General features: G+C 36.9%; 4 protein-coding genes and 2 pseudogenes across 5 annotated transcripts; 2 read left to right on the top strand and 4 right to left on the bottom strand.

The window, feature by feature from the left end:
* Positions 1 to 5,358: 5,358 nt before the first annotated feature.
* Positions 5,359 to 7,194, top strand: LOC143616835 (reticulon-like protein B16). The gene is made up of 5 exons (XM_077089552.1): positions 5,359 to 5,652; positions 6,311 to 6,491; positions 6,573 to 6,714; positions 6,806 to 6,875; positions 6,958 to 7,194. The coding sequence occupies exons 1-5, from the start codon at positions 5,499 to 5,501 to the stop codon at positions 7,125 to 7,127; spliced, it is 717 nt and encodes a 238-aa protein (XP_076945667.1). The 5' UTR covers positions 5,359 to 5,498; the 3' UTR covers positions 7,128 to 7,194.
* Positions 7,195 to 8,292: 1,098 nt separating this feature from the next.
* Positions 8,293 to 9,609, bottom strand: LOC143616993 (expansin-A8-like; annotated as a pseudogene). Its single transcript, XR_013150757.1, has 3 exons — positions 9,404 to 9,609; positions 9,009 to 9,320; positions 8,293 to 8,930 (listed from the first exon to the last, which is right to left on the bottom strand). The product of XR_013150757.1 is annotated as an expansin-A8-like (transcript).
* A 20,021-nt stretch (positions 9,610 to 29,630) lies between these two features.
* LOC143616982 (G-type lectin S-receptor-like serine/threonine-protein kinase LECRK3) lies at positions 29,631 to 32,548 on the bottom strand (annotated as a pseudogene).
* A 526-nt stretch (positions 32,549 to 33,074) lies between these two features.
* Positions 33,075 to 34,903, bottom strand: LOC143617347 (U-box domain-containing protein 62-like). The gene is made up of 8 exons (XM_077089941.1): positions 34,594 to 34,903; positions 34,267 to 34,510; positions 34,106 to 34,187; positions 33,948 to 34,005; positions 33,772 to 33,857; positions 33,606 to 33,701; positions 33,456 to 33,526; positions 33,075 to 33,367 (listed from the first exon to the last, which is right to left on the bottom strand). The coding sequence occupies exons 1-8, from the start codon at positions 34,901 to 34,903 to the stop codon at positions 33,241 to 33,243; spliced, it is 1,074 nt and encodes a 357-aa protein (XP_076946056.1). The 3' UTR covers positions 33,075 to 33,240.
* Positions 34,904 to 38,481: 3,578 nt separating this feature from the next.
* LOC143616822 (uncharacterized) lies at positions 38,482 to 40,347 on the top strand. Its single transcript, XM_077089545.1, has 3 exons — positions 38,482 to 38,602; positions 39,402 to 39,517; positions 39,682 to 40,347. The coding sequence occupies exons 1-3, from the start codon at positions 38,563 to 38,565 to the stop codon at positions 40,132 to 40,134; spliced, it is 609 nt and encodes a 202-aa protein (XP_076945660.1). The 5' UTR covers positions 38,482 to 38,562; the 3' UTR covers positions 40,135 to 40,347.
* Positions 40,348 to 40,910: 563 nt separating this feature from the next.
* On the bottom strand, positions 40,911 to 44,423 carry LOC143616974 (putative LRR receptor-like serine/threonine-protein kinase IRK). The gene is made up of 2 exons (XM_077089661.1): positions 42,816 to 44,423; positions 40,911 to 42,739 (listed from the first exon to the last, which is right to left on the bottom strand). Exons 1-2 carry the CDS (start codon positions 44,201 to 44,203, stop codon positions 41,281 to 41,283), a joined length of 2,847 nt encoding a protein of 948 aa, XP_076945776.1. The 5' UTR covers positions 44,204 to 44,423; the 3' UTR covers positions 40,911 to 41,280.
* Between the last annotated feature and the right edge of the window lie 21,561 nt (positions 44,424 to 65,984).

The following is a 65,984-nucleotide window of genomic DNA, read 5'->3' as shown; positions in this document are numbered from 1 at the left end:
ATCCTCAGACTGACGGTCAGTCTGAGCGAACTATTCAAACTCTTGAGGATATGCTCCGATCTTGTGTTCTTGATTTTGGAGGTAATTGGGATTCGCACCTGCCTTTGATTGAGTTTTCTTATAATAACAGCTATCATTCCAGTATTGGTATGGCCCCATTTGAAGCACTTTACGGTCGTAAGTGCCGCTCCCCGATTTGTTGGAGCGAAGTGGGAGAAGCTCAAATCACAGGACCCGAACTTGTTCAAGAGACAACTGATAAAATCGCCAAGATCCGTGATCATCTGCTGACTGCCAGGAGCCGACAGAAGAGTTACGCAGATCGTAGGCGAAAGCCTCTCGAATTTCAAGTTGGTGATCTTGTTCTCCTCAAAGTGTCGCCCTGGAAAGGTGTTGTCCGCTTTGGGAAGAAAGGTAAGCTTGCTCCTCGTTATGTTGGTCCATTCAAGATTCTCGCGCGTGTGGGAAAAGTTACCTACAGACTTGACCTGCCGCCCGCGCTCAGTAATGTGCATCCAACGTTCCATGTATCCAATCTCAAGAAGTGTTTAGCTGACGAGAACCTTCACATTCCACTTGATGAAGTTCAAGTTGATGAAACTATGCATTTCGTTGAGAAGCCTGTTGAGATTATGGATCGCGAGGTTAAGCAAACCAAGCGCAGTCGTATCCCTATCGTGAAAGTTCGCTGGGAGTCCAAGCGCGGAGCCGAGTTTACATGGGAAAGGGAAGATCAAATGAAGATCAAGTACCCGCACCTGTTCTCTGCGCAACCTACTTCGAGATAAATTTCGGGACGAAATTTCTTAAAGTAGGGGAGACTGTGACATCTGACCCGATCCGACCCGACCCAGGTACCCGTTTCTCTTATCCGATCTCTTTCTTTTGTGATTTAATATTTATTTATACTTATATTTTATTTTTAATAATAATAATATATATTTCCTTCCCGCCTCTTTCTCTCTCTTTCTTTCCTCCGTCCCCTCCCTCTTCCTTCTCTCTTTCCGCCTTCTTTTCCCTCTTGTCGCCGTCCCGCCCTTACGCCTTGTTTCCCTCTTTCTTCTAACTCTTTGCTTGTCCTTTGGTTCTTCCCGCCTAAGGATGTCTGCAGCTCCACGCGCCAGACTCCTTACATGGAAGCCTGCGTGAAGACATCTTGTTCCTGCGATGCGTGAAGAGAACTCTTCTCGCAGCGCGCTAAGAATGCATGTTCTTCCCGCAATGCGCTAAGAATGTATGTTCTTCCCGCGATGCGCTTAGAATTCCAGGTTCTTCACGCAGCGCGCTAAGGATTTGTGATTCTTCCCGCAGCACGCTAAGGTTTGTTGTGCCAGCCTTCGCGCTCGCGCACTCAGCCTTCTCGCGCTTGACCCTTTAGTCTAGTCTTCTGTTTATTCTAGCCGTTTGCTTTTGTAATGTCTTTTCTTCTGAGCTGTTGACCTAACCTATCTAATGTCTGAATAGTTACTTTCGGCGCAGCATGCGTACCAACCCCATTGGTTGGTAGAAAAAGTGGCTGACATTATCTTTTGAGATCTGCTTTTGCCATGCTTGACCAGTACCTTTATCTGAACCGCCCATGCCTTTTTTACTGTTCCCTGACAGCTTTATCTTGCCCCCTGCAGCTGCCATATCTTTTGATATCTTTTGTTATCTTTTGTTTTGTCTTGTTCTGTTTGTCTTGGAATCTTTTCCCCTTTTTCTGGATTTATGTCTCCTAGGGTTTCTCTATAAATAATAGTATTATTTTTCCTAACACTACACACACAAAACACTTACTCTCTCCTGACCTCCTCCTTGCTCTCTCTGCCGCCTCCCTCTCTGCCTCCGTCTTCCTCCCTGATCTGCCCTGCTTTTCCGGTAATATATATATATAATAATTTACTTATTAATTATGCTAACTTGTAATCAAGACTTAAAACCGATCGTTAAAACAATAATCTTATTTATAGGTTAACTTGTGCTTGTTTAAAGTTGGTTCTTGCTTTATCTTACACCGCATCGTTTATCAAGTGAGTAATCTCGTATCTAATCCCTTTTTGCTTTTAATGTTTTGGGATGTTCATGTGTTCATACAAACTTAGAGTCTTAAACTTGTTTATGAACTTTAGTCGCGCAGTATTCCATGTGTTGAGGACGTAGACTTGGCTGTTTATTTGTATGTGTGGATCATTAACCGTCTTGTCGGTCTATTCCGCAGTTTTCATGGTACCATTAGATGAACACGGGAGAACTATCGTTTATGATTTTCTCTTTTGTTACACTTGCACAGTTAGTCTTGTTTGTGAGCTCAATTGTGAGCACTGGCAGTCTTGTCTCTTAGAGTTGGTCCCGATCAGATTACACCCTTGTTGAAAACCAGACATACACATGTTGCGCGCAGATTTATTGTTATCTATGTATTGTATTAAACTTGATTTCTCACCAACACGCAAGTGTTTGACGTTTATTTTAACACATGTTCAGGTTTGCAGTAGCTGTTTTGGAGCTTGTGGACACGTAGGAAGTTTTTACTTTTGGACCTAGAATTAAAATGTATCAAGACAAGTTAATGTTGTTTGAATGTTATAGTTTATAATATATTGATTTATGTTTGATTTATGTTCTTTATTTTCCCCGCTGCGCGTGCGCGATAAAATGTGTATTAATAAATATTGACACCAATAGTGTCGCGAGTAATGAAGCAATATGTGGCGCCCCGATGTATAATCCGCCTTTGGTCGGGGTGTTACAATATATATATATATATATATATATATATATATATATATATAACTGAATATAAATGTCCGATTTTTACTATTTATATGAAATTTATAAAAATATATTATACAGTTTGACTTTCAACATTTGTTAAAAAACCGAATTTAAATAAAGTAACGATTTGACTGAATTTTACCCTTTATATTAAATAGTTATAAATAATATTTACATATAGACAACCATAATTCACGTTCCTATTTAGACTAATTTTTTTCAACCATTTTTTTTAATATTATCTATTATGATAAATCCATTTCATATTTTTTCTCACTATTCATGCCTTAATTAAAAATTTTAGTTTTAATAACCATTTCTATATATATTAAGTTATTATGAATTTAATGTCAATTTTAAATAAATCCCTTAATATATATTTATTCCTAATTTAGAATAATAAAAACTATTTATTTAAACCATTTTAAAATACGAACTTTTTACCACTTATATTAAATTTACAAAAATAGATTATACAGTTGGACTTTGACTAAACTTTCAGAAACTGAATTTTAATAGGTTAACAACTTGAATATTTTTATTAATATGAGTTGACTCTAATTTTGGTAAATGTGTACGTTATTATAATTTTAATAATAATAATTAATAATAATTTAATTTCAAATAATGCACTTACCGTTTAATTAATATTCATGATGTAATACCTCATAATTCATCGAAAATAATCCGTTCTTATAAATATAACATTTACAATTCATTTAAATTCATAACAAATATGTATATTTTATGTTTTCTATAATTCCCATTCATGTATTACACGGGTCACTCTTTAATTCAAAAGTGGATTTTTTTAAGATGAAAATTTACTAACTATATACATATATTTTTTTCAATCTGACATTTGTTAGAAATAATTCAAATTTGCAGCAACCAAACAAGTATGAGAGACTTACAATACACAGTTGATCATTTATTTCAAATTTCATAGATAGTCATCAACCATTTCAAATTACATTATCTCTAAATGGGTAAAAAAAATATAGCTACAAAGGAAACAGATTAAATGGGTACATATTGAAAGAAACATAAAGCTAAAGAGCACAATCTATTAAAACAATATAATATTATTATTATATGTATTCAATGATTATTTAACACAATTTATCTACAAAATAGCTATAAAGAATTAAATGAGAAAGCTTTTTTATATTTCATGAATGATATATATTAGAAATCAACTATATGTCAACTACACTTGAATGAAACCTAATATGTTATTGAAATTGACTAAGACTTCATTTTAAAGATCAATTAATTATTGTATTATGAAAAGCTAAATTTAGATTTTTGATTGTCATAACAGTTTGTTTTATAACATAATTTTATAATATACTTATAAAAAGAAATGTCTTAAATATTGTTCATCTTTTAACATATTTTAACATTGATGTGTAATAAATGTTTTAAATTGATGTGTAAATAAACACGGGTACTATTTTAGAGTAATAAACATTACGGTTATTGGTGTGTAATAAATGTCTTACAGAGAGTTCATCTTTTGAATCAACATTGAGATAATAGTTTTGTTGAATCGACATTGTAAAATTGTTTTATTGATTTGGAGACTAATTTCCTTTTTTTTTTGCTTATTATTGTACTAATGGTATAAGTTATAAAATAATTTAACTTTTATTATCTTTGTATGTTTTTATATATGGTTCAATAAGTTATAATATCTTATAATTCATGTAAAATTATCATTTGTTTACAAGTATAACAATTATATTTAATTAAATTTATATGATGTTACATATATATTATGATTTTAAATATGTTTCATCGTGTGTAATATGGGTCTTAATAAATTAGCACCAGTGGTAAAACTCTTTTAGTTACTTCACCCGGTTTTAAATATGAAATTTAAATCGGGAAATGAGACTGGCGAGTCCACAGCACGCGCTTCTGTTATTGTGGGAATAGTTTGTCAAGAATGGAAAGAGCCACCTTGTCAAACCCTTTTTAGTTTGGAAAGACAATTCTAATTGCTGAAAACTCCTTCAACTATTAAGTTTGTTCCTTAAAGATACCACCACTCTTTTCGTTGTATTTTACGATTGCATTAAGCAATCCAAGAAATTCATTACTTAAAACATATTTGTTCAATCTTGTGCTTACATGCTATCCACTCAGATTCATAGGCGTGTGTTGTCTTTATAAATCTAGAACTCACGTATGTATAACTTATCCAACATAAGCCCAAATTGGGTTGCCCCATGAACCTGTTGAAATCATTAACCAATTAAATAAATTTACTTGGCCCCAATGTCGATTTCCGGTTTCATAAAACTTAAACATCTTGTTCAAATGCCCAAATCGGTCCTAATCGAATCAAGAATTAACAAGAGGCTCTTTTTCCATGTCTAGTCTTTACCATTTTCCAGGCCCGGGTCAATTTTCCCTAGTTGAAACAAAACATAAAGTGCAAAACAAAGAATTAACAAGTATAAATTTTGTAAAAATAAAAAATAAAACTTGAGGCCCTTTGGTGCAATAAAACGGTATGCCGGCTGGTCAATAATCCCGATGAACAAATAAGCCGAACCTATCAATTCAACGCAGGCACATTCAAGCCTTAACCACCAATCAAACTACAAGGTTCTCGAATTTATCACCCGTATAATAATAATAATAATAATAATAATTTCTACTATACATACATTGAGAAACTTTTATACAGTTAACTGATTTTGTTTTTGGCAGTCAAATCGTGACGTGTTTTCATGGAGGATTCACTGGATGCTTGCGATCACGCTGACAGAGATAATAATAATATTAATATTATTAATAACAGTACGTGTTCAACATCCACAAGTTCCGGTTACCGGTTATTTGATCGCCAGTCAACAATTCATCAGTTAATGGGCGGCGGAAAAGGTATTATTATTATTATTATTATTATTATTATTATTATTATTATTATTATCACTAGAAGTATATCTTCAATCAAAATTGTTAGTAACTAATTGTAGTTATTGGGATTAGTGATTATTCATTATATATGCAATCAAGTTTGATTTAGTTATTATGAAAGAGTAATTCATGATGAATTTATTGCACAAGTGAACAAGAGTAATTCTATAAACGAACCGAACAAGGCCTTGTTCGTGTTCGCAAAAAACTAATCGAACGAAATATCTTGTTCGTGTACGTTCATTATGGAAATGATGTGAACAGTTTCATGAACACAATGTTTTATTTTGATTTGGTTCGGTCAGGCTACCAAGATTGTGAACTTCCCATAGAACAGTTTAGGAAAAAGCCGGCTAATGTTCGGTTAGTTTAAAGTAAATTGTCTACAATATGATTTTATTGAATCCTTTAGGTTTAGCTGGTAATTCTGTATGCATATTGTCTATAATTTCAGAATTTAAAGTAAATTTATCTGGATTTGTAGTGAATTGTTGGGTCATCGAATTCACTATATGAGAATCTGATTTGGGGATTTTCTTAACATTTTGTGATCTACTGTTAATGATGTTTAGTGGTATCTTTTTTAAAAATATATTTGGTTCATTTTTTTTGTTTTTCTTAGCGGCTGATGTGCTGTTGTGGAAGAGGCGGCGTATTTCATTCGGCATAATTATTGTTGCAACTGTTGCGTGGCTAGTATTTGAGCGATCGGGGTTATCGTTTTTAACAGTCTGTTCCAATGTTCTGCTGTTCTTGATCGTACTGCGGTTTCTACATGTCAATTATGCTTCTTTAAGGAATAAGTAAGCATACTTTCAAGTGTTAGCTATATACATTGTAATACGATTATATAATAAGTTAATCTTACATTTAAAATCGTGCAGACAGATTCAAACATTGCCTGAACTGGTGTTATCCGAGGAGATGGTCAACTATGCTGCTGCATCTTTTCGGATCAAAGTCAACTATCTTTTACTTATGGCTCATGATATAACCCTTGGCAAGGACTTCAAGCTCTTTTTCATGGTTCGTTAAGCGTTATTCAATATTCATTTCATGTCTCTGAATGTTATTTTGATTGGATTTCAATAATATGTTTTATGAATCAAACATGCAGGTAGTGGGATTTCTGTGGTTGTTATCTGTTTTAGGCAGTTTCATATCTTTCTTCACGTTTGCGTATATAGGTATACACGTCATTTTCCATGATATAAAAATCGATTCCATTGTTTATTTCTAATATGTTTTGGGAATGAAATTTGCTATCAGGAGCGATTCTTGCAGTGACACTACCTGCGTTGTACAATAGATATGACGAACAAGTGGACCGATATGCGGGTACAATCCACAGAAGCTTTTCAAGACATTATAAGATAGTCGACGAGAATGTTATGAACAGGATTCCTCGTACCGTTGTGCCCAAGGAGAAACCAATGTGAAGTTGTAAAATATATTACAGTAATTTGTAGGACCTTCTTCCATAGAGTTAGGTGACTTTAGTTTGTACACCAGAACAAGTGTTATTGTATTATTATTATTATTATTATTATTATTATTATCAAAATTCTTTCTGAATGAAATAATTTAGGATGTTTTACGCGTAAACACCGTAGATAGTCCAGCTAATGTTGTTTTATAAGGCCTAAACCGTAATTAAGTTATAATTTTTATAATAGTATGTAATGCTGTATATTATGGTTTTTAGAGAGTAATATAATCAAGTAATTAAGGTCGCCTTGGTTTATCGAAAGTGATACGTATCAGAAATGTTGAAAGATTACAATGATACGTATCATGTAAGATCCTGGTAATATAATTTGGTAGTGACTAACATTTAGGTAAGATCACACCCACCATAAAGACATCCATGTGCACATGACTTGTTAGATTTCATTTATTAACCATTTATTAAGGGTGTCTACTTGTCAAAAATTGGTTTCCTTAGACAAACTTGAACCGGCCACTTGAAAACAAAAGAAACCGAATAAATTTTAGGTAGAAATTAGTCACGTTTGTTACAGCATTATTAGTTTTAGATACAAACGATGTAAAACGTATAAACATTTCTCTTTCTTGTGATGCATAGATAACCATCTACCAAAGACCTTGTAAGTAGTAACTCAGTGGTATCAAGGTGACACGGCGTGTACATGCAACGCCTAAGGAATGTTTACTAAGGATATTTACCAACTTATCGCTCTTTAAAACTACCATTGTTCTAACTCTTATGTTTGCAACATATGTTCATCTTCTTATTACATGAACAATGTTCTACCTCTGTTTCGTTTTCAGAGCTACCGCTATGCTTTTTAAAATTCCCTACCTTTTATCATTTTTGAGTTATAATTCAGAAACATTAATTATCAATCGACTATCGAGTAAGGTTATGCTAAAACCACTTCATTGCTCTTGTGCACCAAAATGAGTCCAAATCTATGTTCCAACTTATTGTTTCTTTTTTACCACTTGACCGCTACTAATCAAAATTCTTGGATCATTTATCGAATATCTAGTTCTTTACTCGAAATTGGCTATGTAATGAATAATAAATGCGTGTTTATATATAGAGAGTCACACAGTTATGTGTTTTAATAGAAGAAAGAGTAAAGCAATACCAATTTTGCACTTTAATATAAGTTTCAAGAAGAGATTACAAACCTCCACATATACATATGAGATGTTTAAAATCCAAATAAGGCATACTACCCAATCACAAGGACAAAAGGGTACATAATAACACTATTTTTAGATATAGTTCTAAGCGGGTGCTAACTAACCACCTCAGCACTAGAGCCACCCCACCTCACCCCCACCGCAAACCTATGGCAATAATAATAAGCCATATACAATTATATGATTTTAAAACTTTTAACTTTAGTATCTAAATTTTTAAAATCCAAATTTTAACCTTTCCTCATTTGTTTTAAACAAGTAAAGATTAAAATTGTCCCCCTTGATACGTCTGACCAAACTGCCAATTAGACGGTGCGACGTTGTAGCTAGTGATAGTTTTTCCATCACTGGTTGTCACTTGAAATGAAAGAGGTTGACCGTTAAGGTAAGAGTTGCTTTGCCAGTTTTGCCCCCAGTTCCTTGACATGGGTTGCCACCCGGTTTTTGACCCCTTGATTGAAACCGAATGGACATCCCCTGCACCTCCGACGTTGGTGACCAAAACCAAGTTGAAGTAGGAGTGACCATTTATTGTAAACCTCACTCCTCCTTTCTTAACACAAGGCACCCTAGATAAAAGCACATCATTATTACCACTAACAAAATCATATAACCATATTATATCATGTCGTCTCATATAAATATACCTTTGAAAGGAAATGGGCACAATTCCAGCTCGATATTGTGCAATTTGCAAGAAAGCAGGCTCGGCCAAATCAAAATGCTGGAGAGGAGGTTGCACCACCCACCATTGTCGTTAGACTGAGCAGGGTTAGGTGGACAAAAATTAGTGGCGGTGACAATGATGGATCCAGGCAAGCACCATTTAGGGTCATCATTGCATCTCATCTCGTAACAAGACCCACAACTCAAGCCATTGTTAAAAAGAGCAGTACTCAACGCAGCAGTGTTGGTACCGTACCCTTGGCTATACAAATTTCCATACCCGCAAGCGCCACCTACACATAAGAACAATAAATTAAATATTACTTACAACATTTATATGTCCAAAAAGGAAATATTTTCTTAAATGTATATATACCCATTGTTCCGGTGGCATCTCCGCCACCATAGAAGGTGGCATGGCCATTTTCCCAACCTCCAAAGACAAGACTAAAGGAAGATATAAGCAGAGAAACAATGTTGAGTGTTGAAAAGGCCATTGAAAGGAATATATATGATGTATTGATGTTGGTAGAATGTGGAGAAATGCAGTAACTAAACACTTACTATATAGGGGAAGTTGGAAGCAAGCAAAACATAATTTGGGACCGTAAATTAAATTTATAAAAGAATTGAATATTAATTTTTATATATAAAAATCATATTGTCAATGGATTACATTAAAAACCTTTAATATCTGAATTCACTATTAAAAGTTAGACAGCAATAGATAAATATATATCGTTAGTCATTACATATGTGTAGATTATGATTTGTATGGGTGAGTGAATTTAATATTTTTGTGACTTTTGTAAGAGAGATGAACATGCAGTTGTTCCAATTGAACTATCAAATTGTTGCCCCACCAGCACATGCAGATTCTCAACTGTTTTTTTCATGTTTGACGACACCTTAATTTAAAAGAAATAAAGAATAATGTATACATTGTTATGAAACTAGCTAAATTAAAGTAATATCGGAATTACGTATAGATAGGGGAATATGTTTATTTCATTATCAAGTGTATCAAATAACAATAACATATGGAAAAGGTGAAACCGAGATACAACTTAATACATACTAAAAAAGCATAATAAATCATGCTTAAAGTACATGTGTATACTCACCTTAGTTATCAACTTGATACGTTTGAAGATACCATCTTGTTAAAAAACAACTCATTTGAAGATACCATCTTGTTAAAAAACAACTCAGTAAGAGAAAACCATAATTAAGAGAAAAGGAGTATGTTGCGTATTTCCGTCTCCTATAATTCCGGATTATTTATGTTAGTTTATTAAAAATACCTTATTGAAAAAGCCTGGTGAGGTGAAGCTTATTGAAAGGAAAAAAATGTAACGTGAATAATACTACCCTTAGTTTTATTATGTAAATTTTAAATGATACGTCGATTTATTTATTTATTTTTTTTTATTATTTTTTTTTTGAAGTTGATCAACTTTGTAGTTATTATGGTTTTATAAAGATACATACCAAATTATAGGTTGATCACTATAAGTACAATTCCTTATATTAAACAATAAGTTTGAGTTACGTAAGAGTTTTGATATCCTCTCTCATAATAAACATCAAATCATCATATGTAATTGCTCTCCTAATTAAGCTTTTGAGCACGCATGATAGGTGTTCAAATCGAATCCAAATTCAACATCCAGGGATGGAGGATCATAATTTCAATTAACTTATAGCTTATTATATTGATAGCTAAGAAAGAAAATTAAAATTAACCATTTTAATGGACTTCACTACTATAGCATATATATTAATTAAAGGGAAATAAATTTACAGCCGCTTAATTATCTACTTTCACTTGTCTTAGTTGTCTATGGTATCTTTTTATCATTGGTAACGTAAATCACATTAGTGACCTAAATAAGATCTCTTAAACATTCAAAGATTTGGGTTTAAAAAAACATGTCATCATATTATGTATCAGCTCACATGGCATAATCAAATTTTTGTTCTTTAGATAATACTTAAAACATCGTTAGTTTTAATTTTAGGTTCATTTCAGTTATCTAATCAATCTTACTCTTATATCGACATCCCTATTGTAATTTCATAGATCAATTGATCAACATAATATTTGGCAAACAACAAAAATTAAAAAACTCAATTTAAAGATATATTTATACAAGCGTAAATTATTTTTTTTTTGCCTGTCAAAGATAAAATTTAATATCACAAGAACCAACGGCTAAAATTTAATCAGACATTCAAATGCAAGCATTCAAAGAGGCATAACATAGTCGACTAGATACTTGGATCCTGATCTGACAGATCGGTCCGATCTGATTCAATCATGAAAGCATTTTTGTAAACCAAACAATACCCTCGTATCTAAGGTCGCGGTTCAATTCCTCTGTTTTGGTTCGCGGCCAAGAACCCTAGCTCCGAAAATCTCGGGCGATCCACGGTGGCATGGATTCAGAAGAATGGGAACAACCACGTAATCGGAAAGGGAAACGGAATGATCATCAGGCTCAAGCTAATAACAAGGTTTTATCGAAGTTTTTTGTCTCAAATCTTCCCCCAAAGTGTTCTTCGCAAGACTTAAAAGATGTTATGGGTAGCTTTGGTCGTTACGAAGGTTCCTATATAGCTAGGAAGTTGGATAAATGGGGCAAGAGGTTTGCTTTCGTATCGTTTTCCGAGGTGAAAGATGTCAAACGGTTGGGAGATGAGTTATCAGATGTATGGATCGGTTCGTATAAGTTGTTTATTGCGATTGCTCGGTTTGTGGATGGTGAGAATCTAGATAGACCCGATTCTGGTAATAGGAGGAAGTCGGCTTCTGTTCCTGTTAATAGCAATGCAAAACCTAGTGGTCAAGCAAACCCTAGTTCCGAAGGATCCGATAGGAATGGGGTTCTTTATGCATCAGTTGGTAATGGGCGTTCCTTTGTTGATTCTTTGTTAAATCGGAACAAAGTAGATGAGATTAAGGTGGATGATTCGGTGGAACGGTTTTCTCATTGGAAGGGATGTGCTCTTACGGGGAGGGTGGTGAATCTTCACACGTTAACTTCTTTGAAAAAGTTGGTTCGGAAGCATGGTTGGAGATCATTAGATATTAAGTATCTGGGAGGGCTTTCAGTGGTGTTGGTATTCTACGTTAGTGGGGATAGGGATGCCTTCCTGAATGACAAAGACAAATGGTCAGACTGGTTTGAGTTTTTAGAACCTTGGTCTGATAGAACTAGTGTGGAGGAGGGTCGGATCGCCTGGCTCCAAGTTCATGGGGTTCAGGCTCAGTTGGTGTTAGACGAGGTATTCGATTTGATTGGAAGCAGATTTGGCAAGGTGGTTCAATCGGCTTCCTTATCAGGTGAAGAGAATAACTTATTGTATACTCTCATCGGTGTGTTGAGTAAAGAGTGCAAACGGATTGTGGATCGGGTGGACATTAATTGGAGGGGAAAAATTTTTAAAGTGTGGGTGGATGAAGATGTTGGGGAATGGATACCGGAATGTGTAGTAGAGTATGAAGAGGATGATGGTTCCGTTTTACCGGAGGGGGATAAGTGTGATGATAATATTGTGCAGGATGAGTTTCATAATGTGCATCGTGAAGAGGGCGAATGTTCTCAAGCTAATGAAGTTTCTGTCAGGGAACATGTTGTTAATGGGTTGGATGGTTGTGTGAACGATAATTCTAACGTGATGGTCGGTGAGTTTTCGAACTCTTATGATCATTCTAATGAGGAGGCGGTCGAGAATGGTAACGTTGATAGTACAAATGTTTCTGTGTTGAAAGGCAAGGGACATAAGAAGTTCAGACGGAAGTCTTTATTTTCTAATCGGAGTGGGGGTAGTGGTTCTAGGGAGCGTCCTAAGAAGAGACCAAGGGAGGATAAAGATATGTTTGATCTTGATAGGTTTATCGGTATTATGCACGTGCCTTCGGATGTTACTAGGGGTATCGAGACAGGTGTTGAAGGAGAGTTCTTAACACCGGATCTTAACAAATGGCTGTCTACTAATACAGAGGTGGTTCGAGACATCGAGGGAGAGACTGCGGAGCCCTCGATGATTGGTAGAGGTATTGATCCGGTGCAACACCAAGGTCCGATTGAGGTGGAGTTGGAGAAGACCATTGAGTTGAGTAAGGCGTTAGGTGTTAAGAATTTGCAAGATTTTGTTTCTAATGTTAAAGAGGTTCTTGTTTCCGAAGGCTATCAAGAAGGTGTTCAATGAATGTTTTTTCTCTGAACATTCGTGGGTTAGGGAGTTCTAGCAAAGCCGATTGGATTCGAGGTCTTCGAGTCCATCATGAGGTTAGTTTTATTGTTTTACAAGAGTCGCAATTTGTTTCCTTGGATTCTGTGGATGTGGGAAGGTTTTGGGGTTATGGTGAGTATTCATTTGATTGGGTTCCTTCGTCTGGAAGGTCGGGTGGGTTATTATCGATCTGGGATTCCCAAGTCTTTCGTATGGAAAGGGTGGTCAAGAATAATAATTGGCTTCTAGTTTCGGGCACTGTGAAAGGAAAGAGTAGCTTGTTTCATTTTCTCAATGTTTATTCTCCTCAAAATCTAGTTACTAAACGATCTCTTTGGAGGGAAATTCGTGATTTGATCGGGGAGGGTAATGGGAGGTGGATTGTGGCAGGAGATTTTAACTCGGTTCGGTGTGCCGAGGATAGGCGGAATTCTTTGTTTAATGTGGGTGAGGCCAATGAGTTTAACGATTTCATTGATGATTCGAATCTTCACGAGTACTCCTTGAAAGGGAGGCGTTTTACTTTTGTTGCAGGAAATAAATTAAGCCGTATTGACAGAATCTTCGTTAATTGGGATTTCTTTATGGAATGGCCGTGTGCGGAGTATATTGCTCTCGAAAGGAATAAGCCGGATCATAGTCCGTTGGTTTTGAAAATTGGTTCTTCCAAGAACTATGGTCCCAAACCGTTTAGGTTTTTCAATTCATGGCTTGGTAGAGAGGATTTTGGGACGTTGGTTAAGAAGACGCTTGTTGATGGCTCATTTCATGGTTCTCCGGACGCGAGATTGTTGTATAAATTTAAAGCTTTGCGTGATGCTATTTCTAGATGGACGATCGATTGTAAAGCCAAAGAAAAGGAGGAAAGGGTTTTATTGGAGCAAGAGTTGCGTGATTTGGACCAAACCATGGAGGTACGGGATTTGTTGGAAGAAGAGACATGGTCTTTAAGCGAAATTAAAAGACGGCTAGGCGAGTTGGATAATCATTATTACCGGGATTTGAAGCAAAAGGCTCGGTGTAATTGGGCGATTCATGGAGACGAAAATTCTCGATTTTTTCACGGTTTTATTAATAAACGTAAAGCTTCAAATTATTTTCCGGGTTTGGAAGTGAATGGGGCATGGGAAACAAACCCAGTTCTCATTAAAAAGGAAGTTTTGCGTTTCTTTGCTGGTAAGTTTAAAGAATCTATTACACATCGGCCTCGGTTGATTGAATATGGGTTTTCGGTCTTGTCTTCGGTGGAGGCGGATTTTTTGATCAGTGATTTTTCCATGCATGAGATCAAGAAGGCGGTTTTTGAATGCGGTAGTGACAAAGCTCCTGGGCCGGATGGTTTTAATTTTAGGTTCATTCGGTTTTTTTGGGAGTTGTTCGAGAAGGATTTTGCGGATATTCTTGATCATTTTCATAGTGTTAAAAGTTTTTGCTCGGGGGTTGGATCGTCTTTTATCACCTTAATTCCTAAGGTAAATAATCCGTCATCTTTGGGGGATTTTAGACCGATAAGTCTCATTGGTTGTATTTTAAAGACTGTGTCGAAGGTGTTAGTGAATCGACTCAAAACGGTTATGAATAAGATTGTCTCGGAGCATCAGTCGGCTTTCTTATCCGGGAGATATATTCTTGATGGCCCTTTGGTGGCTAATGAGGTTATTGTTTGGGCTAAGAAGAGGGAGAGAAGAATTTTTATGTTCAAGATTGACTTCGATAAAGCCTATGATAATGTGAATTGGGAGTTCTTGTTGTCGGTTCTTTCTTAGATGGGTTTTCCTTCGGTCTGGTGTGATTGGATTAGTGGTATTTTGTTGGCGACTAGATCATCTGTTCTTGTTAATGGTTCTCCTACATTCGAATTTGGGTGTCATAAAGGCATTCGTCAAGGTGACCCGCTATCGCCTTTTCTTTTTATTATTCTGATGGAGGCTTTTTCAGGTATGTTGAAACAAGCCTGTGATATAGGTGCGTTTCATGGTATTACTCTTCCTAATGAAGGTCCTACTTTATCCCATCTTTTGTATGCGGATGATGCTATGATTATGGGAGAGTGGTCTTCTTTTAATTTTGATAACTTGAAACGTATTCTTCACATATTTTACTTGTGTTCGGGGCTAAAGATTAATCTCCATAAATCAGTGTTATTTGGAGTAGGTGTAGAAGATGGTGAGATCGATATCCAAGCTGGTTTCATGGGTTGTAAGCCGGGTAGAATCCCGTTTTCTTATCTAGGGATTATGGTTGGCGCTAACATGAATAGGGTGGTTAATTGGGAACCGGTTGTGTCCAAGTTCAAGAAGAGGCTTTCTAAATGGAAAGTTAATTCGTTATCTATTGACGGTCGGTTAACCCTTATTAAATCGGTGCTGGATAGTCTTCCCACTTATTATTTTTCGCTTTTTAAGGCACCAAAGAAGGTTACCAATGATTTAGAAGCTTTGATGAGAAGGTTCTTATGGGGTGGTTCGGATGAAGTGAGGAAGATGTCATGGGTGGCTTGGGAGGTAGTCACCAAACCTATAAAAGAAGGGGGTTTAGGTATCGCTCGTTTAGAGGTTAATAATCAAGCGCTGATTACTAAATGGCTTGGGAGATTTCTAAATGATCATCACGCGATGTGGAGAAGAGTAGTGTTGTCTATTCACGGGTCCTCGCGCGGTTTTTGGGCTTGCTCCGGTTAATAATGGGGTTCCCGGGGTTTGGAAGAATTGTGTTATGTTTTGGAACAAATTTAAGGTTGATGGTGTGGGTTTTAATAGAGTGATCCGGGCCACAGTTGGGAATGGTCGCCAAGTTCGGTTTTGGATGGATTTGTGGTTGGGTTCGGCGCCGATTATGGACAAGTATCCGTCCTTATATGCGGTAGAAAAACATAAAAATGTCTTGTTAGCAGATCGGTTGGTGGTCACTGGATCCTCTCGTCGCATTGTGTGGGATTGGCTTAGAGCTCCTTGCTCCCAACAGGAGGTGATCGAGAAGCAAGAGTTGGAAGATCTCCTTCAAGGGGTGGTGATGGTTGACCGTGAAGATTCATGGGCTTGGGCGGTTGGTAGCTGCAAAGAGTTCGAGGTTTCGTCGATTAAAAGTTGGATGGTGCGGTCCGTTGTGGATGCTGGGAGTTTCGGTTTTCAATGGAGCGATTGGGTCCCGAAAAAATGTAATATTTTTATGTGGAGGGCCGTTCTGGATTCTCTTCCAACCAAGGAGGCTTTAGCTAGACGTCATTTGCATTGTGGTCATCATAGTTGCGCTTTATGTGAGAGTAATGAGGAATCGCTCGAGCACTTGTTAACCGGGTGTTTCATTTCTATGGCCGTTTGGAATGCGATTGGTTCATGGTGCAACATACCTAGATCTTTTGTTTTCCATGTCAATGATCTGGTGGAAGTGCATAAGTTTAGTGGTGCGACGGGGAACAAGAGATTGATTATTCATGGCATTGTCATCATTACTTGTTGGAGGATTTGGCGGGCTAGGAATGAAAATATTTTTTCGGGCAAGAACACTAAGGTGGTAGAAATGGTTGCGGATATAAAATCTTTGGGTTTTCTTTGGTACAAAAATAGATCTAAGATAGGGGTAGTGGATTGGAAAAGATGGTGTTTATTTGATGTATCGTGATTGTTATTTTTGGTTTTTGGCTTTCGGCGTCTTTCTCCGTCTTGGTGATAGTCGTTGGTGGTGTTTGTTTTTTATGAAAGTTAATTTTCAAAAAAAAAAAAAATCTAAGGTCGCGAAATTTGCTGTTAATTAAAAATAAGTACATAAATAATTAAATATTATTAGTTGTGTTACGTTGCTGAGATTGCGCCGTATTATTTTCATTGTATCAAGAAAAACGTGCAATTTGTCCACCAAATTTTATTGAATATATTTGATTATTTGGGGCGGCAATTGAGAAATAAAATGTTAGATGCTATCAAACTATTTGTTTATGTATTTATCTATTTTATTTGTAATCTGACTAATAAATGAAAAAAAAATACAAGACTAATTCATTTATAAATAAAGTACATTTAGAGTTAGGAAGTTATTTAAAAAAAACTAATTTATTTATTGAAAGTTATGAATTACCGATTTTTAGTTTATTACCGAACTTCGTAGTGCGATCCATGGGCGTTGTTCCTTGAATCCCACAAGAGGCCACTCTTCAACCCTGTCAGGTGCTGCCTTGAATCCGCCAAGGAGCCGTGCCCTTACAATCCCCTCATGATACTGAAGTCATAAAGATTTTTCAAATCTGAAGTCACAATAGTCTCGGACAAATGTGTAATTTACATCAAATAGCCTTTGGCTTAGTAGTATCAAGAATTCATAAGGTTTTTCCCCACCAAGAGGCGTGATTTCGATTCCCATAGTTATAAAAAAAATGTAACTTCTGCTACTAAAAAGTGTGTCAATTACTTCCTAACTTGAACCGATATCTATTGTGAATTCTATTTGGCCTACAAGTAAATTTTGATTACCTAGTGGTCTAACACTACTAAAGTCACCAACGTATTCTGTCACAACTTTTTTCTATTTATATATAAAACAATTTGTAACATTTTGATTAGAAGAAAAATTAGTAAATTGTTCGTTAGGGGCATACGAGGTTACTTTTCATTCTGATTCATATTATTCTTAAAAACAAAAGTAAAATTTAGAAATGTCATTGGTCACATTCCAAATATGGATTATTAAGCCGTGTATTTTGTTTAACTAGCAAAGGGTAGTTAAAGCGTCACATCAACGTCATGTCATTGTCACGTAGACATTAAACTTTAATTAACTCACTTTTTAACATGCGCGTTGTGGGTTAATAGATTATTTTTTTTAAAGAAATAATAAAAAGTGTGATTGGTTGTTAGTAGAGGTGGACCCTAACTTTTAAGCACTCGTGAACGTTGTTGTGATGGAGGATGGCGCCCCATAACGCCTCCACAACACTCAGTGTTATCGATCAGTATGTCATAACTAGTTTGCCTAAAACTTATATATCGTATCGTGATAATACTATCTAATTACCAAATCATATGACATTGAGATCCGTTCATCCCTCGATTTTCTCCCAATCTCACTCGCAACCCTCTTTTTTTTTTGACATGTAGGAATTTCACATCTTGGACTCTTGGAGATATAACAGAATTGTGATTATGTCTCATGTTTCATTATTATAAAGTATAAATCATTATAAAAAATATTATTTAGCACCCGTGGATTGTTCTCTAAACGCTAATTTTTTGTTTACCTTATAATATCGATTAATCTTAAATAATTTTGAGGTTACGTGTGTATTGATTATATTATTGAATGATTTTGTTAACATCTTTCGCCAAATTCAATGATTAATTAAGATTAGCAAATGAATTTATGTTGGATTAGACGAGTAATTGTCAAGAATAACATGGCCTACCATGTTACTAGCACATGCAACTTCCTGAACTTGTGGCCGTATTTCTTGAATAAAAATTCAATCTCTTCTGCTGTTATTTGTAAACTAGTTTCATGTTGATAGTTGTAAACAATGGTGAAAATCAAGTTCGGTTGGCGTGCCCGCTGGTGTCGGTTTATGGTTTAATATTGATAAACCTAAACAAGGCCACATCTATCTTAATGTCAAATGGATTGACGAGTCAAAACAAGTTTATAGGACGCGAATAAGTTGCAATCAAGTTATAAACGAGTTAAACTGTCGACAATAACAGTTTGGTAGATGGTAATAACAATGTGATTGGGGTTAATGTATAATTTATATATTGTTTGTTATTTTAATTCTAGTTATAAACAAGGGGACGGGTTAATCTGTTTATATTTACAAACCAACCTTAATATAACCCGTTTATTAAACATGTTAGAATGGTTAACATGATTAAACGCAATCCAAAACTAATTATTTTTCTAGTATGATATTGAGAATTAAGAAATTACATATACTTTTTATTTAATAATAATAAGTATGATGTTCCCTTACCAATTACAGAAACTTTAAGCTATTTTTTTACCATTTACCTCAAGAAGCAATTTTTACAAATATAAAATAAAATAAATGTTTTCTAAAGATGGATGTAAATTAGTTGTATTTATTAAACTAAGGCTAGGTGTGTGTTTTAACTTGAGAAACTCGAGCTCGATCTTACCTTGTATCGAGCTCGACTATGTCTCATACCAGGCTCTATCTTTAAAGCTAGAGCTCGACACACAATGAGTTTGTATATATTTTTTTAATTTATTTATTTGATTGATTTATTTTTATTATTATTAACAATAATATGTAATTAATGTACTATTATCGTATATTAATATGTATTATGTAATTACCTATTATATCATAGTATATACATGTTCTTATTTATAATAACCGGCCAAATCAACTTGATAGATGAACCATCTTATAGCCATAGATAAATTCATTTTATTATCACTATAGTCTATACATGCATAATTTGAAATGTTAAGAAAAAGGCACTATCAGAAAATAAAGCAGTCAGTTATCATTCGGCTTAATAGACGTTATAAGGATAATACTAAAATTAAGTTCCAACTTCAAAATGGTCCGTATGACTTTAAAACCAAACTGAAGAAACATTAAGTGAACCCTGGACAGATTATAGATAATCTGGGGGTTAAGTAATGTTTCCTACGGGGATGAGGTCTAGCAGAGAATTGTTCTTCAGACGACCTGCAAAACAGACACCGTAAGCTCGTCACTGAGAAGGGGGGGTTCCTCCTTGTGACCACCCTCCGGCGTGAGAATCAGACTAGATTGCTCTGAATATAAGTGTATATTAAGAGATTGCTAGATAAGATTGAGATATCAGATCATGTCCTTACCATTCCAAGGTGTTGGAGTATTTATAGCCGAAGGTAGGTTTCCTAGAAGGTACAGCCGGCTGAATAGTAATCTTGTTCCACCAACAGTGGACTACGCACAGGCCATGCTGGTTGGTGGGTAGGCTACGGCCAACAGTAAAGGTCGGCTGTATACTGTTCCTTTACTGCCGGCTACGCACTGTTCCACCAACTGTAGGCTGCGCACGTCCCCTCGTAAGGGTTGGTGAGTAGGCAGCGGCTAATAGTGACAAACAGTACTAGAGGGTGCTCCTCCTCGTATTGTTGTCGGTGAGCTGTCACCCTGTGATTGGTTCATGGGCTGCTTTGGTCAATTTGTCTGTTCCGCCCATACCTTAGTAGGTATAGTACGAAAGACCTTCCAGAAGCATACGGACTGGCTCACTTGGGCGGGAGTATTCCCGCCTTGCTCATTCCTTCATGTGACTACTGAAGTAGCTAATGCCTTGTGCGTGTAGCCTTGCTGTTAGTGCGGGTAGCCTTCCCTGATGGCTTGTATCCGCAGCTGCGGGAACAGGCGGGGTACTTCACCATTGGGAGGCTTTCCCTGCGGGTACAGCTGGCGTACTGCGCGTAAGGTTCTTTGAGCATGGTGGGTCCTGCTGGAACAGTTGGTCCTTGCGCAGACGTCCCTGTTCAAGGTGAGTCTTGCGGGTCCAACTGGGCTCTGCTGGGACCTACCTCTTCAAGTCCCCCCAGTCCAATGTTCTTCTCATGAATTATTAATAAGTGAGGTGAACTTTTGGACTTAGCTAGGGTTTTTGAAAATGGTTTAGTTTTTAGGTTTTCCGTGGTGATTCTTCCCGCGGTTTTCCTGATGTCACGCAGAAATTCCCGACTTTTCTGCTTGATCTTTGGGTATGAAGCGGGTAGGTTTGTAACCTCCTCGCACGTCAGGAGCGTTGAGTCCCATTTGTGTGGATTCTCCATGGGGTCTTGGTAGTTTTTAACATAGTGATCGATTATGCTAAAACCACCAATTCCATCTTGGAGTTTCAGACAATATAGTTCTCGACCCTCCCGTCATGCGGGAATGTTATTCCCGTTTCCGCAAGCATGGCCCAGAAAATCCTTCTTGGTTTGAATTCCCTGCAGAGTGCTAAGTATGTGAAGGGGTTTGCCTTTACACTGTACCCGCATCCGTCTTATGGTTACTTGTTTGCCAAGGTTTACTTGGCTTCAATTCCCTGCGGGTACTAGGTATGTGAAGGGTTTTGCCTTTACACTGTACCCGCATCCGTCTTACGGTTACTTGTTTGCCAAGGTTTACTTGGCTTCAATTCCCTGCGGGTACTAGGTATGTGAAGGGTTTTGCCTTAACACTGTACCCGCATCCGTCCCACGGATGGCGCCAATGAAGAAACATTAAGTGAACCCTGGACAGATTATAGATAATCTGGGGGTTAAGTAATGTTTCCCACGGGGATGAGGTCTAGCAGAGAATTCTTCTTCAGGGGACCTGCAAAACAGACACCGTAAGCTCGTCACTGAGAAGGGGGGGGGTTCCTCCTTGTGACCACCCTCCGGCGTGAGAATCAGACTAGATTGCTCTGAATATAAGTGTATATTAAGAGATTGCTAGATAAGATTGAGATATCAGATCATGTCCTTACCATTCCAAGGTGTTGGAGTATTTATAGCCGAAGGTAGGTTTCCTAGAAGGTACAGCCGGCTGAATAGTAATCTTGTTCCACCAACAGTGGACTACGCACAGGCCATGCTGGTTGGTGGGTAGGCTACGGCCAACAGTAAAGGTCGGCTGTATACTGTTCCTTTACTGCCGGCTACGCACTGTTCCACCAACTGTAGGCTGCGCACGTCCCCTCGTAAGGGTTGGTGAGTAGGCAGCGGCTAATAGTGACAAACAGTACTAGAGGGTGCTCCTCCTCGTATTGTTGTCGGTGAGCTGTCACCCTGTGATTGGTTCATGGGCTGCTTTGGTCAATTTGTCTGTTCCGCCCATACCTTAGTAGGTATAGTACGAAAGACCTTCCAGAAGCATACGGACTGGCTCACTTGGGCGGGAGTATTCCCGCCTTGCTCATTCCTTCATGTGACTACTGAAGTAGCTAATGCCTTGTGCGTGTAGCCTTGCTGTTAGTGCGGGTAGCCTTCCCTGATGGCTTGTATCCGCAGCTGCGGGAACAGGCGGGGTACTTCACCATTGGGAGGTTTTCCCTGCGGGTACAGCTGGCGTACTGCGCGTAAGGTTCTTTGAGCATGGTGGGTCCTGCTAGAACAGTTGGTCCTTGCGCAGACGTCCCTGTTCAAGGTGAGTTTTGCGGGTCCAACTGGGCTCTGCTGGGACTTACCTCTTCACAAACGAAGTTGTGCACATTGTTGGGAGAAACAAGAGGCAATAACCATCAAAGTTTCAATGGGCAGTTATTAACATGATATTTGTTGCATGTTAGCCACTAACCACAGACACAAACAGCCCCCACATGACCTTTCACAATTGAGGTACAATTTTCACATCACCATTGGGGTGCCATGTGCATTTAGTTGGTCTGTTTGTTCACCCTCCTCTATGGACCATGTCCTGATGTCTACTAACTATTTAGTAGGGGTGTAAATGAGCCCAGCCGCGTTGTGTGCTACTCGAGATCGGATTGTTAAAAGCTCGAATATGTCCGAGCATGAACTGATGAACGTGCTTGAGCTGCAACGGCTCGTGAGCTACTCAGGCTTAGCTCATTAAAAGCTCGAATTGAACCCCAAACTCTCAAATGACCTTGTTTAATAAACGAGCCCAAGCCCAAGCTTCATTTATCGGGCTCAAAGTGGCTCGCGAGCCTAAACAAGCTTATTAATTATACATATAATCTTAATTCATGTATTAAATATATATTGTACAATAATATTTATTGTATATAAAATTATGATAAAAATAATTAAATAATATATTAGGTTATATATAAAACTTATAATTTAAAAATATAGAAAAGTAAATAATAAGGTACATAAATTAAATAATATATTATACATGAGCTGAGCTCGATCCAAGTTCGAGCTTGAAAAACGACTCACGAGCAAAGCTCGTGCATTAGAAAAAGAGTACGAAACGAGCCAAGCTCGAGTCTAGTTGAGCTTGGGCTCAGCTCAACATTGGCATTTTGGCAACCTCATAGGTCTAGGTTAGAGTAACATTGGCATTTTGGTACCGTTACAGTTACCAAAATCGGTACCGATTTCGTACCTTCGGTACCGAATCGGTACCAAAGTTTTGAGTTTCGGGATCGGTATGGTACCGGTATTTCCCGAAATTTGACCTTCAATACTGGTACCGAACCAAATATTTCGGGATCGGTATTTTGATACCAGTACCGGTACGGTATCGTGCTCATCCCTAGGTTAGAGCATTTCCATCATAGTTTTAGTTTCTAGTAAAAGTATTCATCAAATAAGCATAGTCTTTTTATTTTTTCTCAAAACTAAATTCAGATAGTTTTGGTTTTAGCCAAAACCCACACCGAACCGCACCACATACACCCCTAACTTATAAACCTTGTTTGCAAATAAAATTTTAAAATTTCATGATTTTTATTACTTTCATATGAAGGATTACATGAAACAGAGTCATTTGTGCTGATAGTGTGGTTTTTCTTTCAAGTTCAGATTTGCTAATATCCTGTTTACTACAAAGCATAAGATGATCCGTAGCTCTCAAAGTAGGGACTAACTTTAAGCATTTGAACAGAAAAACTATGTGCAAGATATCAATTATTTGACTGATGAACACTGACTTTGTTGAAGATTACCATTTTCTAACTTTGTGCAATTCTTCAACCTATAATGAGACTTCTAATATATGTAATGAAGCTTCAATCACAACATAGTCTTCGCTTAATGCTTAGATATGTATTAATGCATTGTAAGTGTTTATGACTAATAATTCCTTATTTCACAAATATGCATAATAACTTACTTGTTCATCTGGATGATATATTATTACAACATGTTTATCTGGATAGAGTCAACTAATACACTTGAAGGGCAATTCCAATCTCTCCTCACATAATTGTTGACCTAATTTGTAACGAGTTAACAATCATGTCAGCATATTCCTAAAATGCATAATTGTGTCAATTTTGCTCAAATAGAACAAACACGAATGAGGGCATGTTCGTGTTTGTTCATTTAACTTTTAACCGTACACGAACACGGACATGAACAAAAACATTTAATCAAACAATTTCTTTACCGGGTATGATTGATATGTCCGTGCATTATAAAAAAGGCATGTTCATGTTCGTTCAGTTCGTTCATTTAAAACCCAAAAGAACAGCTAACGAACGTAAACAAACACAAACGACATAAACAAACAAACTTAATATTCTGTTGGTTCCGACTGTGCTCGCCGGAACGGAAAATTTGACGGATGTTGCATTTCAATCAGTCTCAAAATTCAGTTTGTTTTGTTTTCAGTTCGCTGTGTCAGTCTGATGCAGAATATGGGGCTGTGTGGATCCGTATAGTAATACGGGTCAACCCGTTATTACCCGACCTGGTTAATTTAATTGGGCTGAGTTGAGTTGTATCATAATCATAGTAGTGAGCTACCCTAATAATACTGGCCCATTTTCAGCCCATCAGTATCGGGCTTTATACATCCAAAACTTTATATCACATTATCAGTTTAGGGGAAAGTTAACTGTTAACATACTCCTTATGGGAATCAGGCATCATGTGGTGGCGTTGATAGCTAAAAGACAAAGGTACATGCACCAATCAGCCGGCGTCCCGATGATTGAGTGCTATGTGTCTTATGTAATATGTCCAAGGCTTGATGCAAAACTACTATCGAGCCGGGGGTCTCACCGGAAGCAGCCTCTCTATCCCCATGGGGTAGAGGTAAGGCTGTCTACATCTTACCCTCCTCAGACCCTACCATAGCTTTGCTATTGGTGGGATATACTGAGTACGATGATGATGATGATGATGATACTCCTTATGGGAATCAAGTTGAATGCGTTAATTTCATTTATATTTAATTCAAAGAGTTAAGTGTCATTTTAGTATCTGTGGTTTGACCAACTACGCAACTTTAGTACCTATTCATTATTTTGTGCAAATGGCTACCTAAGTTTCGAAAAACTTGCAATTTTAGTACTTTTTTCTAACTCCGTTTATTTTATCCGTTAAGCCAGGGGTAATTTGGTAATATCGTTATTTCTTTATTTTTTTCTTTTTTTAGTTACACTTCCCTAACTTCACATAATTATTAAATAGATAAAAAATCCGTTTAGGATTAAAAAAAAAAAAGAGAAAATACACAAAATCATCTGGAATCTTTCATTCTCAATCATATTCATCTCCGGCAAACATCAAAGGAGACACGGCTTATTAATTTCTTCTTCAAACTAAATTCTCCTTGTCGAAGATAGATCCATCGGAGCAATCCGTGGCAAGCCTCGCTGAAGAAATCCCACCCGTCTTCGAGTCTTCTTCTGTCGAACACGTAAACTGATCATGACTTTTCTTTCGGAGGAAGCATCCGGCGAACCCTCATGAACTCGTGACCTCCTATGTATTTCCAGATTCCATTACCGTTCGCTAGAGAATAACCGTAGATCCTGAAATCGTGCTCGTCTTTCACCATTTTGGTAAGACGTCGATTTCGTCACCGCTGATGACGGCAGCAATGTTGATGGTTTTGATGGCTCTACACACGCTCTTACCATCCCAATTCACCGCCTATTTTGAGAAATTTGGGGGATTTTGGTTAGGGTTTTGTAGATTGGGAGAATGAAGCAGTTAATTGTTAGAAGATGTGAAAGATTGTGGGTGATATGGTGGTGTGCCGATGAACTCAAGTTTTGGGGGAAAATTAATTAAGATGTGAAAGATATGATGGAATTTTGGTTAGGGTTTTATGATAATGAAAAGGGGTGTTATTAAAAAAAAAGAAAGAAATTAAAACTGACAAATACCCCTCATTTAAATAATGTAATTACGTAAATACCCCTGACTTAACGGATAAAATAAACGGAGTTAGAAAAAAATACTAAAATTGCAAGTTTTTTGAAACTTAGGTAGCCATTTGCACAAAATAAAGAATAGGTACTAAAATTGCGTAGTTGGTCAAACCACATGTACTAAAATAACACTTAACTCTAATTCAAATTTTATCAGTTTATCACATAACCATAAATTGACACATCGTGTTGTAAAATGTAATGTAAATTTTTATTACAAGATAATACTTAGAATAAATAAAATCATGTAAATATAATTTCTAGTATAAATCATTATCTTTTTTTATATGATAATGATAAATATTATACGCTATTATATGTAGTTGGTGGGATGTTGGTTCAACTTTTTTCTTTTTTTTTTGTTTAAAAAGGTACGAAACAGATAACAAACAATATAAAAACTTAATACATTTATACGAAGGTGATGATTTGAACTATTGTCTTCTACGAGAATTTCAAGAACGCCTTCTTGTAGTAACTTCAACTTTGTTCTTGATTACAACAATAAACAAATTAAAGGCTTACAATCTAATGTTTATGTTCAATAAGGATCCTTTAAAACAAATTTTGAGTCTCTCTTGAAAAACTCGACTGTTTCTGAAAGTAGAGCAACCTAAGCAGTTCTTGATTTATGTGAAAAACAACATGATGGTGAAAAAAAATTATAAGAATTCTCTCTAATCATGACACTCTTTTGTCTAACTTTTTGTGTGTGTTAGAAATGAACCATAAGGTTCGATATACTTATGCCAAAGCTCCATAGTCGATTATTTTATCTAAACGCAATGGCAATTTATTAGTCAAATAAAACCATCATTTAATTTAGACAAAATGGCAAAAATAGTCCTTTATGTTTGCACGTTTTTTCAATGGTCGTTCTTTGGCAAACTTAATGACAAAAAACATCCTTTATTCTTAAAAACTCTATCAAGGTATGTCCTTTGGCCCTAACCCAATTATCTTTTCTCGTTAAATCCGGTCATGTGCATTGCACATGAGGGTAGTATTGTAATTTTACATATACTAAAAAACTAAATGATATTAAAAATAAATCACTCTTTTTGTTCCATCTTTGTTCTCTCTCTCTCTCTCTGTGTATACGCTATCAACAGATCAGGCTCACCACCACTATCATCATCCCGTCCAGTTCAAGCTCACCACCACCGCTACCACCATCATTCAAATCCACCAGCATAGGCCACCGCACTCTTTTTCCTCAACAAAACCCCACCAGTCCACCACAACACAAAACCTCGGCCTGAATTTGGAACTCACCTCAACTCCGAAACCCCGCCAAGACAATCACTAGTAATGGTGGCAGTGTGTTTTAGGTTGCAATCATCTAAGGAACAAAAAGCCCATGTCTGTTTAATCTGATAGAGGCAAATCGTTGAGTAACTGGGGAATCAAAATTAGGGTTCTTGTTGAATTAGGTGATTCCGACCATGTCTAGGGTTCCGGCGGATGAAACATAAGGGTGTTGTAGAATGGTGGTGGTGGTTTGTGGCTTTTAGGGTATATGGTGGATTGATGGTGTGACGCTCTGGTGGTGGTCACCGGCGATGGTGGTAATGGTTACCGGAGATGTGGTGGTGATCATCGCTAAACAGAGATGGTGGAGATGGATTAGGGCTAAAGCTAGGGTTTTTGATTTTGTAATTATGAAGATTGAAGAATATTGTGGATTAGGGTTTTTAATGTGTGGATTTAGAGCTAAAGCAGCCGGCGGTGACTAGTAATGGTGGCTGTGGGTGGAGACGTCCAACGATGACTAGTAATGGTGGTTGTGGGTGGCGGATGACCGGATTTAATGGCCGGTGGTGCCTGGTAATGGTGGCTGTGTGTGTGTGTGTGAGAGAGAGAGAGAGTATTTACTTTTAAATATATTTTCTTTTTTATTTCCAATTTTTAAATAAATATGTAAATTTACAATACTACCCTCATGTGCAATGCACATGATCGAATTTAACGAGAAAAGATAACTGGGTTAGGGCCAAAGGACATACCGTGATAGAGTTTTTAAGAATAAATGATGTTTTTTGTCATTAAGTTTGTCAAAGAACGACCATTGAAAAAGCGTGCAAACATAAATGACTAGTTTTGCCATTTTATCTTTAATTTATGACATGTTAAGTTATTTAGAATTATGAGCCTTAGTAAAAAAATCGTCATAATGATTCATGAGAATTACTTAAGAATCAAAACCAAAACATCCATAACCGGTTTTATGAGTCAAAATCAAAATGTCCATTTGATTATGACAAAAAAATTCAAGTGTTAGCATTAGTCCAATGATCTAACCACAACATCGATAACTCACTTGTCCTAGCTCCATTTTGATCACTTTTTGGTTCGCTGTGAACCTCTCATGTAGTAGAACAAAGACCATGATATAATTATCTATATGCCTCTTATATAAATACAATTATTTAAGTTCAAAATTAGGAAAACTAACAATTTTCAACAGTTATTTCATATATGCACAACATAAATAAAATTGGTTGAAAGCATATTTTCTAGAGGCTTTAACTATGTATTAAGTGGAAATGGACTATGAGTTGTGATTTTTTTTTAAAACAGCAACATCTATTTTTTTTAAATAACAGGTTTGTAAAATTTGGGGTGCATGGTTAACGATGGTAAAACCATGGATCGAACTTGCCCCTTTTATGAAAAGTCAAGATTTCATAAACTATAATCCAAATTCTTGTATTGTTTTAATTATAATGTTCATTCTTTTTTTTAATCCCAATTAAGTTACCTTATATTTCAAAAGTTGTAATAAACCCAAGTTTTTAACATATTTAACATGTTACTATGCATACATGATTTTTTTTTTGGCAAGTTGAAAAAAAAAAATGAATACACATCAACTAATTATCGAGCGATTAAAAAAATAGTGACTTAATTAAAACAATAGTGAAATTTTGTTATTATTTCATAAAGTTTTTCATTGCATATTCTACTATAACTCTGTATCAACGCTTAAGTCTTAACTATTAACAACACTTGATACTGATATGACCCACGTAAGTGACACAGGCCCAACCGTGTAGTCCTGACCCAGACGTGTTACCACTAAGCCCACTTAGTTAACAGAAATGAATAATATGCAAAAATATAACCTTTCCATGTTATGCATGCAATCATGCATGAATGATGAGTATTAATTGGAGCAAAATTGGTGGTATTAATTGGAGCATAGTTGGTGGGAGAATTCTTGGAGATTCTTAAAATATATGTGGTCCATTTGGTTATTTTTCCTGTTTACTTTTAATCATAGGTTGCATTTGCCAAATTAATGTATTTAAATTCTCTTGGTTTTATAATGAAAGGCAGAAAATATTTTGTCTCATCCTATCTTCTTCCTTCGTATTATTTCTTTGGAGATTGGTTCATCTCAAATAGAACCGTAACAGATACTAATAATAAGTTGTTGCGCATTAAAAAAATAAAAACTTTAATACCACACATTTTTAAAATATCAAGCTCTCTACAAAGTACATTTTCAAATGAATTCAAACTCAACTGGTTAAATGGCACTAATGCAGAATTTAACCATAATATAGAACAAACCACGAGACCACTGAATGTAATGACACAACAAGACATGATATGGCAATGATGATTATAAGACATAAATTTGATGATTAATTATAGGTAACAGAGAACGGGAATGGGCATGGAGGTTCGATTACTTCAACACCGCCTTCGAGCATCTGGATCACCTTCCTCATGGTTGGCCGCAACGAAGGGTTTTCTTGTACACACCAGAGGCCAACCATCACATATGTTGTTAGCCTCTTGTAGTCGTCTAAGGCCTCCAAATCATTTGCAAGAAATGTGTCCAGACTACCTTCTTTATAGCAATCCCATGCCCAATCGGTTAAAATCACCATTCACCGCATCTTTGGAATCACTCTCAGAAACCACACTCTTTCGGCATGATATCATCTCTAGTAGCAACACTCCAAAGCTATAGACATCAACCTTTGTTGTCACTGGGGTGTTCCTAAACCATTCAGGAGCAACATACCCTTTCGTTCCTCGTATTCCAGTACTCGTTCGACTTTGATTCATCATTAAAAGCTTTGCCAATCCAAAGTCTGAAACTTTAGCATCGTAGCAGTCATCAAGAAGTATCTTTTGAGGCTTTATGTCACAATGAATGACTTGGGTACTACATTCTTCATGGAGGTATGCGAGTCCCTTTGCGACGCCTACAACAATACGACTCCTCAGGTTCCAACTCGGTCTCGTATCTCTAAACAAAAAGCCTGCCAAAGTACCATTGCTCATGTACTCGTAAATCAATAACCGCTGATCACCATCATCACAATAGCCAAGAAGTTGGACCAAATTTTTGTGATGAGTCTTCGCAATAGCATTGACCTCGGTTTGGAACTCCTTTTCACCATCTTGAAACACCATTTCTAGCTTCTTCACTGCAACGATATTTGTCCCTATTACGCCTTTATAGACTACCCCAAAAGCCCCCTTTCCTAGTACATCCTTGAACCCGCCAGTTGCTTCAACCAAATCTTGATATGTGAAACGAGGCAGATTGGTATCAACAGATTTACTACTTGGGTAATGATTTTTGGTGGTCTTGTTGCGCGTTCGTAAAATACCGACACAAATCACACCAATCAATATGAAAATTATAAACAGACATGTACTTAAGATCACAACTATCAAGGTTGTCTGACTTTTACGTTCTTGTGAAAACACAGGAGGTGTTTGTTGATACACGTCACCTTTTCGAGATTTCAGGAAGGCCTTTACGACTACTGAAGGATCCTTCTTTCCATTAGAGAGTGGAAGCTTCTTCTTCCAACATTGGTTGTCCCTGTAAACCGCAACAGCACAGAAACAATCTTGTAAGCAGAACGCTTTGCAACTGTCTTCATTAGTCGGCTGCACACGCACATAGTCAGCGTCCGGCCAATCAATGTTGGTGAGCTCGATGAAACCAAACTGGTCTCTATCGTAAATTCCATCGCAAGTTGGAGTGAAATCAGGTTTGCAGTCTCCGTTTCGATCATTGGGATCAAACAAAGAGAACCCCTGTGGGCACTCACAGCTTGGAAGGTTACCTTCAAGGCTGCAAACATTGTTAAGCCCACAAGCTCCGTTGCTGTCGGTCCCACCGATCCGGTCACATATGTTCCTTGGCAAGGACCATGAAACTTCCCAACTTGTATTGCCAGTAGGATTCTTAAGGTAGTAGTATTGAGTGAAAACGCCATTAGTATCTAGAGTTGCTCTTTGATAATAATCTCTAGAAGGAACCGCATCTTTCTGATTAAGTTCAAATATTTGGCCATTTCTTCTCAATATATACATGTACCCCATCGCATCAAAGATCAATTGTAAACCAGAATTCGATGTATTGGTGTCATCACGAGTGCCACTTCTATAGTAGACATTATACAGAATTCCTGAAGATATATCGCGCTTTCTAAGAATAAGATTCCCATCCGCAAGCAGACGCAACTGGAATCTTCCCGCAGAGAAGTTTGTGTTGCTTATCTTTGAATTGATGTCTTCAGCTCTCTCCATAACCTGAGAAGGTAGTATTGTATCTGTTGGAAAGCTAAAGCTCTCCCACATGTTGCGATTAGTGTTATCAACAATTACAAAATTACCAGTATCATTCATAAAACCATATGCAATGTTAGAAATATTGGATCCAGAAGTCCACACCACTTTGCCTTGAGGATCACTCAGTACAAGCCCAACCCCACCAGTTAGCTCAACCTTTGATCCTCCGGGCACCATAGGACCGTCTTTTGGGCACCATACAACGGTTCTATCGGGTATTTTGGCATACCATATTGACAACAGAAAGTTATCTTTTTCTTGAATCTGTTTAAACCCAAAGCCAAAATCACCAGATGGTGAGAGCCATGCTATGCCATTATCCGTGGCCGTGAGTGACTCACCCACCGGTACAGAATCGTTTCCATTTGTTTGTTGTGCTTTGATAAAAAATGGAAGAAAGGTGGTTAAAATGATGAAATATAGGACTCTAGTCATTGCTAGAATGATGTGTGATAAAGCGTACAAGTTATAAAGATAAAGATCATTGATTTCAAGTGAGCTTATAGAACTTTTGGAATCGATGAAGTCATTCTTGACAGGCAAATATTTGAAGTTTCCACAAAAAAGAAGCTGAACAAGTCTTTGGTTAGCATGCGGTTTTAAACGATCTTGGATAACCCGTAAAACACGTTAACATTTTTGTTTTATTAATCTTAATTTCGTTTGGACCATCTTTGGATATATCATATGCAAGGCCAGATGTCATCCCTCTAGGCTCTACACTAAATGTGGCATCTAAAGAATGTTCACCAGTTCACCATGAAAAAGAAATAAGTTGAAAGTTCTTCCCCTGCCAAAATATCTCCAACAAAGTCCGTAAAAGGTTGGTTGTTGTGGAATGGCTTTAAAGTTTAAAGTCCAAGTTAAAGCGCCACGTAGACAGCGAGACTTAAATAAGCAATTCTCTTTAAGACCTGTTACCATATTTACTTAAATAATATTTTATTAATTTTTTAAAAACTAATATGCAAAATGTTTAAAATCTGTATCAAATATCCAGAAATTTGGGATAAATCAACACTGTTTTAAATCGATTTAGGGTTTCATAACCTAACTCAAGACTTAGAACTCCAAAAGCAAAATTAGGGTTTCCAGCACGGACCAAAGAATATGAGTTGATCCAATTGGCTCATATTGTTTATGAGCTGCCTGCAGCACTGCAGCGCAACTTGACACACTATGCTCCTTGGTTATATTTGTATTGCTCAAAAATTACAAATTTAACTTTTAAATAGTTTCTCTCGAAAGAAAATAATTTCAAGTTTGAACTATTGCGGTTACAAGTTATCTCATTACAAGCTTTTAATATGAACAAAAATAATGATAAAATAAACAAATTTTCTAACATACATTCTTTGAAAATAATATATACTAATTACATTTTACCATTAGAGCTGCTGATAAAGATCTCAAGGTAAAATGCATTCAAACCAATATCACCTCTCACAAAATCATATACTTTATATGAAAATTTTCTACATAATTTTGAACCTGGATACAGATATACAAACACCAAAACTGTAGTAACCGACATTACCAGACAGAGGACGGCTTCCCGAGGCTAGAGCCAGTTGGGTGTCACGATCTTAGTTGAAGCTACGATGGAGGGCTGAGAATCTGGAATCTTGGCTAGAGACCGATATTGCAATTTAACACTCTCTGCATTATCAAGTGTCTTCACCACATACCTGTTTTTAAAGGTTTGTACATATGAATAAAGTATTTTACATTTAACATGGAACACATAAGAATAATAAAAAAAATATATAGATATACCATCCATTTAGGCATTGCGTTGTTACAATAGCTTCACAACCAACAAAACGAGACGGGGTTCTTTTATTGCCCTGAAAAAAATTCTTAAAAAGTTGGAACCTTGACACTGTATATGAAACTAGAAAGCAGATTCAATTCCTAAATAATAACCTTGATGATGACGCGTTCGGATACAGAAAACGGAAACTGAACGCCCCGGCCTCTTATTTGGTCCATAAGTGCTAAATCACAATAATTACTTTTATCCTGCATAAAATTCAACCTTTTTATGTAAATAACAATCTTTAAACAAATCCATGAAGAAATTATAACAAACCTGATCTAATTTATTTCTTCTTTTGGATGGACGGTTAGTTTGCAGCTCTTCTTCCCTAAGAAACGCGATAACAGCGGATCGCAAAGCTACACAAATTAAGCAAAAATATTAATATATTACCATACTTGATAACATCACATAAAGCATTAAATTTATGAAAATATAACTTTTCTTACATAAATTTGGAGCAAATGAGGTTTCTGAAACAGGGTGTGAACAAGTGTAGCATGCTTTCTACAAAACATATTATTATTATTATTATTAATCAAAACATAGAACAAATAGTTATAAACCAACAATCTAAATCATAATAACAAGACTTCACACAACTCACCATCCTCATGACATGCTGCATTCCACCGCTACCAAATGAATGGCCACAAGGTAATATCATAGCATCATCCATTAAAGCTCCTCTGTATCAATATAAAACCATAAACGTGTAATCTAAACATGAACTATATACAATGCCACATTAACAATAAATTAACTCACGTTAAAGGATCCGAGAGTATTGCTCTTAGTGACTCCCCCGATCCACCTGAATTTGAATAATCCTTTCTTCCACTAAACCCACAACCGTTGTCAACCAGCATACCTTTAAACCCGACTCCCGAACCCTCCACCCTGTTATACAACTGAGAGTAGTATAATTCACCGGTCGGGTCCACAACAGTGATAGCATTTTGATACTGATCCTCAGTTGAACTTGATCTTACAACATTAATAATATCATTTCCTAACATCAACAATAACATTCAAAACATACATGTAAAAATTAATCAATTACACAAGTAATCATACAATTAGCTTCAAACATACCAATGACATTAATTTTGTGAGCATTCTTATTCTTATTCTTATTATTATTATTATCATTATCACTGATGTTTACATCATCATCCGTATCGTTGCCATCGGTATCGGACCCATCGCCACTCGGTGAACTGGATTCCTCCGCATTTCTAATGTCCCACTCATGAATGTCACGGCGAAATTGGGTGGTGGACTGCGGTTGAAAGTGGTGGTTTTGATGTTCGAGGGTGAGGTGGCGTGTGGTCTTGTGATGGTGAAACTGAGGTGGATTGTGGCGGTTGGAGTAATGGTGGTTTTGGGGACAGTGTGAAGCCATTGAAGAGGTTTGAATTGATTGATTAACTGTAAAACCCTAACCCTAATTTTGTTAATTGTGATGGAAATTAGAAGGTCATTAACTTAGTTATGGCTTTGACTTATCATCTATGGTCAAATAGTTTCATTTTACCATCAACAAGACTTCACCATTGGAACAAAGTACTAAACTACATTTTAAACTTCTACTTACATTTCCCTCGGTTTTTTTTATGACAATTTAATCAACATTTATTAAAGGATTTTTTTGTTGTGCACTTGTGCTTCATAGGCATGTCAGGCTCTATGGTTTGGATGTCGGGTTTGAACCATACTGTCCTAGTGAAGTATTTTAGAGACAAATAAAATATTAGAGTGAACCTATGTAATGCTTGACTAAACCATCGGCTGCAAGTCAGTAAGTCATTCTAATCTTAATTAGTGAGTGAACTTTGTTCTCGGCCGATTAAATGTGTCAGTAAAGATGTAAAATTCGAGTGTGTGAGATATATATATCATGTGTTAGATAACAAGGGTCTGTGCGATAAAATACAAAGACTGACTTAAGATGACAAACATGACATAAATATGGAACAACAAACAATACTCTTTTCACTCACAAGCTAGAAATGTGAGGATTTCTTAGCAATTGAATATTGTGTTAAGAGTTAGTCGTATTAGGAAGGTACGATGGAGATAGCGTCTCACATAGGCATAAATGTCATGTTCCCTTATTAGGATATTATCCTATCAACTTGCTCTATAAGTCTTAACCACATTTTTTTTCTTTAGTAGCCTTAAAGATAGATTTCACTTGCTCATCGAGAACTCAACTTTATCTTATATAACGAGTAATAGAGCATATTAAATGAATCATCCATGTAGTTTGGTGCGAAATATCGATTTTATCTCTTTTATTGTTAATATTCATTTTCTCTCTTAGAAACTATTAGAGAGAATAGTTGAGTTATTGTTTATTGTAATAAATTTTTTATTGAAAGGCTAAGTTTAATAAAAACCAAGAAAGAAGATTTAAACAGTGAATCAAAATTCACTATAACTAAATTTTAAAATTTTAAAGATAAATATAGAGATAAAATTAGATGAATAATCTTTTTAAATGTTAGAGATAAAGATACAATTATGAATTGAGTTAATAACCATTTTCGTTCATGTGATTTGCTACTTTCGCCACTTCAGTCCAAAATTTTTAATTTTGTCAATTTAGTCCTCATAGTTTTAAATATTAGCCAATAACGTCCCCTCCGTCTAACGGCATCCAACTATGCCGTTAGTTTAAGGGTACTTTTGTCTTTCTTTTTTTTTTATTTTTGAGTTAATGGTCATTTTCGTCCATGTGGTTTGATACTTTTGCCACTTCAGTACAAAGTTTGAAATTTTGTAAATTTAATTCAGGTTTTGTTTGTCTATAACCCTAGAGAGCATTATCTAAGCCCAAAACAGGTCTGCATTTACTCTGTCGACAACAGTAATCATACTCTCTCCTCTCGTATTTAGTTTCTAGACGGTTCCTAAACTCTCCCCCATGGTGGAATTCAATGGTAAAGTGGTCAAAGCAATTCCATGAAACCGAATTGTACGGAAAAAACTAAAAATCGATTCTTTGATGAATGCATAATAGTTAGGGTTTAGAGATTAACATATCATAACGAAAATCTGGGTCGTAATCAACTATTATACATTAATCAACGAAACAATTTTTAGTTTTTTATGTACAATTCGGTTTCAGGGAATTACCTTGACCACTTTACCATTGAATTCCACCATGGAGAAGATTTTAGGAAATGTCTAGAAACTAAATATAATAAGGGGGGGTATGATTACTGTTGTCAACAGAGTAAATGCATACCAGTATTTGAGGTTGCTCAATGGTTTTGAGCTTTAATTATACTCTTCAGGGTTATAAACAAAAAAAAATAAAAAATAAAAAAACTGAATTAAACTGAACATTAAATTGACAAATTTTTAAACTTTGGATTGAATTGGCAAAAATATCAAACCACGGGGACTAAGATGACCATTAACTCAAAATTAAAAGGAGAAAGACAAAAATACCCTTAAACTAACAGCATAGCTGGATGCCGTTAGACGGATGTGACGTAATTGGCTAATATTTAAAACTATGAGTACTAAATTGACAAAATTACAAATTTTGGACTGAAGTGGCGAAAGTAGCAAACCACAGGGACTAAAATGGCCATTAACTCTTATAAATTAGACAAAATGGAGTCATTTAGGAAAAGAAAAAAAGAGTGGTGGAGGTGGAAGGTGAAGATATATGATATGGAAGGTGATGATGTGGCATCAAAATGAGGGTGAAAATCGGCGAGTTTCATCGGATTTTAATATGATGCAAGAAGGAAAAAAAAGGCAATCAGCGGGAAAGGATTGGAAAATTGGATATGGGAAAAACGAGAGAACAATCCTCCAATTTTAAGGAAGAGAGATTTGTGGAAATCAGTACCACTACATTTGGCCTTAAAGAAACAAACATTGTTAGTGGAGCTAAACCAAGTTGAATAAAGAGTAAATGAGCAGTTGAACCAATGTTATAACTAGATGTACACACAATCTGGTTAAACCGACCTGACCCGAGAAATTGAATGGGAACCAAATTGGTTTGAAACAAAATATCTAGAAATTGGTTTGAAGGGGCTCTGTACGAATAAAAAAAACCCCTAAAATAAACTTAGTTAAAAAAAGTTTTTGGTTCTTCCCTATTTTTGCCAAAAAGGGTTTAATTGGGTTTGGTTATATGTTTCAAATTATATTAGGCATTTGGGCAAGGCCTAAACCAAATAAACGTTTAGTTAAAATCAATTTAATAATAGTGTAGGTAGTGGACTTTTAACCTTTAGTTTAAAATCAAATTTTATTGAGCTTTTATTTAAAAATTTATAAATAGTAATATATAAATATAAATTTAAAGAATTATAAATTATTGGTACGTCATGTTAGTGGATCCTGTGGGGCTACACACCTTGCGCATGCGAGAGTCCGCCCTACCCGTCTGAAACCGATATAAACTGTAAGTTTTTGACCAATCTATGGTTTCCACCAACTGAACTAAGCCGTCCATAAACTGGTCAAGAAGCCGGTTTGCACTCTAACCGGGTTTTACTTTTTGTTTACGAACCCGTAAGATCCCCTGTATGTTATTTATAGGTTATAACTAAATAACTATAAAGGTAACGACTTTAGGTCAGTCGTCGTATGTATTATCGGAATGGAATTGACGAAGAAGATATCAGACGCGTTTTCCCTACTTGTACTTGTCCGTCAAGTACAACTAAGTCAGTCGTCGTTTCTATTTCCGTCTCTATTTTTATTCCAATTATCATCACAAGCTTTTAAATAATTCGATTATAAATCTCATCCCCAAAGAACAGTTGGTTTGGTTGTCGCAAAATGAATCCTAGATGTTTGCTCATCATCGTAGTCTTCATCGCCAGATCATCATATGCTTTATCTCCCGTACGTTCTCTTAAATTGTTTCTATATATATATGTAACCTGATTTTGATATGATTTGTTGTTGTAAGTTGATTAATTATACGTTGTTAATAATATGCAGGATTCTCCGTCACCTAGTCCTTCTTACAGAGTTCATTTAGGATCAAATTTCCAGCAGCTCTGCAGTGGGTCGTCTAGAAGTTGCCACATGAACAACATAACCGCCTGCGTCGCTTATTCTCTTACCGGTAATTATGCTTTTAAACTACTAAACTCATTGTGCTGTTCTTTATACAAATACAAGATTATTAATGTTAAAATTAATCATATTTAACTCATTCATTATTTATAATTTAGTTCATTTTGCTACCGATATTGTAAACTAGCCGGCCGCCCTGCACGAGATCAATCTCGGCTCGCTTCAAACTCTTTTTGGAAAGCTTGAACTCCGCTTGTGAATTGTTTTTTCAAGCTCAGGCTCAGCCTATTTATTACTTATCAGCTGATTTATATATGTCATTATAAAAAAGTGAATTTATATACGTTCTTTATTATTTTTGTATTTTCTTTGGGAAACCCCTTAAATGAGCTTAAGTTTGGCTCGAGCTCGGTTGTGCAGTGTGAGATAAATACATACAAGTCCAAAAAATATACAAGGCTTATGAGGCTCTACGAGCCAAAACGAGCTTCCAGTACTACAAAAATATATAGACTTTACACACGAGATTATAATCTTCTTCCTTTGTGTTATTCGATTCTTTCGATGTCACTAGCTATAGTTTTTAGTATGATTCGAAACAAAGTGTGTAGGCAAGCAACCTTTTACTTCTTGAATTTTATGAATTATTAATTTACAAATAAGAAAAGCTAGATTTTTGGCCCGTTAAGAGGCAAGGTAAAACCCGAATTGACCTAATTGTTGTAGCGTTGCAAGTCTCATGCATGTCTTGCTAAAGGTTTTTCTTGGATGTTTACAACATTTACCCTTGGTCTCTCATGTAGTTTGTTTCGTTTACTAATAAAGTAATTGCTCTTTTCATGATGAAGAAACGTCTCTCTTTGTACAAAACAATGGTGAAACCCTTCAACGTGTAAAAGTTACTATTCTCCCTGCTAACAACACTCTCAATGAAACAAATGTAGCAAGCCACCAAATGATTAAGGTACGTATCTTTTCGTTCGCATACTTAGAATTTCATGATTAATGATTTTAGATACCACATTTTTAACTGTATTTAAGTTCCTTCAAATGATATAAAATTAGTTCACCTAAACACTCACAAGTCAAAACTGATTATTGACTTGTTTGACCTTATGCTTGTTACAGGTCAACTTTTCCTCAAACGTTGACTTAAGTTCTACGATAGCGTTGACCACTATCGATGGCGATTGTGTGATAAACGCAGCTTTAGCTCCAGCACCGGAAAATCATTACCAGAAATACTCTTCTTATGGAATCTACATGACCCCAACTAATGGTGCATACTTATTAATCCTAGTACTAACTATAGGAGGAGTTTTGACTTATTTCATATTAAGGACCCGAGACCGACACGTTGGTGGGGTTCCATATCATGAAATTGAAATGGGAAATTCAACAGTGGAGAATATGGAGGGAAATGAAACAGAGAATTGGGATGAAGGTTGGGATGATCAATGGGATGATGAAAAAGTTGTGAAGTCTGGTGGTGATGATAATCGTGTATTGGTTAAACAAGTAAATGATAGTGTTACAAAATTGCCTAAATCTAATGGAAAGAAAAAGGAATGGGATGATTAGTGGTTTGAAACTTTGAATTGATTTGCCCAAAATGATGGTAAAGATATTCATTTTTTTTTTGCAATATATTTAGAAAGAACATTAAAATTTATCAGATTCTATTTTTGTAAATTTTTATATTGGAAAGAGGTTTTATAGATGTTTTACGATTTGTTCGGTCAATCTTGACTGATGTTTTATAGATGTCATAGACTCATAGCATTTGATACCTTTGGTTTCGTTGCGCTATGAGTGAAATAATGAGGTTGAGTTGAATAAACTGAAATACAAGTGAAAAAATGAATTGATTAAGTAATATTCATAGATTGAAAATTTAAAATAAAATAAACAAAGTAATCTAGATTCTACTACAAAAAGTAAAAAAGAAAAAGAAAATGAAATCCATAATTTGTCTTTCAAAAAAACTAAAACAAGCCTGAAGTGATGAGGGGAGACATGTTCCTTACTTGGGACACTTTCTCTTCTTTACATCACATATCTACTTTTATATATCCCTTGAAGCCTTTTGCAGCTTTCTACTAATGTAACATTTTAACTTTTAAATAAGTTTGAAAGTTAAATTGAATATAAATTTGTAAATTTATAAAGTATATAAACATAATATATTATCAATAAGATTGAATAAAGATATTTATACATTATATTTATATAGACAAATAAAAATAGAAAAGCTCATACTGATTACAATTTGGAGGCTTTCATGTCCTATGTCTGCAACTGTTTGTAATATGTTGATAACAAAGAATCAGATAATGAAATTTATTAATACCACATGTGGCGGTTGATGATTGAAAATGACAATAATATTCATGGGTTTGGACAACTCACTTTAACTAGCTTTTGCACATGGCTTTTAAAATAACAATAATAACACCATTTCCACTCATTTTATTTGGAACTGTTATCACTTTTCCTAAAAAAGAAAGACAGAATGAAGATAATATGATTGCTAAATAACAACCATAACAATTAACAACAAAAGGGTTGGGAGAAAGACAGATAAGTTTTTAAGTAAAAGGGTCATTACCCGATCCAAAAACCGGACCCGGTGAAAACAAATCCGGTATCATACAGCTAACATTACTCTCTGATTAAAACTAACCGGATTCACATTCGCCGGATAACCAATTAGTACTAAAACATACATCACAACTCCGGTTCCTCCTGGCTTTCCGACGGGCATCTGATAAGCCCCAATATGTTAATCACCTCAGCCATGTCGGGCCGGTTTGATGGCACCTGCGACGTGCAGATCAACCCCAATTTAATAACCGGAATTACTTCCTCAGCTGGAAACTTCCCTTGCAGCCTTCCATCAATGCACTCATCCACTCGCCCTTCCTCGAGGGCCCCACGAACCATGTCACACAATATCACCACGTCATCTTCCGAATACTCAACGGGCCTCCTCCCCGTTACAATCTCAAGAACCAAAACCCCGAAACCATAAATGTCACACTTTTCTGTTATTTTCACCGTTTTGCAGGCAAACTCGGGTGCCATGTAACCAAGCGCGCTTTGAATCTTGCTGCTGAGAACATACCGATCCAGCATTGGTAGAAGCCTTGCTAGACCAAAGTCTGCAACTTTGGGCTCACCCAAACCGTCGATTAATACGTTGCTCGATCTCAAATTGTAATGTATGATTTTAAGCCGATGCAAGTGAGCTAAACTTTTAGCGATCCCGAGGATAATATTGAATCTTTCGTTCCATGTAAGTGAGCTTCTGTTTCCGTCTTCATCTTCGTCTTCATGAAGATGCTTGTAAAGATTCCCACCGGAAACATATTCATAAATCAGCAATTGCAGTGATGGAGTCCAGTAATACCCTTCAAGCGCTACAAGATTCGGGTGATGAATCTTCCCTAACTTCTTAACCTCCCTCTCGAAGTCTTCCTGAGATTTAACCAGACTCGAGACCGTAAGCTTCTTGATCGCGACCGACCGACCGTCCCCGAGAACGGTTCGGTATACCGCACCGAACCCGCCACGCCCGAGCTCGCAATCCTTGTTTAACAAAGCGTGTGCTCCGGTACTGAAATCAGGCTCGCCGGAAAACATAACGAGCTTTCCGGAATTCGTGTCGGTGGTGGGGGAGCTGCTGTAATCTCCGCCAGATAACGGGATGGCGGTTGCTGACCTGGACATAGTGGACCGGACTCTAATATTCAAAACGGTGATGAATATTATGCCGATAACAATCACCGCAGCTGCACCGATTGCAATGAGAGCCGAGATGCTAAGAATCGTTTTCTTGTTATCGATAATCTGAGTGACCGAGTCAGGGTTTGACCCGGGTGAGTTCGGGTCGAGTACTATCGGTTTGGGAAGTATAACTGGACAGTTTTTGTTCACTGCAGCACCACACAGATTCAAGTTGGCGGCAACCGATGATGGAGATATCCTGTTGAAGAAAGCGCCACCTGGCAACTCGCCTTCTAGTTGATTGTGTGAGACATTGAATGTAACAAGATGGACAAGGTTTGCTAATGGTTTAGGTAAAGTTCCATTGAGTTTGTTAAAAGACAAATCCACATATTCTAGATCAGCAAGTTCCGACATTGTTACAGGAACCGAACCCGAGAAATCATTCCGTGATAATATCCTGTAAAACGCATAGGATTAGATCAAGAAATAGCAAATAAAAATTTATAAAAGATGTTAAGTTAGAAGACGCTTACAGATTCTTCAATGAAGTTGCTCCTATTTCAACAGGAATGCTTCCGTTTAACCCGTTTACACTCAAATCAAGAGTATCCAAAGCTTTAAGCTCGCCAACAGTTTTAGGTATTCCGCCCGTCAACGAATTCTTAGACATATTCAAGAATCTCAAGCTGATAAATTTCCCAATATCGAACGGGATTTCACCAGATAACTCATTGTCTGACACATCAACAACTTCAAGATTCTGATGTGAGATGTTAACAGAGGAAGTAAACGCGTCATTGACGCTTCCAGTCAGCTTATTATCTGAGAACCGAATGGTTTGCAGCCCTAATTGGAATAACCAAGTAGGAAGAAACCCTGTTAATGAATTCCGACTCGCATCCAATATATGGATGTTCTGGCAGTTCATCATGGACACTGGCAAGCTCCCGGAGTATCGATTATTGGAAATATTCAGTACTCTGAGTGACTGAATATTACCAATCGCGTCCGGTACCGCGCCAGTGAACATATTATTAGAAAGATCTAAACTTTCAAGGCTTCCAAATTCACCTAACCATTCAGTAACCTCGCCCGTGAGCAAATTGCCGTGAAAGTCAAAATCTTTGCATAAAGAAATCTTCTGTAACGAGCTCGGCAGACTCCCGGAAAACGAGTTGTCACTAAAATCAACCAATCTCAGCAACGCACAAGCGCCAATTTGTTCCGGAACTTGACCCGTAAACCGATTCCTTCCGAGCTTAATCTCTCTAAGATTATACAAACCTTCAATGTCTTTCGGAATCTCACCTTCTAAAAGATTATCAGAAACATCAAATGATCTAAGTCCATGTAAAGACCACACACCCGAAGGCAACACACCCGAAAACTGATTCGACGAGAAGTTAACAGAACCAAGAGATAAACACGAGCCCAACCCATCCGGAATCGGACCTGTAAGCTTATTACCAGCCAACGAAATCGACTTTAAAGATCCACATTGGCCAAAAAAGTCACCCGGAACCGGTCCAGACAAACTATTCCCACTCAAATCAATCACTCTAAGGCTACTAAGCTGTGAGACATTAACACTTAAACTTCCAGTAATATTATTTCTAGCTAATGACAACTTATTTAAAAACTTTAACTGCATCAAGCCCCGACCCATCTTACCGGATAACCCGAACCCATCAAGAACAAGCTCGGATACCCTGTTGGATCTAGGGTTACACTTAACACCATTCCATTTACATGGACTGTCATCATCTTCATTCCAGGAAGTTAATTTCCCATCTGGGTCTTGAAGATCTGCTTTGAATACAATTAACCCCAAGATATCATCATCCAGAGATGGGTTCAGTGATTGTGAAGTAATAACATCGGTAAGTAGCATAAACAAGCAAACCCAAATCACTGTTCTCATTTCAAAGCTCAAACCCTAGGTTTATAATAAATAATAATAACTGAACAAAACCCAGTAAAGTTACCGCATTTTACTGAGGTTAATTGACTAGAGAAGAAGTGAAAAGAGAATTGGAAGTGTGTTTGTGGTTACCGGAGAAGTGAACGGAGGTTAGGATTCCGGCCGCCGTGGTGCGGCGGTTACTTTTGTGTTTAGGTTATTATTATTTTATTAATATTTTTCTTCGGACTTGAAAGAGTAAAGACTGTTGTTGTTGTATGAAATGATGTATTTATTATTATTATCAGACAGACGGAGAATACGTAGACTTTATTTAGGCTGAGGGGTGTGGGGGGCGCGAGAGGGGGCGTGAGTGGGGGCGCCATCCAATAATATTGTGACGTGTGGCAGAGAGAGAAACTTGATAAGATGGGTATTGGTAGTGGTGATAGCGCCCCGGGGCATGGTGTGGAGGGGCGCGAGAGGGGGCGCGAGCGGTTTTTTTTTTTTTTTTTTATAAATGTATTAAAAAAACGTATTATTAAAAACAAAACATTAATTAAAAATCTATTAACATGAAAACTAATTAGAAGATAGTTTTTACGATTTGATTTCAATTTTTTGTTAATTAAAAATCTATTAACATAAAAACAATTTTTTTTTTTTAATATAATATTGAGCCCAACGGCTCTATTCCGGAATCCCATGCATCATCACGCCATTCCCAGCCGCTACCCAGCCCGCGCCTGCCTCGTTTTCCGCTCTCGCGCCCCTCTCGCGCCCCTCTCGCGCCCCGGTGGTGTGGCTCTCGCGCCCCGGGGCGCTAGCGAACGCCCTCACGCGCCCTGACTAGCGCTCCGCACCCCTCAGCCTTAGGGAAAGGGATTAAAGAAGGAAGAGTGTGGGGCCTACATGTTTATTATGGACACGTGTTGGTATGTGAGTGGGTAATGGTGAGTTGTCCTACACGTTGGCATAGACAAACGGTGTCAAACACTAAAACTTCATATAGAAAATTTGCATTTTAGTAATCTAAATCTAAATTTAGACTTTCTCATAATAGGTTTTCTCTTTTAAAACCATTTTTTCTATTTTCTATTGATTTTAATTCAGGACCTCTGAGAGCTTAATTGACTAACTCTGTTACTGGGTTATTAATCCTAGGACTCACAATAGTTAATATATGTAACTTAATCAATAACTAAGTTCCGTGTGTTTTCAACTTTTCGAAAAAAAAGTTTTGTGTGTTTTCATATTTATTTTTGGCTTCTAAATATTAGATCGTGATAGATATCAAACGATTCTTTGTTATGGTTAGACAAAGTTACTTCTCTCTTAGGGGTGGACGGAATGGTGTTCCCAAAGATTCATTCGGGAAGGACTTTGGACCGATACCGAAATGACAGGATTGGTTTTCCCACCCACCTTTCATCATTCTTCTCAATCCACCAACAATTTTTTTTTGTTCTTCATGGGCCTGAAACTACCAAATCTTTGGGATGTGTTGTATCTCGGTATCAACCACCACGTTGTGGACGTTCCTATCAATTGTGAACGAAAGTGTAAGCTATAAGTGTCATGGGAAAATATGTCGTAGTGAGTTATTTTTGGAGAATATGGTTTGTGTGATCAACTTTTAAAGCAGTCTTATAGTAACTTAGAAAAGATAAGGGGCAGAGTTATGGAATGAATGCAAGTTCGAGGGGGTAATAGTAACAACTAGCAAGTCAGCATTTTTTTAATATAACATTTTAATTTATTTAATTAAGATCCATTTTTTAAAACAAAATATTAGCATTTTTAGCCAAAAAGGACAAAGATATCTTAGTTTGTTTACCGCAATTTAGTCTGGCATTATTAATTAATGATAGTAATATAAAAATAAAATGTGCATACAACATGGGATTTTTAAGGATTTACTTTGTCTTTCTACTATGTCTATCATCATCATATTTGGTCTCTCTTAATGACAACTAAGGCTGAGGGGTGCGGAGCGCTAGTCAGGGCGCGAGAGGACGTTCGCTCGCGCCCCGGGGCGCGAGAGCCACACCACCGGGGCGCGAGAGGGGCGCGAGAGGGGCGCGAGAGCGGAAATCGAGGCAGGCGCAAGGGAGGTAGCGCTCGTGAGCGGCCTTGGGAAGGGTAAATAGAGCCGTTGGGTTATGAATATAATTAAGATGTATATATAATAATAATGGTGGGTCTGATTTTGGGTGGCAGGGTTATAATTTTGACTGTGATTTGGTAATAAAGTATGAAGAAGAAGAAGAAGAAGAAGAAGTACAGGGGAAGGTGACCTGGTGGCTCAATGCTATCTGTTTACACGCCTTGTCGTTTAATATTTGATATATTATTATTGACAGGAATAGTAATTAATTATTAGTTTATTACCAAGTAGTAATTAGTAATTAATCCGGAAGAGGTTGATCGAAGAAGACGAAGCCGAAGAATAAGAATAATGTTTTTCTTTAGTACTTTAATTTTTTTTTATATATTAATGTGTTTTTTTAATTAATGTGTGTTTTTTTTAAATAATTTCTTGTTTTTTTAATAATACGTTTTTTTAATACATTTATAAAAAAATAAAAAAATAAACCGCTCGCGCCCCCTCTCGCGCCCCTCCACACCATGCCCCGGGGCGCTATCACCACTACCAACACCCATCTTATCAAGTTTCTCTCTCTGCCACACGTCACAATATTATTGGATGGCGCCCCCACTCGCGCCCCCTCTCGCGCCCCCCACACCCCTCAGCCTAATATGTTTTCTTAACAGTAAGATTGTTGAAATCTTAATACTTATATAAATTAATTTATTTGCTGTCCCTATTAAATAGGGATAAGAAACGTTAACATTAATGACTAATCATATAAAAAGAGAAAAGTACATATGAGTAACACTTAAAAAGTGAATTAAGTTGTAATGTCTGTCCCACACTTACTAGGAGGATGTTCAATACTCATAACAAATTCAAGTTGAATGAGTTAAACATGAGTATGGATGACAATGAACGGAATGAGACGGGTTTTGGTATTTTCAATCCGATATATGTCGTGTACTTATTATTTATTGCTTTTTGGGTTAATGGGTATTAGATGTACACGTTTTATGGTCTTATGTGATTTAAAGTCATAAATTATAATGCTTATTATCCGAAACCATATCTAACTCATCTTAAAACCGACTTAAAGTATACTACGCTTCTACAGTTAAATAATTCTAAGCATTTTATAACTTTAACATGTATTTATAAGTTTATAAAACATATTAATATGTTGGGTTTTATCAGACATTTGTGAAACTGATCACATAGCAACTCTCCGAACCCAAATACATTATTGTATGTTTCGTATTTTTCTCCTTGGATGAAAGTTATCCCTAAACATGAGTAGTAATTAGACTTTAGGTTATTTTAGCCCCACCGTATCAAATATGTTTAATACATATCTTGTATAGATATATTAAAAAAACATATCTTGTAGATATACTTGAATCTTGCTTTGGTGTAACATAATATTTCTTTTATATCCTTGATTATTGATTACCAATTGATCTCCATTATTCATTGGTCATGAAATTATTAGAAAAACTAAGAAAACAAAAATTAGTCAAGTTTTATATTAGACTTGCAAGTAACGATAAAATCTTAAATAGTTAAATATATCAGTATCAATATATCATGGTTGCTTAACAAGCAACCTCCGTCTAGGCAACTTTATCTCCAGCTCGGGTTCGAAGTTGAACGAAACACGCTTACCTCAACGCGTTTATACTTAATGATCAAGAAGTTTGAGTTCAAGTTTAATTCGTAAAAAGCTAGAGTCACTGCATGGCTTGATGAACAACTTTACACAAATTTAAATTGGATTTAACTTTTAACGATGAAAAAAATTAATATTAGGTTGTCTCTAATGGCTCATGTATCATATTGTACGAGCTTATTTCTATATGTAACTGAGCTAAAACTTATAAACATTAAAACTTGGGTTTATATGTTATGAGTAAATGAGGGAGCATGCCCTGGCTTAAGCTCGAATCATCTATAAATGAGCCAATTTTCAGTGAGATTCAAGTGATCAAGTCGCATGTTTTTAAACAATTATGATATCACCAAAAAAACTTGAAAAATAATTTTATTAAAATAGACAAATAATGTATCGTATAAAATTATAGATACACATTAGTTGCAATTTTTATTTTTTTATTTTTTTTAATTTTTGTGGTGAGTGAAGAAGGAATATTAAATAGAAAAGATGGGAAGGTGGAGGGGTAGGTGATGTAATTAAATAAAAAGGTATGTGATCGGCGTTCAGTGTGACAGAGACTTTTGTTATTTTGCCGTTTGACCCTTTCTTTTCTTCAATATCTTCAATCAGTGGTCCCTTCTCTCCCCGTACTACTTTTATCTAATACATTTTGTTATTCAAGATTCAAATATTAAATGCATTTTGTATTGTTTATCTATATTTTACCTAACAAGCTTATTTGTGGTCCGTTCTTCATCCAATCTGTCAATGCCCTTAATGGTGTGTTTTAATTATATGATTCGTAATAAAAAGTTCCTCAAAAAAAAAAATCATTTCTTCATTTTTTTTGCTATTTTTTAATTGATTTTCAGAAGTGCATGCATTAATCTAGACTTATTATAGTTAAGAAAAAGTGTTGTGAACGATTTTTATTATAATAATAATTATTATTATTATTTTATTAACATATTTACATACAAAGTTATGTTGATAGCTTTTTCATGAAGTAAGAAATTATGTTTTTTATTTATTTATTTTTCTTGAAAGAAAACACTTGGGAAAAACCTTTATAACCACAGTAGCGGAGTCAGAAACATTTTCCTATAAGTTCGGAATTTTCTATGCTTGAAATTTTTTTTCCGGTGTCAAAGTTTTCCCACCCGAATGGTTGGGTCGGGTTGGGTTGATCATTCGGTTAGCTAAATAAAATGCAATATCATTATTATAACAAAAATATATTGTTAACATTCAATAAAATACAAAGTCATTAAAAATAAAGACATTGCATATTATAGTATTTCCTTATGTGTTTTTATGTTTTGAAAAATATATTCACTCGCGACTTTGAAAAACAACTCATTCTCAATACAACAAACACAACCATCATTCATATAACTGTCACTCAAATGATTATGTAAATCCGACTTCACATGCTTTATTGAAGAAAACCAATTCTCAAACGATAGACCAACAGTTATTGGTTGTTGGCGATGGCTGAAACCTTGAGGCGAACGGCAAAAAAAGTTGATCGGTTGCTGAGTCGATGGTCGATGTTTTTATTTGTTTATTAACTAAACTTTTTATAATCAATGGGTTCGGATATACCTTTTTAAAACGATAATGGGTTCGCTCGCTGAAAAAAGAATGGGTCGCTCGTTAATTCAACACTATAGGACTATAGGGTATATATAAAACCGAAAAGATATCGGGTTCGGCCGAACCCGGTGGTGTGAGTGTGGCTCCGCCACTGAACCCACCCAAATGATGATGGTATTAAGTCATTATGTTGTTTTTTAATAGTAATAGCTTCATAATATAGTCATTCAACTTCACGTACCTATTAAGTTTATAAATCCAAATATCTCCTTTGTAAAGGAGCAAGTATATTATTTGTTAACCGCTATCTTTTTGAATAATGAAAAATATAGAAAACAAGGCAAAGATTTGACTAATCTATTTAATTGTAATTAGGAGAAAAAGAAGCTAAGATTTCACCACTTTGTTATTGTGTTTAATAAACTTTATCATTTCAGTAAATTTCAAGATTTGTAAAAAGTCCAAGAAAGATCATACTCTTTTTGTTGTGTATGTAAGCCAGATTTGCATTTAGCATGATCAATAAAAGTTCCCTATTTATTCTCTATACACGTTTGAGTTTGATCAAAACATATACCCAAATCCTTTATGCATGAATAATTTATCCGACTCCATTGTGACTCGATTTGTTTGACCCTACCTATTTTTTACCTACCCGGTTTATTTTTTATTATAATGATAACTAGAAATATAAAGACGTTAACAACGGCAACTTCTTGTGATGTGATAGTAATTGGATGCTCAAATTATTATAACGTATAATTTACCAAGTAATAAAAAATTTCGGAGGTCATATAAAATTGTAATAAGAAAGCGCCACAATTAACGGAAATAGAAGAAAATGAACAAACACATAAGAACAAAAAAACAAGTGTGCCGTTAGGTCAATTCATGTCAGAAGCGTTTTGCATTTGCATGTATGTTTCCACAGAAGAATATTAAACATGCAATTAAAAGTCAATTTTCCGGTGCAATAAATAAAATATTTTCAAATTTTTATATGTATGTTACAAATAGTATAGATTTTCAAATTATATATATATATATATATATATACATAGGGGTAGGTTATAATAAAAAGAGATAGTTTCCTACACTACTAGAAAAGTGTAATGTTCTTACGAAAATTTCCAATGCATTTCTTACAAACGCTATTTCCTACACATTTCCAACGAAAAAAGAATACCCTAAATTTGCAACAGAATTGTTACAAAAGAGTGACAAAAGGTAATTGGGTTGGAAATACGTAGCAAATATTCCTACGCATTTCCAACAACAAATATAGTTGCACACTTTTATTTAATATGTTCGTGAGAAATGCGTAAGAAAAAAAGACAAATGATAGATTTCGTTAGAAGTGTGTAGGAAGAATTACCACGCACTTCTTATTATGTTTAATTTTTAATATATAATAATTAAGTTATTTTTTTATTTGTAATAGTATAAATTTACTATTTTTTAATACTAAAGTCATTGATGATAAAAATAATTTTTTTAAATCTAAAATGCATATTAGTGAAAAAAAGTAAAAATATTTTTGGTTTTTGTCCTTTCGTAAATTTTTGTAATATTCTTTTTGTGAAAAATACATTTTATAAAAAATACAAATAAATAATGCGTTGGAAACTTGAAAAAAAAAATGCAATTATATGTTCATAGTTATTATTGATTTTTTTTAACACGACATAACTTATATAAAGAGAGAGAGAAAAAGGAGACCTCGACCAAAAAGAAACTAAATGGCGCAACCTCAGAGGATTGATCAACCAGTCAGTCCAAATAACACAACATTATTAAAACAACTGTAATGCCAAAAAGAAATAAATTGAACTATATCATCATAAAGGCTTTCCTTCTTGATTCCGTTCGATGGGAAGACGATGTCATTTTCATAATTGATCCCGATACTAAATGCAATGATGTGATGTAAAACACACATGTTTTCCTAATAGTTTTTATGTTACTTTGTGCTTAAACGTTAACGATTATTTTGTTATTCTTGCATTAAATTACATGTTTGTGTATGTGATAGGTCCCATGTTGAAGAGAGTGAGAAAACGAGTCAAATGGAAAAAGAATCAGCTAAAAATCCGGTACGCAAAAACGAAGATAAACGAGCTGAAAGTCGAAAAACGTCAGAAAATGTCATGTTCGAGCTACGCGACCAGGTCATACCATACAAGAAGCATGTGGTAGATTCCAACATGTCCCAAGGCTGCCAAGAAAGTTCAAGAATCAGCTACCACGTCTATTTTGTCTTCTAGTGGGCCTAGTGGGCTTGTTTTAACCTATTTTATATTAGGAAGGGGGTGTTTAAACATATATATAAACCCTAAAACCCTATGAACGAAATTATTCAATTTTCCAGCCATCCCACACCTGCTCTAGAGGAGAAACCAAGGAGGACAAGCTTACGGTTACATCTTTTATCCTTCGGTTGTCGGTTTTGACTATTTTAACGTTTGTGAGTTCGTTTTTGGTTTTTAAGCATTCAAACCTTTTGTAATCAGATTTATATGAGCATGTTTATCATTTATATCTATTTTATCTATTGTTCATTGATTATGATTGGCTAAACTTATTAGTTCTACCTAGGTTAGATGAATATTGTTAGGTTTTAATGAGTTTTATGGATTGTTGATCATCATGGCTTGAATTGTTAATGAAAAGTTTGGTTTAACATTGAATTAGGTTGTGTTTAGTGGCTGTGAATTTGTTAGTTATACTCATATACCTCTTGCTTTGATTAATTGAATAAGTTTTGATTGATTTTAGCTTGTTTGAACTCTTTACTTGTGTCTAGAGATTGTTTGCGGGGTGATCAACCGTAGGGTTTAAGTGGGTATATTAATTGATTAGATTCAGCGGGTGAACACCTTCTTAGAGACCGAGAGGTGATAGGAAGTAAACTCGTCTCATAGCTTTTGCTTGTTAGAATTAGGATCGCGCGAGAGCGGGTTCGGTTATTGTCGGGTTTGGGTTTTTGAGCGATTAGTTGGTCTAGTTTAAGTTAAACTAAATTGTTCCTCTATCCTTGGTTGCGTAGTATTCGTCTCCATTAGGGTAGTGTGTCGGTGAGTCCGAGAGGAGAGTCGGCACTAGAACACTTTAACATTTCGTTTCCCGGTTTGTTCTTAAAATCAACTAAGCGTAAGTTAGAGTTTGTTAGTGAGACTGGGAGGTGATCTAGCTTTCTTGAGTGAACCTTAGTTGAGTCATCCTTAGGAACCGGTGTCGTGAGAGTCTTCAATCCATTATCTTATTATACATTCAATATGATTCTTACCTAGGTAGTCGTTTCCTCCGATTGCAGTAAAGTTTCTAAGTTTCATTAAGTGTTTCGTTAAGTTAAGTTAAGTTAATTAATTTAGTCAAAGTAAGTTAGGTTAAGTAGTTAATTATATTAAAAATCATTTAAATATTCTTAGGTGAGTCGTGGTTAGGGTTAAGTATCATTAACGTTTTCAAGTGTCCTTGTGTTCGATACTCGGACTTACTTAGGTCTATACTATTAGTGATCGGTACACTTGCCGGTTTTGTGTGGTTTCTTTAGGAGTCTTGTTTAATAAATTTAAAGCTTAGTTGTGAGAGCATCATTATACACACATCAAGTTTTTGGCGCCGTTGCCTGGGACAAAGTTTGAGGCGTATTGAGAACGACTCGAGTTAGAGACTTGCCTATTGTATTTCGTATACTTAGATTAGATTAGTTATTTTAACTAGTTTAGTTTTAGTTTAATTTTCACACCCTCAAAATCCACTAACGGAGTTTTACCGTCAGAGGGTGTGAACTAACAGGATCGGAATCATTAGTTATAATCAAACCATAAAAAAAACGTTTAAATGAAAATAAGTGCGGAAGCGTAAAAACCAAAAGACAAAAAGTTGCATCACGTAGGACGACTTAAAACTCAAGTAATAATAGTTAAAAACATGTTTGCATATCAGAATGTTCAAAAACCATGCATGATCCTATACCGCGCGCCCGCCTCGGCTACCTGAGGATAACATACTAAAAGTGTCAACACGAGGTTGGTGAGTTCACAAGTTTATATAAAATAAAGCGTTTAGCGTTTTGAGTTCAGCGTTTTGCGTTCAGCGTTCAGCGTTTTGCGTTACCAGATAGTGTTAAATCAATTATATATCGATAGATAGCTAGCCTATACAACAAGTATTACTAAGTGTTCGACACCGAAGCTGACTGTTTATCAAGTGCCTTGCCACCAGGTCATCCAGACCATGGTATGTGTTAGCCAAAATTACACCCACTCGACCTCCAGTCGAGCTTAGCGTTGGGTGGGGTTTATCAAAACCAGTAGTACTACTCAACAGTGATTCACTATTATCCAAATATTAACCGGTTCGATGTGTAGGACTTCAATTGTTTCGTTTGCCACTTAGCCTTTACAAGTGATATATAATCTACTAACAAAATCTTAAATGCGTTTTTCGGAGTATGTTATCTCCCCCAAGTGAAAAGCGTTTAAAACAGTTTAAAGGGGTAAGTGAAACTCACTGTTTGCGAAGAAATTCCCAAATTAAATCACCAAGTGATGCGCGTCACAGAAAACTCTCTCTAGCGTTCTAAAACAACAAGGAGATTTTCTAAGTATCGGAACTAATATCGAGTCTCTAGACCCGGCACATAATTCCTAATCACAAGATACGTTTCGTGTTTGTTTGTGAATCGTGTGTGACTTAACGAGTACATTTGTGATACGATACGTGTGTGAGCAATTATTTACGTGTCATGTATTAATAATGTACATCACTAGCAATTACTCCCCGTAAGGGCAATTTGGTCACACATAACAATTAACTAGCAATTATTCCCCGCAAGGGCAATTTGGTCAAATCATGACAATCAATTAGCAATTATTCCCCGCAAGGGTATTTTGGTCAAAATACGACAATTAGTTAGCAATTATCCCCCGCAAGGGCAATTTGGTCAAAACATGATAATAAATTAGCAATCACCATGTTTCATGCAACTTTCACAAAATTCAGCAACTAGTTTCTTAACGACAGAATTCTACTTGAAAAACTAGTCTATCCCACCGATCATAGCATCACAATAAATTTACCAAAAATCATCACAAAAGCATGTATGTGTTAGGTTTCCAGAACATATTTTGTTGTATTTTTATTCCATACATATTTCTCACAAAGATCAATTTACCACAGCAAACTCATAGCAGTTAAATTTATGCGCAACAGAATTTTATTTGAAATTCACGTTAAACGAAAAATCCAATAAATGCAAGACCACTTGGGTTGGGTTAGGTTCCTAACTCAATAAGTCAACTTCCAGAAGTGGAACCAACCCAATTGGTCTCGTAGTTCATGAGATATAACATTTACAAAACAACCTAACAGCAGGTCTAACAACTCAGCTTTGCACAACGTTTTTGTAAAATCATAAAGGTTAACTTTTACACGTCCAAAAATTGCAAATTTACATTCTTTAGAAACTAGACTCAACCTAGTTTACTGTAGTATCAATTATCTCAATAAATTTTCACATTTACACCCCGTTACAGTCAATTGAACATCAACAACACAATCTGTCCAGAAACTGTTTGCAACAAAACTCAACCTATTAACTATCTATGGACCATAATCCGTTCATGTGACCTTATAGACACCATAATCATTATCCATGCACATCAAATACACATTACATCCATGATTAGGGTTTTACTTGAACTCAAAATCAAGAAACAAACGATTAACATGCAATAACACCAATACTAGCTATCAATTCAACAATCAATACTCCGTGTCTAGACACCACTTCTTTCATGTAGACGCGAGTCAGTTTTTCCATTTTGTCCGATTCCTTAATCGCTAAGAAGTGTGCCGACTTAGTCAACCGGTCAACGATCACCCAGATGGTATCGCATCCCGTCGGTGTTTTAGGTAATCCCGTGATAAAATCCATTGAAATGTGTTCCCATTTCCACATTGGAAGTTCCAGTTGCTGTAGCAGGCCAGATGGTTTCTGGTATTCTATTTTGACTCTGGCACAAGTCAAGCATTTGCTCACGTAGATGGCAATGTCGGCTTTAATGTTCGGCCACCAATAAAGTGCCTTTAAGTCTTGGTACATTTTATCTGAGCCAGGGTGGATAGAATATCGGGACTTGTGTGCTTCGTCCATCACCAGAGTTCTCAACTCTCCGTACCGTGGAACCCAAATCCGGTTCTCAAAATATCGGACCCCTTCCGATTTGGTTTCAAGTTGCTTGTTCTTGCCCCGCATGAGTTCTGATGGAAGATTATCATCTTTCAAAGCTTCGAGTTGCGCCTCGCGAATCTGGTCAGGTAAGTTGGCATGAATCGTGAGTTGCAATGCTCGCATTCGCCTGGGTTTATCTGTTTCTTTTCTGCTGAGAGCGTCGGCCACTACATTGGCCTTGCCAGGGTGGTACTTGATGGCACAATCATAATCCTTAAGCAGCTCGACCCAACGACGCTGTCGCATGTTCAGCTCCTTCTGATCATAGATATGTTGGAGACTCTTGTGGTCGGTGTAAATGGTAAACTTGGTACCGTACAAGTAATGCCTCCATATCTTAAGGGCAAACACCACATCTCCGAGTTCCAAATCATGGGTCGTGTAGTTCTTCTCGTGAACCCGCAGTTGTCGAGAGGCATAAGCTATAACCTTCTCGAGTTGCATCAGCACACAACCGAGACCTTGTATCGATGCGTCACAATGTACCTCAAAATTCTCCGTTCCCTCGGGTAAGGCTAGAATAGGGGCGCTACAGAGTTTGGTTTTCAACAGTTGAAAAGCAGATTCTTGTGCGTCACCCCAATTGTACTTAGTGCCTTTGTGTGTCAAAGCGGTGAGGGGTTGAGCAATCTTTGAAAATCCCTCGATGAAACGCCGGTAGTAGCCGGCCAGTCCTAGGAATTGCCGCACCTCAGTCGGAGTCTTAGGTGCTTCCCAGTTTCTGATGGCCTCTACCTTACCGGGATCGACATGGATACCGTTCTCGTTAATCACATGTCCTAAAAGGTGAACATCGCGAAGCCAAAATTCGCATTTCGAGAGTTTAGCATATAGTTGTTCCTTCTTCAACAATTCCAGAATTAACCTCAGGTGTTCTTCGTGGTCAGCCTCGTCCTTGGAGTAGACGAGAATATCATCAATGAAAACAATCACAAACTTGTCGAGGTACGCCTTGCATACTCGATTCATGAGATCCATAAATACGGCTGGTGCGTTGGTTAGGACAAAAGGCATAACCGAAAACTCGTAGTGATCATACCCTGTTCTGAATGCCGTCTTTGGAATATCTTCCTCGCGCACTCTTAATTGATGGTAACCAGACCGCAGATCGATCTTCGAGTAAAAACTAGATCCTTGAAGCTGGTCAAACAGATCATCAATTCGGGGTAAAGGATAACGGTTCTTGACCGTCACCTTGTTCAACTCCCGGTAGTCGATACACATGCGAAAGTCCCGTCCTTCTTTCGGACAAATAAGACGGGGGCTCCCCACGGCGATGAGCTAGGTCGGATAAAACCTTTATCCAATAAATCTTGCAACTGAGTGGATAGTTCCTAAAGCTCCACCGGTGCGAGCCGATACGGGGCTCGTGCTATGGGTGCTGCACCGGGTGTCAACTCGATTTGGAATTCAACTTGTCGTATAGGAGGGAGTCCAGGCAAATCCTCCGGGAAAACTTCCGGAAAATCTCGCACAATCGGTATATCTTCAATTCGCTTCTCCTCCGCTAGTTTCTCGACAATATGCGCTAAAATTGCTGGATGACCCTTTCGTAGATACTTCTGCACCTTCATGAGGGTGATAACGCTGGTGGTCATACCGCTTCTCTCGCCCCGGATCGAAACGATCTCGCCGGAAGGGGTAGTAATGTGGACTATCTTGTCGTGACATATAATCTCCGCTCGGTTCTCGGATAACCAGTCCATGCCGACCACGACATCGAAACTACCAAGCGTGAAAGGAATAAGGTCGATATCAAAAACATGACCTGACCCAATAACAAAAGCTCTTCCTTTACCATTGTTTCCACCACCACTGCCACTTCCATTACCTCCATTGTTGTCGTTCTGTTTCAGCTTGGGACAATCTTTCCTGAAATGACCTTCCTGCCCACATTCGAAACATCCCTTCGTCGTCATAGGTGGTTTAGGAGCACCCTTTGCTGCAAGGTCTCCTTTACATTCCTTTGCCTGGTGACCCATCTTTCCGCATCTCAGACACTTGACACGGTCACACGGCCCAGCATGATGATAATTGCACCTGTTGCACTTCGGATATTTCCCAGCATATCCGCTCGAACCCTGCCCGCCACCGTTGTTATTGTTGTTGTGACCCTGATTGTTGAAGCCCCGAGTGAGTTCGGGCTTACGATAGTGTTGTTGCTGTGGGGGGTTCGAGGATGAGGATCTGGTGTTGTCAAACTTTCTCTTTCCGCTGCTCGGGTTGTCACGGGCTTTAGTGGTTGAACCCCTAGGTGGTAGCGCACCTTGGGTCACTGCTTGATCCGTTAGTTTGTGAGCTAACCGAATCGCTTGTTGAATCGTGGCTGGTCTGGAAGACGTCACCATGCCCTGAATTTGCGGTGCTAACCCATCAATATACATTTCAATCCTCTTAATCGGTGGGTCTACCATCCGTGGACACATCACGGCCAACTCGTGAGAACGGGTAGTGTAGGCCTCGATTTCTGAACCCACCATCTTCAATGACCAAAACTCTGACTCCAACTTTGCAATCTCCTCCCTAGGACAATACTCTTCTCGCATCATGTTCTTGAACTCCTCCCAGTTAATAGCATTAGCCAGTTCCAACCCAAGGATCTGCACGTTTGAATTCCACCAAGTGAGGGCAGAATCTTCAAGTGTTCCAGCAGCAAATTTGACCCTACTGGCAGGGGGACAATTACACATTTCAAACGCTGATTCGGCCTTCTCAGCCCAACGCATGAAGCCTATAGCTCCCTCAGTGCCCTTAAACGTACTGGGCTTGCAGTCAAGGTAATTCTTGAAGGTACACGTTCCAATTGGACCTCCAGCTTGGTTCTGGACATGTGCGGCTAGAGCGGCCACCGCATGGTCGTTCAGCAGAGTTTGGAGTTCTGCTGCAGTCAAGTTGATGTCACCACGTCCGTGTCCAACGTTTCTTCCTGCCATTTTCTTGTCCGAATACTTTCCGGCTGCTCCAAGTACACTCAACTCCTCTGTCGGTCGCCTAGGATTCGCTTACCGATCTTTGCAACCTTGCATGTGTATAAGATTTTATGAAAGTAGTCTAGTCCATCGGTAGCATCTTCACTAGCCTTTGGAGTCGTACACCATGTAAAACAGTAGCATCCACCTAGTAGAAAGGGAACATAATCCTAGATATCTCCTATATCTTGAAACAAGGACTGCTTGATCGGGTGGATGATGGTGACCGCCGGTTGGTATGGATCATGAAGCGGCTGGATGATAAGAAAACGTTGCTAGTACTATTTCTGTTCGGGTCCTTGCTACTTGGAGTTGCTCTTGCAAGTCTATCATCTCGGCTTGCATCCTTCTCATAATTTTCATCTGTTGATCGCTAGCCTCTTGCATCTCCTTCATGGCTGCTGTCATGCGGGAAAATTCCTCCTTAGTTTCGGTTCCATCTTTTAACAGTCCAGAAACAACAGCTGCGAGCACACGCTCTACAGGTTCGGTTATAGGTGGTAGGGTGTTGGGGTAAGCAGGATGGCTCGGGTGAGGTAGCGGGGGAACTTGTTCGCGATAGACCATACGCCTAATCATATTAGGGTACCAATCCCAACTAACTTCGTTTTCGTACATGCCTCCGGATAAGCGATACCTCTTCGGTGCAGGAGCTTCAAGTTCCGGGACTACACGGGGTGGCGATGAGGTAGGTAGCTGCGGTTCCTTCCCATGAGCATGAGTCATCTGATCGGATGATGATGATGATGGTGGCGTCGACATCCCTACAGGTAAGCCGTGTATGCGCGCGCGTATGACTGAAAGAGGTAAAGAGAAAAGATAACAAGGACTACACAAACTTATGCAGTGCGTATCATTATAACTAATTGGTCGTCGCGTTTATAGTCTAGTATGCATGCAATTTCTAGTTCCCTATAACCAATAGCTTTGATACCAATCTGTCACACCCTCAAAATCCACTAACGGAGTTTTACCGTCAGAGGGTGTGAACTAACAGGATCGGAATCATTAGTTATAATCAAACCATAAAAAAAAACATTTAAATGAAAATAAGTGCGGAAGCGTAAAAACCAAAAGACAAAAGTTGCGTCACGCAGGACGACTTAAAACTCAAGTAATAATAGTTAAAAACATGTTTGCATATCAGAATGTTCAAAAACCATGCATGATCCTATACTGCGCGCCCGCCTCGGCTACCTGAGGATAACATACTAAAAGTGTCAACACGAGGTTGGTGAGTTCACAAGTTTATATAATATAAAGCGTTTAGCGTTTTGCGTTCAGCGTTTTGCGTTACCAGTTAGTGTTAAATCAATTATATATCGATAGATAGCTAGCCTATACAACAAGTATTACTAAGTGTTCGACACCGAAGCTGACTGTTTATCAAGTGCCTTGCCACCAGGTCATCCAGACCATGGTATGTGTTAGCCAAAATTACACCCACTCGACCTCCAGTCGAGCTTAGCGTTGGGTGGGGTTTGTCAAAACCAGTAGTACTACTCAACAGTGACTCACTATTATCCAAATATTAACCGGTTCGATGTGTAGGACTTCAATTGTTTCGTTTGCCACTTAGCCTTTACAAGTGATATATAATCTACTAACAAAATCTTAAATGCGTTTTTCGGAGTATGTTATCTCCCCCAAGTGAAAAGCGTTTAAAACAGTTTAAAGGGGTAAGTGAAACTCACTGTTTGCGAAGAAATTCCCAAATTAAATCACCAAGTGATGCGCGTCACAGAAAACTCTCTCTAGCGTTCTAAAACAACAAGGAGATTTTCTAAGTATCGGAACTAATATCGAGTCTCTAGACCCGGCACATAATTCCTAATCACAAGATACGTTTCGTGTTTGTTTGTGAATCGTGTGTGACTTAACGAGTACATTTGTGATACGATACGTGTGTGAGCAATTATTTACGTGTCATGTATTAATAATGTACATCACTAGCAATTACTCCCCGTAAGGGCAATTTGGTCACACATAACAATTAACTAGCAATTATTCCCCGCAAGGGCAATTTGGTCAAATCATGACAATCAATTAGCAATTATTCCCCGCAAGGGTATTTTGGTCAAAATACGACAATTAGTTAGCAATTATCCCCCGCAAGGGCAATTTGGTCAAAACATGATAATAAATTAGCAATCACCATGTTTCATGCAACTTTCACAAAATTCAGCAACTAGTTTCTTAACGACAGAATTCTACTTGAAAAACTAGTCTATCCCACCGATCATAGCATCACAATAAATTTACCAAAAATCATCACAAAAGCATGTATGTGTTAGGTTTCCAGAACATATTTTGTTGTATTTTTATTCCATACATATTTCTCACAAAGATCAATTTACCACAGCAAACTCATAGCAGTTAAATTTATGCGCAACAGAATTTTATTTGAAATTCACGTTAAACGAAAAATCCAATAAATGCAAGACCACTTGGGTTGGGTTAGGTTCCTAACTCAATAAGTCAACTTCCAGAAGTGGAACCAACCCAATTGGTCTCGTAGTTCATGAGATATAACATTTACAAAACAACCTAACAGCAGGTCTAACAACTCAGCTTTGCACAACGTTTTTGTAAAATCATAAAGGTTAACTTTTACACGTCCAAAAATTGCAAATTTACATTCTTTAGAAACTAGACTCAACCTAGTTTACTGTAGTATCAATTATCTCAATAAATTTTCACATTTACACCCCGTTACAGTCAATTGAACATCAACAACACAATCTGTCCAGAAACTGTTTGCAACAAAACTCAACCTATTAACTATCTATGGACCATAATCCGTTCATGTGACCTTATAGACACCATAATCATTATCCATGCACATCAAATACACATTACATCCATGATTAGGGTTTTACTTGAACTCAAAATCAAGAAACAAACGATTAACATGCAATAACACCAATACTAGCTATCAATTCAACAATCAATACATCTTTCAATCAAAACAAGACATATGAACATCATGTATATAATTTCCAGATTCTTGGATTTATAATTATACCTTCTAAAGCACAAAAATAAGCAAGGGGAAAGTAGAAGATGACTAGAATCGGGTGTAGGATGCTTCAATTGTGAAAACCAAGATCAAAAACCAAGCAATATGTGTGTGTGTGTGTGAGCCGATCGTGAAGAGAGGGGGGGGGGGGGGTAGCTGCCGTCGGGTTTGGGGAGGAAGAGAAGGGGGTTAGGGTTTAGGTTTATATTAATAATAATAATATAATACACTTTGGTCCCTTAACTTTCAAATGTTACTTTTCTAGCTTAATTAACTAGTTCTAGCACATTGAGGTAATGTTTATAACAATGTTATCACATAACACATAAGTCTAACACATAATTATCACATAATTATTGTTTTGGCGTTTTTCGTTTATTCACCAATGGTTAGCGTCAACTCGTTTGCGTTTCGGTGCAAATCCCGAAGACTACACATGTAGTAAGTGTCAAGCGTCATTTAAACCCTATTTTAAATGTAATGAGGTACGCGTTATAGATTCAATGATCTTAAGTTTGAATTGAAGGAGTTGAGTTAACGGAGTTAACCTGAAATTGACGATTGTCACAGTATTTTATTCTATTTTTATCTGGTGCCCGTGATCCTTTTCTTTTGAGTGTTCTTTACAGGAAATATGTTCGGACGACAGGTTGGAACGCCATGGTGCAAAGTGTGTGGCAGAGATCACTGGGTGCATGATACTTATGAGAGGAGAAATATAGAAGTCGAAGCACGGAAAGCTCCATGGGAATCACTTTTGGCAAAGCCTCCTCCATACCGATTTGCATATGATCAAATGGGGAACTTCTTAGGGTATAAAGATTTTTCAGAGAATATATTAGAGGCCACCCCAGAATTGGAGGAAATAATGGATGATGTGTTGTTTGCTATTAGAAATGATTTGGAATATGTTCCTCCTTTGAATCCACCTTTGTTTGAAACCCTGAGCGAGATTGAAGATACCGGAATGGAGGAGCAGAGAGTAGAGGAGTATATTCCCTCTTGGGAGGAAGAATTTAAGGATGAGTTTGGTGAAGAGTTGATGGACTTTGCCATTACGGATGAAGGCGAGTTTGACCCACTTGGTGATTTAAAGCTGCTTGAAGATTTAATATATAACGAGCCAAGTTTGGGGATCAAGAAGGAGCTTTGTAAGGAGATCCATGAGATAGTTAGTGATTTGGTCCTTCCAACACCTCACCTCGATTGTGAAAAACCAAAACACGAATCATACTCAATCTCTATTCGGGACGTGTTAAGGTTTAAAAGTTTGGCTAAAGGAACTAGAAGGAGGATTTCTGGGCGAAGAAATCGTAGTGTGATGAAGAGATTGAATTCCCCGTTTCACTTCATTGAACCATTTTCGGGGGAATTCAAGAGTTGGTGGGCCAAGTTTAATTCATATGGTCGGGCCCATGAGAGTTGTGCAACTGGTTTATTCCCGACCAATTGTAAAAGGAGAGTGTTGAGGAGCATCGATGGGAAGAGGATAAAGGAGAAGCCTCCTGATTGTGGTTTCGGGAGCGAGTCCGGCTAAACACTATTCAATAAACTTAGCGCTTCCCGAGAGGCAACCCGGTAATATCTTTCCTTATTATTTTATTTTCATTTTTATTTTTATTTCCGAGTTTTGCCAGGTGTTTCTTCTCTTACTTGCATGTTATTCCTTGGTTGGTTGATGACGGTTGATGAGCTGGAGTTTTAAACAAGTGTGGGGATGCAATATGATTAAGAATTGTCGTTTTCGTTCGTTAGTGATAGCTTGATAGAGAGCACTGGAGTTTTAATCTTGCGTTCGAATAGGAGGGCGAGGAACATTATTCACCGCACACTTGCATGATCACATATACCAGGGGAGTCTGTTCCACTTTATTTTTCTTTATGTTTAGTTTTGTCTTTTCCTTGTCTCATATTGAGGACAATGTGAAATTTAAGTGTGGGGATGGGGAACTAACGTTTTCATTTTTTAGAAAAATAAAAGAATATGGAAAATCCTGGGAGTTAATATTTAAAAAAAAAGTTTTAAAGAAAAATGTCCCTTGAAAATTGTTTTTGTTCTACGTTAAGCATAAAATGATATTACTACCAATGTGCTAACGAACTCTTAGAACTTTTGAAATATATAATATAATAATAAAAGAAAGGATGGTTCACATATCTAATTTGGGATGTGTCGGTAGGCCCAACTAGCTTTGATAGTCCTCTTTAGCAGTTTTTATTTATATAATAATTTGAAAAACGGTGAAACCGAATTTTGATGCTTAGGGAGGATTACCATAATCTGAAAACTTTGAGATGGTTATACTTAGATGCACTCAAACCAGCACACACCACATGTCCATATTTCTACGAGCTTAGAAATAGTTATATATTTTAGGGTGATATAAAATATTGAAAAAAAAAGAAAGAAAAAGAAAAGAAAAAAAAAGTATGTATTGAAAGTTATGTTTGTGTATTCTCAAAAGTTTTTCAAGAAAAGCAAAATGCTTGTGAAGAAAGTTATGTATTGTAAAATTCCAAATGAGCATTCTTTAAAGTTAGTAAAAGAGGCCAAAGTTGCACATACTAGACGAGACTTAGAGTTTACGTGTTACCAAGGGGATAGTGACTCTGAGGATACACTATTGGGGCTCGAAGGTTTTTAGTCAATAAATATTTTTTTAGGGAATATATAGGACAAAGTCCAATAATATTTAGGAATAGATCGTACGGCCTCCACATGACCATTCATCCATCAAAAAATTCACCGAGTGCATCTAATTAGTACTATCAACGAGTCCTTGGCTTATGGTGATTTGTCGAACCAGTTTGCTTCGAATCTAGTTTTTCTAGCTCTCTTTGTCTGAGATGGGGTAGGTGTAGCCTTAATTTTTGGACTTAAAACGTTTAATACAAAAGGGGGGCTTGATTTGCTGGTGGCTGGGTTTAAGTGGACAACAATATCGACAATCGCGGTGAATATGTCGAGCTATTTCTTATGTTTTGATAATGATTAATAATCTGGGAGTTTGTTGTTTTTCACTTGGTTATGATCCTGTGTAGATTTCTTTTTCAGGGACGAAAAAGGTTTAAGTGTGGGGATGTTTGATGTAATGTAAAACACACATGTTTTCCTAATAGTTTTTATGTTATTTTGTGCTTAAACATTAACGATTATTTTGTTATTCTTGCATTAAATTACATGTTTGTGTATTTGATAGGTCCCAAGTTGAAGAGAGCGAGAAAACGAGTCAAATAGAAAAAGAATCAGCTAAAACGGAGCTCGGATGAAGCCGGTACGCAAAAACGAAGATAAACGAGCTGAAAGTCGAAAAACGTCAGAAAATGTCATGTTCGAGCTACGCGACCAGGTCATACCATTCAAGAAGCATGTTTTAGATTCCAACATGTCCCAAGGCTGCCAAGAATGTTCAAGAATCAGCTACCACGTCTATTTTGTCTTCTAGTGGGCCTAGTGGGCTTGTTTTAATCTATTTTATATTAGGAAGGAGGTGTTTAAACATATATATAAACACTAAAACCCAATGAACGAAATTATTCAAGTTTCCAGCCATCCCACACCTGCTCTAGAGGAGAAACCAAGGAGGACAAGCTTACGGTTACATCTTTTATCCTTCGGTTGTCGGTTTTGACTATTTTAACGTTTGTGAGTTCGTTTTTGGTTTTTAAACATTCAAACCTTTTGTAATCAGATTTATATGAGCATGTTTATCATTTATATCTATTTTATCTACTGTTCATTCATTATGATTGGCTAAACTTATTAGTTCTACCTAGGTTAGATGAATATTGTTAGGTTTTAATGAGTTTTATGGATTGTTGATCATCATGGCTTGAATTGTTAATGAAAAGTTTGGTTTAACATTGAATTAGGTTGTGTTTAGTGGCTGTGAATTTGTTAGTTATACTCATATACCTCTTGCTTTGATTAATTGAATAAGTTTTGATTGATTTTAGCTTGTTTGAACTCTTTACTTGTGTCTAGAGATTGTTTGCGGGGTGATCAACCGTAGGGTTTAAGTGGGTATATTAATTGATTAGATTCAGCGGGTGAACACCTTCTTAGAGACCGAGAGGTGATAGGAAGTAAACTCGTCTCACAGCTTTTGCTTGTTAGAATTAGGATCGCGCGAGAGCGGGTTCGGTTATTGTCGGGTTTGGGTTTTTGAGCGATTAGTTGGTCTAGTTTAAGTTAAACTAAATTGTTCCTCTATCCTTGGTTGCGTAGTATTCG

The sequence above is a fragment of the Bidens hawaiensis genome, unplaced genomic scaffold (genome assembly GCF_021521415.1).
Source record: "Bidens hawaiensis isolate Kalapana, Puna unplaced genomic scaffold, B.hawaiensis_p1.1 tig00002307_1, whole genome shotgun sequence".
NCBI classification, from domain to species: Eukaryota; Viridiplantae; Streptophyta; class Magnoliopsida; order Asterales; family Asteraceae; genus Bidens; species Bidens hawaiensis.
Note: the sequence above shows the minus strand (reverse complement) of the source record. Positions and strands in the feature narration are given on the sequence as shown.

Bases quoted from the DNA above. Each gene is read 5' to 3' on its own strand.
- LOC143616822 (XM_077089545.1), top strand. From the start codon at position 38,563: ATGAACAACATAACCGCCTGCGTCGCTTATTCTCTTACCG. The intron at 38,603-39,401 runs GTAATTATGCTT...TTCATGATGAAG, and splicing joins CGTCGCTTATTCTCTTACCG to AAACGTCTCTCTTTGTACAA. The intron at 39,518-39,681 runs GTACGTATCTTT...TGCTTGTTACAG, and splicing joins CAAGCCACCAAATGATTAAG to GTCAACTTTTCCTCAAACGT.
- LOC143616974 (XM_077089661.1), bottom strand. From the start codon at position 44,203: ATGAGAACAGTGATTTGGGTTTGCTTGTTTATGCTACTTACCGATGTT. The intron at 42,740-42,815 runs GTAAGCGTCTTC...TGCGTTTTACAG, and splicing joins GCAACTTCATTGAAGAATCT to GATATTATCACGGAATGATT.
- LOC143616835 (XM_077089552.1), top strand. From the start codon at position 5,499: ATGGAGGATTCACTGGATGCTTGCGATCACGCTGACAGAGATAATAAT. The intron at 5,653-6,310 runs GTATTATTATTA...TGTTTTTCTTAG, and splicing joins GTTAATGGGCGGCGGAAAAG to CGGCTGATGTGCTGTTGTGG. The intron at 6,492-6,572 runs GTAAGCATACTT...AAAATCGTGCAG, and splicing joins TATGCTTCTTTAAGGAATAA to ACAGATTCAAACATTGCCTG.
- LOC143617347 (XM_077089941.1), bottom strand. From the start codon at position 34,903: ATGGCTTCACACTGTCCCCAAAACCACCATTACTCCAACCGCCACAAT. The intron at 34,511-34,593 runs GTATGTTTGAAG...TGTTGATGTTAG, and splicing joins TCACAAAATTAATGTCATTG to GAAATGATATTATTAATGTT. The intron at 33,702-33,771 runs GTTTGTTATAAT...AATTTTATGCAG, and splicing joins GAAGAAATAAATTAGATCAG to GATAAAAGTAATTATTGTGA.